Here is a 68,502-nt window from a genome sequence, read left to right on the forward strand (position 1 = left end):
TCACCTTGCAATTATCAATTTAGGCTATGGGATTGAAGGGTTATAGGTCTAAATTTGATCTATCCTTTTTTAAATCCTCCTGCTATTTCTGGAGCTAGAGATGAAGGTCAACAATGTAATTAGATAGACAGAACAAACAATTGTTGATAGAAATTTGGTCATCAGACTGTGACACAAACAAATAATTTTGTAAATGGGGAAAATTTGATGATATAATGTACACATATTTTAGGTTATTGTTTAGTTTTGTGGAAAACATTGTCAATTCATTTAACTGTCAATTCAATAGATCTTACTCTATATTAAATCTCATCTTAGTGCTTGTTTTGACAATTAGCTTGAGAGCCTGCTGAAAAATTTACACATCAAAACAAGCCTTTTCCATGTATAGTTCAAGTCAAAAGGATTAGTTCTCCTATATGATTTTTTCATTTTTTAAATATTTCCCAAATGATGTTTAACAGTGCAAGGAATGTTTAAAAATATTTCCTATGTTATTTTCTTCTGGAAAGGTCTAATTTCTTTTTATGTTGGCTAGAATAAAAGCAGTTTAACATTTTTAGAAAACAATATTATTGCTCCTTTCTTTCCCATTTTTACAGTATTTTTTTATTTCAACTGGCTACAAATAATTGACTCACACTTTATTTTGATGATCCATTTGTTGAATTAAGTTACATTGTATCTACATGCCAACCAATTCTCATTAGATTATAAGTAGACTGTTAGGTTGAGGTTGGGGTTAGTGTAAGTTGACATGTACGTGGAAAGTTGCAGTATGAATATATTAAGCAGACAGTCTACTAATACTCAAATGGAGCATCAAAATAAATTGTTACCAATCATTGTTATACAGTAACTTGCCTAATTACCCTAACTTGCCTAGTTACCTAATTACCCTTAAGCCTTTAAATTGCACTTTAAGCTAAATACTAGCATCTTGAAAAACATGTAACAAAATATTACATAATGACACCATGGCAAAGATAAAAGAAGTCAGTAAAATGTATTATATATTTAAGAAAAACAAATGTTTTGGACAAAATTAAGCGCTAATTGAAGATATTTATTTTTTGTAAAGATATAGGCCTCATTATTGTAATTTGTAATTGTAATTATTGTAATTTAATTGCAGAGTCTGATGTTGCTTTACTTTCTTGCAGAAAATTAGCAACAATTTGTACATCAAAATCTGAAATATATGTTATTTTGTACAAATGGATCGATATGATGTGAGGTCTAGTTATCAGCCTGAAACTAAAACAGTGAGCGGTAATGGATACTTTTTACTTAAGTAAATTTTTGAGGCTGTACTTTTTTATTTTTACTGGAGTACAAAAGTGTAATCAGTACTTCAACTTTTAATAGTCATTTTAAACATGAGTATCTGTACTTCTACTTGACTAAAAGATGTGTGTATTTTTGCCATCTCTGCTTATACTGTAAGTTTTTTTTCTCGTTTTAGCAAATAGTATTTTGCCCGAACTCAGACTTTTACACTGTATCTAATTTATTTATTAAAATATTTATTATAAAATAAATACATGCACACACACACACACACACACACATATATATATATATATATATATATATATATATATATATATATATATATATATATATATATATATATATATATATATATATATATATATGTGAAAAACAGCAGGCCATAAAAAAGTAGGTCTCTCTGAATTAAAAAAGACAAATATATTTGACAAATATATTTATATTAGACAAAGATATAAAGTACCAAGGTGACACAGCGACAACAAGGAATAAATAAAATCACATTACATTTATTTACAATATGTATAATTGTGGTGGCTGCAAAGAAATTGTTTAAATCAAGTGGGCTTTTTAATACACTGTGAAATTTCAAATGCAGCCTCTTTGTAGGTCAATTTCATTTCAGAAAAGGTTTTTTATAGTGAAAGTTATTTATGAAAATGTCCTACCAAGAAAATTGTTGATTCTAATCACTGAAAGAATCATTTCTAAATCAAAAATGATTCTCCAAATGCCATTCCTCCACTAACTACTACTACTACTACAAAAAAAAATAATAATAATAATAAAAAAATTACTAATGTTTTGCTTTTTACACCTTCTTATACCTGAAACTTGCCTACTGCACTTATTCATTGTTGCTCTTGTAGTTGCGTAAATTCCTTCCTTGTCCTCATTTGTAAGTCGCTTTGGATAAAAGCGTCTGCTAAATGACTAAATGTAAATGTAAATTACTACAAAAACTGTGCTTAAAAGCCATTGCTTTTTAAGAGTGTATTCTCTAAAACAAGCTGCATCACTTCCAGATTAGGTCTTTTCTTTTGTTTGTTTTTCTCAAGATATCTTCAACCTTCTAACCATCAATAGGCTACTATATGATGTCCATATTTGATATCAGAGCGTGAGAATTAGGAAGAGATTTCAATATTGCAACGGTATGCATATAAAATTAGGAAAAATACATTTTGCTATTAATACTTATTTTGACAAACTTATTAGTTTGACCTTTGCCGTAAAACATATAGGCCTACCAAAGCTATTTTCATGTTGAAATGATTTTGTGGAGCTTATCTAGCTACGTCGCACGACGTTTGTTGGATTTATTTGTCCGCATATTCTATCAGTTGTGACTCTAATTGAATTAATGTCACGCGTTGTGTTTCTCACGAGTTGTTGAGGCGGAAAAGTTCCTGTGCTCCGCGATCTGACCTCTTATCATGACAGGACCTCCGACTCTAGTGGACATCAGGACAGCATCCTCATTTTACTCTCTCTCCTCCTCTCTCTTCTTAACCTTAAAGACGCTTTCTAGCCTTTGCCTATTCTCTGGAAAACATCTGAATCATTTTAACCAACTCCAGCTGTCGCCTTGGTGTGGGTGTGTGAGAAAGTGCATGGCCATCTCTGAATGAGGGGAGACTAGAGCGAGGGTGACGTTTAGATTTACGGAAAAAGTTAGGATATTTTTGCTTCTTGTTTTGTCGGTATGAACGCAGATACGTGCGTCTCATACTGCGACATGACCTCCATGGACTCATATTATTCGCCAGCAGCACCAGGGCAAGGGAGAGTCCAACAGGCCAATCCTTACAGAACTTTCCAGTCGAGCGACTCCAAATACAGTCCCACTTTCTTGCCCGCCAAAGGCCAGACTTATGGGGAGAAGCCGCGGAGTCCATTCCATCAGGATTGTCCGACACTGGATGATAGCACAGCCGAGGGCGCTTATAGCAAATATCACCTTTTTATGCAGAGACCCGCGTGCAAATCTCCTTCTGAAGACAGCAAACTGGAGGACGGCGCGCTGATCTCATGCTACGGTGAGTGGCATCTACAGTGGATGTATGTGTCGTTATGTGTTCTGAGATTAATTAATCTAGTTAAAATTCAGCCTGATCTTTGGGATGCCAGTAGGCTATTGGTAGACTATATGCGCATCATAGCCTAATAGGTTTAGGACCAAATGCCTTTAATAGAGCAAGAGTCAAATTTGTTCACACATTTGTTCAAAATATACTTTCAGATATTTTGGTAATTGTCATTTTCTGCCGTGCCATAGAAAGACAGTTTTTATAAGTGAAAAATAGTGATTGTTTTTCCCACTATAAGCAAAAATGTATATTGAGCGTTTCATCAATGCTTATAAGTTATTTTTAAGAGCCTATTGCACTTTTATTTCACAAAAAACTCAACTTTTTTGCTTCACATTTTTGGTCTACATGGTTTAGATTTTTTGCGCAATCTTGGCAACTTAAATAATGTTTAAAACGAGGTTGATAGCTACTTTGGAAGTAATATTAAAACACGCAGTAGATTGCAATATTTCATCACAATCATTATGTATAATTTTCTAGCACAATTCTTTCTATTTTTTTTCCACAAATTAGATTTAATATAACTTTAGCATTTTAAATAGAATGAGTAGCTGCTACACAGACACACACATGCACGCACACACACACACACACACACACACACACACACACACAAATATCTCTGAATAAATAAATGTGGCTTAGGAACAGAATTTGTCTCATAATTTGAACAGTGATTTATTAAACCTTCTGAAGGCTGTAATGATCCCAAAACCATCATTCTCGACTGCTTTTTCTACCACATTTACCACACTCACAGACGTTCGCGTTGTAAATGTAGGCCTGTTTTTTTCATATTCATAAGAAATGAAAACAAAACGTTCAAATGAGGATCTGTCAATCAAAGGGAGGTAGAATTTACAATTAATAAATGGTTAGAATATCATAATTTTCTCATCTATAAAAGTGAATGCATGAAAATGCATCTCTTTGGTTGTAAATTACGCATGACTATTTACGATTCTTGTCCGCAGGCCAGTGAAAAAAGACACCAACTGTATCTTTAATTTATTATCAGGATTGCTCATCAGTAATTTATTAGATTCAATTTCGGTTTGTTTTTTAATAGGTCGTGTATTTTTCCTGAGTTTAAACTTTATATGGGACAACTAATATTGTTCATGTTTTTTTTTTTTTTGACGCGAATTATAAACGTTTAAATGTTTAAATGTACAATTAATTGGTTTCTGCTAAAAGAATTACGCCGTGATTCATTCAGTAGAAAACATGTTTTAACATGAGTTGTTGAGAAATTACCTTCAATCAACCTTTCTAATCAACCTTCTTGATTATTACAGTAAATCCTCCCACCTTTTGGAAATAAACAAAAAAATTAGAAATAAAACAAATCTATTGTCAAGGTTCCTTAATTGCTATTTAAATAAACAATAAGATACACTTGCAATAAATTGATAAAAAATATTATTCAAGAGTACTTTTTATTTTGACACAATTTTTGCCTTCTGTGATAATAATTGAGATGAAAAGATAATAGGACAGTCAACAAATCTTTTATATGTTTTAAACAGTTTTGCGATTATAGTATGAATTTCCATATATGTAAAAGAAAGCGATATGGGGCACGGTGGCTCAGTGGTTAGCACTATTGCCTCACAGCAAAAAGGTCGCTGGTTCAAGTCCAGTTGGCAATTCTGTGGAATTTGCATGTTCTCTCTGTGTTTGCATGGATTTTCTCTGAGTGCTCTGTTTTCCCCCACAGTCCAAGCACTATAAGTAAAATGAATAAACTAAGTTGTCTGTAGTGTATGATTGTGTGTGTGTGTGTGTGTGTGTGTGTGTGTGTATGTGTGTGTGTGTGTGTGTGTTTGTGCGTGTGTGTGTGAATGAGTGTGTATTTCCCAATCCCAACTGGGTTGCGGCAACCCAATCCCAACCAGCATCCACGACATAAAACACATGCTGGAATAGTTGGTGGTTCATTCAGCTGTAGTGACCCCTGAAACAAAGATTTAGCTGAAGGAAAAAAAAATGAATATATATATATATACAGTAGCAGAATTACATTCAAGTGTTTTGTGAAAAGCAGTCTGACCATAGTTTAATATATTCAGAAACAATGTTCAGCCATGCCAGATTCCTGGGCGTATCTGGCATGAATGTGATAATCATCAAGGATACTTTTCATAGAAATATTATTGTTAGATGATGCACAGACAGTGCTGTACTTATAGAGCATTTTCCTGTCTGTGGTTTGAAGAGAATGAACACTGTGCGGTTCCACACCATTCTTCAGCCTATTTGTGGTCTAGATATGTTGAAGGATCATATCCAGCCTCAAACACAGCCTGTCTGACCAATCAGAGAACATGGAGAAGTGAAAAAGGGAAAACAGTGTGTGTGTGTGTGTGTGTGTGAGAGACAGAGAGAGAGAGAGAGTCTGCTCCACTGTCTCCAACACACAACTGGATCTCTTTACTCATGGACTTACTGTTTATATTATTGTCACAACTTTTATCCTGTTTCACAAATTACCATTAATCTATTTTTATTTTTATTAATATTTTTAGCTTTACTGATATATTGTTATTTTTATTAATCTATTTTTTTACATTTCTTTTCTTTATTTCTATATTATATTTTATGTTCATATTTGTTTGCACTACTGCCCTTTTTGCACTGTCTTGTCTGTACGCAGCGACGCTGCACTGCTTTGGCAATACGAATGTACAGTTATTTGTCATGCCAATAAAGCACCTAAAATGTGAAAAAAAAAGTGAAATAAGAGAAAGAGAGAGAGAGAGAGAGAGAGAGAGAGAGAGAGAGAGAGAGAGAGAGAGAGAGAGAGAGGGGTGGTTATGGGGGTGGTGGGGTTTTGAGTCAACATAACACTTTATAAAATGTGTGTTGTAAACATGTCAAGTGATTGTGCCACCTAATTCAAAGTTTAAAAGTATGGTTCGCCTGTAACCTGTAAGAGCTTAGTAACACAATCAGTTATTCTGCTTTAAAAACAACAAATTGTTAAGAATAATAAAATAAAGTAATCTTATAGAGCAATTAAAAGCTTAATTATCCTTACATTACCTCACTTTTATGTATATCTTTCTTCTATTCTTCTTCTCTGAAAAAAAAAAGAAATCCATAGTAGGAACAAAAGTACAATGTAAATCAGTGGCTGATTATTTTCTCCAGAATTCTTCTGTATATATTCCTTTGGGTACATCAGAAGAAAGAAATACTGGCAAGTTTGGAAGCAGTGGAGGGTGTGTGAATGATGATACAATTTTCTTTTTTCTGTGAACTATCCCTTTAACTGTCTATGTCTATTTGAGAATAAATGTGAAAGATACTTTATCCTGATGGATGTTTGCAATTCATAGATGCTTTGAGATGCAATACATAATTGAATTGGGTTTATGTGAGTTTCATACATTTTTGTCAAAATATGACATTTAATGCAAAACAATGTCAAAATATACAACATGTGTTTTGTAAAGATTTAAATGTGAAATATGTGGCCACCCACTTGAGACAGAGAGGTCGGCTTTAAACTTTTAAGTACATTTTTTTCATTCATTTTCTTGTCGGCTTAGTCCCTTTATTAATCCGGGGTCGCCACAGCGGAACGAACCACCAACTTATCCAGCAAGTTTTTACGCAGTGGATGTCCTTCCTGCCGCAACCCATCTCTGGGAAACATCCACACACATTCACACACACACTCATACACTACGGACCATTTAGCCTACCCAATTCACCTGCATGTCTTTGAACTGTGGGGGAAACCGGAGCACCCGGAAACCCACGCGAACGCAGGGAGAACGAGCAAACTCCACACAGAAACGCCAATTGAGCCGAGGCTCGAACCAGCGACCCAGCGACCTTCTTGCTGTGAGCACTGCGCCACTGCTTTGCCATACATTTTTTTTAATAAAACATATTTTATTTAAACATGATTACTGAAATATGTGGTATGGGAAAATTGAAATATTAAAACTTCTCAGAATGCCTGATATTTGATTATGATTATGCTCGTTATGATTGATGGGTTATTTAAAAATGTATAAACCCTGCACACTGAACCTTAGTACACAACAAACACGCAGACTGAAACTCCTGAAAGACGGCTCAAGCATACCTTATTACATTGTACAGTTCTAATACAGTCATCTAAAAAGACATCTATTATAATCACTGTGCAAAAATGAAAATAGACAAATTACTTTATTCAATGTTTAAAGTGTATAAAATAACCCTCAAATGTTTTTAAACATAAAATTTTTATAATTATTGCAAGTATTTATTATATATGCAGTACTTACAATATAGTATAAATATATAATTATACAGCATGGTATTCAATTATGTTTTTAGGGAGGATACAACCTTTAAATAGGGTTCCTGACCTTCCAACCTTGATCTTCTCCCTCAATAGTTTCACAAAAATAATTCCCAAAATAATGTAATATAGGGTTAATCCAAAATTAATGCTCTACTTTTTACAGTGCATTTAGAATCAGTTCAAATGTGAATGCATTATTGGAAATGTTAATGTAGCACAACAGCAAAGCGTGAAGCCTCTCCAAATCCCTGAGTGATTCATGACTTGCGGCAGCAGGGAGTCAGTCGGGCATTATTCAGAGACAGATGTGTGTATGAGCTCCTAGAGATATCATTCATGCTTTTATTTTCAGAATGATCATGTCCACTGGGAGACTTAAAACGACAGACCTTGACTGGTTTACATAACCTTTCCTTATAAAATGACATGTGCAAACAAACTGGCTTTCAGCAATTGATGGGCTATTAAGCCACGCAGCTATTAAATACTAGCTAACCAGTCTCTAAAGGAGTATATAGAATTAACTGTTTCGTAATATACTGCTTAATTGTGTGTTACAGTTTAAGAGGAATGATATCTAACACACAATATTTAAATTAAATGAAAGCAGAATGAAATTCCTGCTTCTGTAATTTTGAATAAACCTTAAAAACTTTAACCATTGACTTCCATAGTAGGAAAAATAATACATGGATGTCAATGGTTTCAACCCGTCTTCAGAAAATATTCTTTTTTGTTCAACAGAACGAAGAACCTCTTAAAGGTTAGGAACAATTGAAGAGTGAGTAAATGATGACAGAATTAATATTTTAAAGCAGGTTACATGAATTCACATTACAACTGTTGTTTCACATACAATATTTGTGCATTTATAATATTTGTGTCGATAAATAAATGCACACATAATACAGTTTTTCTTGATTGCTTTGATGCAGCCGTCAACTGAAACTCCTCATTTTCAAGACAGTGAACACACAGGTCTAAACAGCGGCACTCATGGTCAAAATGACACATTTATCACGTCTAAAAACATGTGGTATACTGTAGGTGAATTGGGGAGGGCTAAATTGATTTTCAACACACTCTCACGGCAATTCGTAACTTTTTCATTTAGTGGCTAATTCGTATGAATTTGTACAATCTCATTTGTACAATTTAGTACAATTTGCTCATCCCCCAATGACGGTTGGGTTTAGGGGTGGGGTTAGGTGCTACACCTCCTTTTTAAAATCATACGATTTCATACGACTGCACTCGTACGAATTCGTACGAATTAGCCACTAAACTGGCAAACCGTAAAATACTTACATTTTTCTGTGACATCAGGCTGGGATTTCCCACTTATGGGTTGCAGCTGGAAGGGCATCACCTACATAAAAACATACGCTGGATAAGTTGGCGGTTTATTCCGCTGTGCACTAAGCCGAGAAGAAAATAAATGAATTAATATATTATATTATATAATGTCCTATTTAAGGGCGACGCAGTGGCGCAGTGTGTAGCACGTTCGCCTCACAGCAAGAAGGTCACTGGGTGGCTGGTTCGAGCCTCGGCTCAGTTGGCGTTTCTGTGTGGAGTTTGCATGTTCTCCCTGCGTTCACGTGGGTTTCCTCCGGGTGCTCCATTTCCCCCACAGTCCATAGACATGCGGTACAGGTGAATTGGGTTGGCTAAAATTGTTCGTAGTGTATGTGTGTATGTGTGTGGATGTTTCCCAGAGATGGGTTGCAGCTGGAAGGGCATCTGCTGCGTAAAAACTTTCTGGATAAGTTGGCGGTTCATTCTGCTGTGGCAACCCCGGAATAATAAAGGGACTAAGCCGACAAGAAAATTAATGAATGAATGAATGTCCTATTTAAGTACTCAAATACACAAGTGTTCAAGCTCTTTCGCAGCCATGTGAACTATGCTTTACTCTTCAACGCACGGAGTGAAGAGAATATTTACATCCTCTTCATGAGCTATTTTAAGTTATAGTGAGCATCTGGGAGTGAAGTCTTGGAGACAGAAAGCTGGCTCAGTTGTGTGGTATATGAGAGTCATGTGTGAGGTCATTTATCAGGAGCTCAGATTTAACGGAAACACTGTCCTGATTTCCCATAAAACCCACATTCCTGTGCTGCTTACAGGCATTGATCTTCTCTCAGGAACATCTGGAATTTTTGTTCCTGCCTGGATACCTGTATAGTAGTCCAAATGAACCACAAATGGCATAGGTTGCTGATTGAAGGCTCAATGAATTGCTTAAAGGGATAGATGACTCAAAAAAGATATATTCTGTTATCATTTACTGACCCATGACTTGTTCTGAACATGGTTGTGTGTCTTTCTTCTAATAAACAGAATATACAGATGCTGGTCATATAATTAGAATATCTCCAAAATAGTTGTTTCTTTCACTAATTTCATTCAAGAAGTGAAACCTGTATAAAGTAAACATTCGTTACACACAGACATATATACTTCAATTGTGATATACTATCACAATCTCGATTCGACCCTACACACGATCCTAATTCAGCTTTTTCTACGATTCAGCCAATTATATTTTCAAGGTCAGGAGAGAAGAAAAGGCGGCTACAGAAGTCTTCCCAGCAACATTGACACCTTCAAATGGCGTTAAAAGTGTCTTATACTGTATTTCTAAAGTATAATTCACCCAAAATGTAATTTAATAATAATATAATGTAATAATAAATTCACAGTCGCTAAATCGCATGTGAGCTGACACACTTTATTTACTGCCGAGAACTTGCGCGCGTGCACGCAAATGACGCTTACTTTAGTGAACACAACCTGCATATGCTGTGAATAACAGGTAATGAAGTAGTAAATAAAGTTTAGTTTGTTGCACAGAGCGATCGTTTGAGGGTCGTGCGGGAGGTTTGACATGCATGTGTGTGTGTGTTTTTTTTTTCTCACAGTGACAGCAGCCATGAGACGCACTAGGAAGTGAAAGTAAAACCTGTGCGCACATCATTGAAATGATCATATGGCATTTTAGAGTTATGATTACGACAAGCATTTGATATGTTTTTTCGTTCATAGCGAACACAAAGAGTTGTGCATGAAAATAAATGCTTACTGTGTCAGTATAACAACCCTAGTGTATATATGTATAATGGAAATATAATGGTCTAATAATGTTGTCAATGACAGATGACAAGCACTTGTCTCAAACATAATAATTCAATTTTATAATTATAAGAGTTGTATTCTGATGTTATAATTTTACTGTGAATTAACAAACAGGACATATTGAAAGTGTGTTCAAGTCCACCATAATACAAAATTTTGCATATTAACCAACAGTAGAGCTTCACATAGGCCTGTTATTATTGTTGTTTACCATATGTTTAAAATTGACAATAATAATAGGCTAATCATATTAACCTTTATTTTACATTTACAGAATCGTAAGAAAGAATTGTGATTTTGATTTTAAGCAGAAAAAAATCGTCATTCACATTTTTGCCAGAATCGTGCAGCCCTAATTTTGATAACAACTAATGAAAACGCTAAATTCAGTATTTCAGGCAATTAGAATATCCAATATAAAGAAAGGACTTTGATAAATATGAAAAGTATGAACATGCAGAGCACTCAATATTTAGTTTGATCTCCTTTTGCCTGAATTACTGCAGCAATGCGGCACATAGAGTTGATCATTCTATGGCATCACTCTATGAGAGCCCAGGTTGCTTTGTCCATGATTTTCTATGGGGTTAAGATCAGGTGAGTTTGCTGGCCAGTTAAGAACAGGGATACCACGGTGCTTAAACCAGGTACGGGTAGCTTTGGCACTTTGTACAGGTACCAAGTCCTTTTGGAAAATCTGCACCGGTCAGCCACAGGAAGCAGTGACAGATTTCTATCTTTATTTCTGAGTGTATACAACCCAAATATTTGGTGTTATTTCTAAGAAATTTATCAATATCATCATTTTGGAACCCTAAGTTTGAGTTGAGCTCTATTGTGTATAATAATGTTAACTTAAAGTAAATGGGATCAGTGTGATTCTGTGACTGTTTTGTGATTTACTGTGTGTCTTAAAGCTGTAGCTGTTCTATAAAAGCTAACAACTCTGCCGCTTTACAGGTAGTTAAACAAAACTTTGATGTTTTCTCCTTGTTTCTAGCAGTGATTAAATAGCTGTGCCTAGTAAACATCTGACCTCTGCTAATTCAGAGTTGCTGTCGGACTGAGAAAATGTTCTCAGGGGAGCAACTGCTACAAGCATAGACTCCAGCAATATAAACCTTGTTGTGAATTGATTCTCAAATAAGAAAGGAAAATGACAAAATGAGTTTATAAAGGGATTTTGCAATATCAACATTAGCACTTAATTACTCTTGTAAATAGTTACACCTGTAAGGGATGTGATTTTTACAGTAATAAATTTGTTTAAAAAGAAACACGTGTTAGTATGTCAACAGAAAAATTGCTTACTTCTATATTATTATAAAGCTTGTTCCATATTCACTTAAAAAAAAGCTGTCTTATTGGCATCAGGGTTTTCTCGAAGAACTTGAAACATCCATGAAAACTTGTCATTACATAGCAGCTTGTTTGTTGTGGAAAATATTACAGTTTTTTCCAATTGTTTACACACATTTTCTGAAAGCATGTCTCATATTGTCACAAAACACACACATTGGGCAAAACTCTTCAATTCTTCTGCAAAATGAAACTCTACGTTCAAAACAATGTGATTTCTTCTCAAAATGGTATTTTCTTTTCAAATGACACACACAAGCCATCACATGAATAGACATTCATAAGATCAGTTGAACACTGATGTGCTCAGTGTAAAACACTATGACCACTTTTTCTCCATTCATCATTATGACTTTCTGTAAGCCTTTTTCTGTTCAGTGTTACACTTACTTCAGACAGTACATAGACCTACAGAAGCGCATTGTAAAATATTTCAGAAAATAGTTTTTATACAAAACAAACAAAAACAAACAAATACCAAATATATTTTACTGTATTTTCCCCACAAATACAGTGTACACAGTGTTCATCCCAACCAACTCAAAGTTGCAGATAATGTGGTCTACATATACCATCAACAGAAGTATTTACTGAATACAGTTACAGTAAAAAAAATAAAATAAAAAAATAGATATACTGCATTCTCTTTTCTGCTTTGGTCTTTTCAAGCAGTGGCGGAAATGTCACCTTGCATGGCAAATCCAGCCACGAAAAGCATCAACTGCTATAGCTTGGAGAAACGGGTATACGTGTGTTTGGATTTCGGTCATACACTTTTCATCTCCAGGCAGAAAAAAAAAATCTTCCATAGGTTTGAGGAATGGGGAATATGGAGGGGGAGATAAACAACTAAAAAACATGGGTGGGCAGCAAACTAGTTGTGATCCAGATGAGCTCTGATTTCTAAATTGCAATTCTGTGTGAAAGGTGTTTACTCATGTGATGAGTTAGTATGCAAAGTAGGACAACTGACTTTACAATTGTGAATGACAGTGAGTTCCTGGTGAAAACAAAAGATTTTCTGCATGAAAAATGTGCAAAATGCAGAGAATTGTGTGTAGCGTTTTGAAAAAAGTGTGTTTTAAACCTGCAATTGTAAAGCAGGAATTGTGCTTGTAGTTTAGCAGAATTGGTTCAGGGGGTTGGTGCATCAGTTACATGTTGTAGTAATTGTGTCTGAAGTACAAGTAATTGTGTGTAAACAACTGAAAAAAACTGTAAATAGCCCCTATTATACATTATAATAGATCATAGTTTGGATTTGGGGGTCTCCAACCACAGATATGCATGCAATGTAAAAAAAAAAAAACACATTCATTGACTTATAATATGCATTTATTGTTATTTAATCATCTCAATGACTTCCAAATGATACATTTTTCCAACCCTCCTTTTCCTGATGCTAATTTGCAGACTAATGACCCAGTCTGTTGTGATTGGTCCGCGTGCGTCGTAAAATGCCCACCACAGCTCAAAGACAGTGTTGAAGTAACAAGCAGCAATGGTACGAAATAGTCTGTATGTGTGAGCCCAATGCATGAACTTATTAAAGGAATGCAGTTAAACACAAGCATATGTTCATAACTCTAAATAATAACAACAACATACAGTTTGTATTGTTACCTATTAATCGACACAGCTGCAAAAGTTGACTGCGGTGTGCACAAGCTCGTTGATGGTGCGTTCTGAAATGAAAGCTCAGACGAAACACCTAAGGATCTCAATTCATGGCGAGTTGGTTAAACGACTCTGAGGCCCTGTCCACACGAACACGGGTATTTCAAAAAATTCACTTTTTTTTAACCTATATTTGTTGTTTGTCCACACAAAAACACAGTAGCCAGGGTGAAGATTTTCTGAAAATCCAGGTATAGTGTGGTCGAGTTGCCGCTACTACCAAATTTTTCATCACATTGGCCAACACGGCTGGGTTCACACCAAATGCTAAAGACACTAATTATGCAAATTCCATTAATTCACAGCAAACACATTCCACATTGTGTTGACTTTTGTCCAATTTACTCATGAAATATACTTCTCTCTTTGGTGTCAACTCAGCACAGTGTCATTATCTGTTGGAGGGTTTAGCTTGCCCAACATCAACACAGTGCGTTTTAAAATGGAGGGAGATTTTTTTAAAAACAAAGTGTGGAAAATTGTTCATAAAAATACTTGTGTACTTGTGGATATGGTCTGATTCTACGCTTTTATTTTTGAGAAACAATATTCTCAATGCACTTTCAGATTTAAACCCTAGCTAGATGTTTCCATTCATCTAGAACTGTGTTACACACTGGATGGAAGGTAATTTTCACTGGATATAAGGTAATTTTCAAAAACCCAAAATAGGAGCTCTCAAAAAAAGACAGATTGGAAAAGTGTACCTCTACTAACAATTATTCATTCATTCATTCATTCATTCATTCATTCATTCATTCATTCATTCATTCATTCATTCATTTTCCTTCGCCTTAGTTGCTTATTTACCAGGGGTCACCACAGTGGTATGAACCACCAACTTATCCAGCATTTGTTTCACGCGGCAGATGCTTTTCCAGCCACAACCACTGAAAAACATCCCTAAACTCTCGCCATTCACACATGCACTCATACACTACGGCCAATTTAGTTGTGACAGGGCTAACCACTGAGCCTCTCTACAAACATTTTATTTTTTTTGCAAATATCCTAAATCATGTATAAACTTTGGTTGAATTCTGAGCAGAAATAAAGAGGCAAGAGTTCCTTGCACATTTTTTTTTTGTTTATAAACTTTGCTTTATGGACAAACATAATCTTAGTTCACTTTTTTCATGGTATTAGTTGGGAAGAGGTTTGAAGTAAGAGACTTGGTTCATTTATTCATTCATTTTCTTGTTAGTCCCTTTATTAATCCGGGGTCGCCACAGCAGAATGAACCGCCAACTCATCCAGCAAGTTTTTACGCAGCGGATGCCCTTCCAGCCGCAACCCATCTCTGGGAAACATCCACAAACACAAACATACACTACGGACAATTTAGCCTACCCAATTCACCTGTACCGCATGTCTTTGGACTGTGGGGGAAACTGGAGCACCCGGAGGAAACCCACGCTAAGGCAGGGAGAACATGCAAACTTTACACAGAAACGCCAACTGAGCCGAGGTTCGAACCAGCGACCTTCTTGCTGTGAGGCGACAGCACTACCTACTGCGCCACTGCCTCGCCCCCAGAGGCTTGGTTGTTTTTCAAAAATAAAAACATTAACCCCCGTTAACTAAGATATAATTTCCAAACTCAAAAGTGCACAACATTATCAAATATTAAAGTCACACATTTATTTATCACTCTGAGAACACTTTCTTTTTTTTGTACCACCACTCATTTGACAATTCAGTTCTAAACTGTTGTGAAATAAGCAAGCAGTGATGTAATTGTTTTTGTGAAAACCACAGACGCTTGTTTTTATGAGCCTAGGTTGCGACAATAGTTTTGAAAGAACTGTTCAAAGAACTGCATTGCTATGAAAATGCTTGCAGATTTCTTGTTTTGAGTGTTCACTTTAAAGGTGAACATGTTGGCATTTATTAATAGTCATGTACACTCTCAGAAATAAAGGTATGTGAGTTGTCACTGGGGTTTTTCAAAAGGTACACATTTGTATTTAAAGGGTCCATATTGGTACCTCAAAAGTATAAGTTAGTACCTACAAATTTTAAGAGGAACACTTTTGAACTTTTAGGTTTTAAAAGGTACTCTTGAGGTGTTGATATGGACCCTTTAGGTACAAATTTGTACCTTTTGTGAAGGTATGACAGCTCGCGCACCTTAAATTCTAAGAGTTTACTGTAGCTCAAATAAGTAGAGCATACTGCAAACAAACTTCTTTAGTACACAATGCATGAACTTTATAAAATAGAAACCCTGAAATTAATGCAAGTAAAATCTCTATGGATAATAGCATCTGCCAAACACATTCATGTAATGTAATGTTAAGTGGATCTGGGCTGGCTGCCTAAAGGTAACAGGTTGAATCCTCATAGGAGGGGATCATGAACTTTACATAACCTCTTCATCTCTACTCGCGTCCCTCTGAGCAGGATTTAAACCAGCATCTCCAGTGTTGTATGCCTCTTGAGGTCAGAGAAGTGAGGTTTAGGCACACAGCTTCTAGTAGCTGGAATTTGTTATAGTTATAGTGCACTTCTGAGTACACCATTTCACCTCAGGCTGCTACAAGGAGACTGTCTCTCACTGTAAGTCATTGTGGCAAAAGGCATCTGTTAAATGATGAGTAACCATTGCACAATGAAGCAAAGCTGAGGGCTTGGTAAAATCCCAAAAGTTGGGGTGTTGTGTCAAACAGTTCTATGATTTATCAAGTGTAAATAGCCAGCCACACAAGGTGGTAAACTATGTGGGCTGTCTGTTTCTTTAATGTCTTCATCAAAGCTGCTAGAAAACTGATAGATGGAAATATATGCAAATTATGTTGGAATTACAAGTATGTAGGCTACATATATGTCCAAATATATTAGATAGAATTGTGGGTGTGGGTTCATATAAACCCAAATGGTTGAAAAACATATTTGTACTGTAAATGGACATGTTGTGCAATATTTTGAAATAAATCTTTAATATGACACATAATTTATAAATGTGAACTACAAATATGAGCTTGATAGCATGTCATATATGTTATTTGCATGTATTAAATTCCTATATAGCTGAAAGGAACATATCTATGTCAGTTCCGAGTATTTGTTCCATATGACAAAAACCCAACACAGAGCATCACTTAAATCCTCAAACATATGGAGAGTTCACAAACCCAAGCTATTGCTGTCAATGTGAAGATGGCTGCCAAAACCAAGGAACTTTGGCTCTGAAATGCAAAACATGCAATGGCACTGTTTAGAAACTCTGGTGGTACGCAGATTCAGCATAACATGGGCTACAAAGCCAAGGAAAGACAGCAGGGTGGGACTGAAATGCTCACCACAGCAATTATGATGATTTCACCACCAAACGCAGAGACAGAGCAACTGTGTTATCACAAAACATCATTACATTTAAAACCGAACTTAGTTTTAACTCTGAAGAAGAACATGAAATAACTGATTGTTTATTTATAATGTAAAAATTCTTTATGTTTTTACAATGGGTATTGCGGTGGCACAGTGGGTAGCATGATCGCCTCACTGCAAGAAAGTCACTGGTTCGAGCCCCTGGGTCAGTTGGCATTTCTGTGTGGAGGTTGCATGTTTCCCCCATGTTCATTTAGGTGTCCTCCCGGTGTTCCGGTTTCCCCCACAGTTCAAAGGTGTGTACTATTGAGTAGGCTAAATTGTCCGTAGTGTTTGTGTGTAAATGAGTATGTATGGATGTTTCCCAGTGAAGGGTTTCAGTAGGGCATCCGCTGTGTAAAACATATGCTGGATAAGTTGGTGGTTAATTCCACTGTGGCGACCCCAGATTAATAAAGGGACTAAGCTAAAAAGAAAGTGAATGAATTTTCTTACGAAAATGATTGTACACAACCAGATAACATACAGTATGTCTGTTGAACAATGTATTCTAAAGATTATTTATTCTGGAAAAAAATCTCCTGCATGTGTTCAAAGGTCAGATGAATGTCTTAATAAAGGTCTCCTGACCGAACATTCTTAAAGACTTATTCTAAACGTCTATAAAACATTAGCATATTGGTGTCAAATAGACATACCTCAGCAAAATCTCTAATAAATATGTCTTTGAAATATAAACACGACCATCAAATAGATGTGTCCATTTTGTACTGTATCATCTATCATGATTCAATTAATCAATTAATTCAATTAGGTCATTAGGTTGAGGTATGTAAATATGCATTGAGTGTATTGTACCAAATTCTTAATTTAAATGGTAATACGTACAAGTTCAAATGTGTTCAAATTTATTTTCCAATAAAATTGTAATTTTATCAAATTCTGCATGGAAAAGTGTGAAACTATGGATTAATTGTGTTTTGGAAAACAAAATGCTCTAAATAGATTTAGTGTTAGCAATACAAAGGTACACTATTTTATCACAATTTGTTTTCAGTTACATCATATAAGACCATCAAGTTCCAAGCAAGTACATAATTAAATAAAATGAGGAAAAAAGGATCAAAACTGTGTCTTCCACATCAGAAAACCTTGACACGGTTAAAAATATTGTAGAACTGAGAACCTCAGTGAAATTTGCTTGACACAGGAAGGTTTTGATTATTTATTTTCAATCTGGGCATGTTTGTACTTTCATCAAGAGACAGATCCAGGCTTTCAACATGGAAACATGTTTTCAAGTAGGATAAAGAAAAGCTTGTTATACAGTAGAGGCCTCTTCAAATTGAAGGTGACAACAGAACACTCTTTACCTTCAAATAAGTTATACTTTTATAGGAGTAGTTGAGTGCTTTTATGAATATGGTGGTCTCGGTCTACATTTTCTTCTATGCATCAGAAATGCGATCAGCGTACTTTTCTGTAGACTGTACTGGAGAGAGAAATAAGACATTGTAAATTGTGAAAATACTGTGAAAAGACTCCATTGCTAAAAATGTACAGAAAACGTATAGAAAAAAGTAACTGTGACTTTTTAATATCACATACATTTTGTAGTTCTGTATGATAAAATCACAAGCCAGAGTTCATATTTGCAGTTCTGAATTTATACATTTTGCAACTCTTTTTTCCTTTTCGGAACTTTGACTTAATTTCAGTTGAATGTTTATAGGTTGTCTAGAAATTTCTCACAATTAAAAATGTACAGCACAGTTGCAGAGAAAGCGTAATTCGCTGCAACTCATGAAAACATATGTAAGCAGACAAAACACCTGCATACTGAGAAAACATCTTCATTGGTGTGTTAAACTGCACCATATTAAGCTCTATCAGCTACCGCGGAGTATGATATAAACTCAGAACTAAGAGTTTACATTTCACAATTCTAAATTTGTATAATGTTTTCAACTTGATTCCTGAATTTGCTTTACTTTGCTCTACTGTCAAAATTGTGACTAATTGTGTAAACATGTCTGACCCTTTATTAGAATTGCAATATATAAACTCTTCCAGACTTTTATCTACAAAACTGTGATTTTCAGAAATCATGTAACGTTTTTTCTAGTTATTGCTTTAGTTTTTAGTTTTGTATCAAAATTCTGACATTTGCCTTAGAATAGCAAATTTTATTCCACACAATATCAAAATACATTCATTCATTTTCTGCTGCTTTTCCGGGGCCGGGTCGCGGGGGCTGCAGTCTTAGGAGAGAACCCCAGACTTCCCTATCCCCAGATACTTCTTCCAGCTCCTCCAGGGGGATCCCGAGGCGTTCCCAGGCCAGCCGAGAGACATAGTCCCTCCAGCGTGTCCTGGGTCTTCCTGAGGCCGCCTCCCGGTGGGACATGCCTGGAACACCTCCCTAGGTAGGCATCCAGGAGGCATCCGAAACAGATGCCCGAGCCACCTCAGCTGACTTCTCTCGATGTGGAGGAGCAGCGACTCTACTCCGAGCTCCTCCCGGGTGTCAGAGCTCCTCACCCTATCCATAAGAATGCGCCCTGCCACTCTTTGAAGGAAACTCATTTCGGCCGCTTGTATCCGAGATCTTGTCCTTTCGGTCATGATTTAAAGCTCATGACCATAGGTGAGAGTAGGAACGTAGATTGACCGGTAAATCGAGAGCTTTGCCTTTCGGCTCAGCTCCTTCTTCATCAACGGACCGGTACATCAACCGCATTACTGCTGCCGCTGCACTAATCCGCCTGTCAATCTCACGTTCCATCCTTCCCTTACCCGTGAACAAAACCCCGAGATACTTAAACTCCTCCACCTGGGGTAAGGACTTTCCTCCAACCTGGAGTATCAAAATAATGACTTCTTAAAACGACCAAACAATAAAGCTAATCAACTCTTGTCTAAAGACAATTTTAATAAACCTTTTTGATCCAATTCAAATGTTGCCTACTATTTATACCTCAAAATTGTAAGATGTATCTACTTACCCAGCTAGCAAAATTCATGGGGCTCAAATCCAGACACTTTCATCCGGCCCACATACCGCATGGAATGATGGCACTTGGGTGATCTGCTCCTGTTTGCCAGATCTGGGCCACAAATAAGCCAAAGCAATACCACATATTAGCCAGAATTCAACCAAATGAACCAGAACTGACCCTATTCTAAGCCACATTTTGCTTTTATTCTGGCCCAGATCTGGTCAACACCTTACACTTGCTGGGTGTGGCAAAGTACAAAAATCCCAGCATGCATTGCAGTATGAATACACTCTATAGCTTATTGATACTACAGTTTTCATTATTTGCATTTAATTCTGCTGTTTATGCTGACGTTGTTAATTTTGTCACTTTTATTTTCCCAATGGTGATGTTTGTGAGCTTTTTTCATTTTGTTATTTGTTGCCGTTGTTGAGGTTCATACGCTGATTATTATGTCTCTCTGAGCATAAAATCTTATTAGCTCATAAACTTTCATAATTCTGTGGCATGTGCAAGCATGTTATTACAGTAACATGAGTAAATTATTTTATTTCATCACAGGCTGTGTCTCACTTAATTTTTATTTATTTATTTTTTTTCACTTGGCTTCTTTGCTGTAATGAATGAACGTTTCAACCAAAGTTCCTAAAAGTTACAGCAGCTCAAAAGAAAATGTATATTAAGAAGTTCAGGGCTATGAGCCCAACTAAAGCAAACACTTTTCTCCATGATGGTGACTTTAGTCTATGTGGTCAACATATGTTTTAAGATAACTGGGCCACATTTGCCATATCTTCTCTGGGCCACTTTAGGCTCACAGCCACATTAGTCAGAGCTAACTGTGATGAATATTCACTTACAGTGGCCCACATATGTTTTAAGATAACTGGGCCACATTAAGCTCACAGCCGCAATAGCCAAAGCTTACTGTGCTTTTGTTTCCAAAAGTGGCACACATATGTAACTGGGCCACATTTGCACTTACATGTGGGAGCCACTTTAGGTTTAGACCCAGATTACCCTTAAATGACTATGCCACATTTTTGCCAACTGTGGCCCACATTTGTCCTCCATCATTTGGGCAAAATTGATAATTTTCCACATTCAGATGACATTTTGCCATAAGTGCCAAATCTTTGCCTTAAATGGCCCATAAATAAATTTGAATCTTTGGCCCCCGTTGGCATTGAACAGGTGGGACACTTTAGGCTCACATTCATTTTGTCTGGGTTGAAGGAAGACCACCAGTGCTGCATAACTGCCTAAAGTGGCCCACGGTCGTATGCTATCTGGGCAGTATTTATGATGCATGTATTTTAAATATGCATCTTAAATAAAAAATTGTATTTTGTTATTTGTATTTGATAGGGTTCATGAAAATGGGTTAATATTTTGTATCAAAATACTTTGCTTTCTTGTATTTTTAAAATACTGTAAATACTTTGTAAGAAGTCTACATGAGGCCTCTGATTGATGCCTTCTCAGTTACTTGCCTAGCCTTGAGATCAGAACAGATGGTTAATGTTTGGAGTATGGATGAAAATTATGCAACACACATAAAGAAAATAACAGACAAATGGCAACAAAAGTCAACAATAATTGAAAATAGTATACTGCACAATGCTAAGACCAGTATTATATAATTCTAGTATAATGTAATTCAGCATCTGCATCTTTGCTTAAGAAATGGGATGGAATAAATTCCCTAAGAACAGGATAAGAAGCCTTTAGCAAATAATGATGTTCAGTCTCTGCAAAGAGCTTAGAATGACCAAGAGGCGACACTCTATAGAACTGTCCATTGCAACAGCAGCACAGCAACAGCCCCGGATTCCCCCATTTTGGAGTGAAAGCGATCGGCTGTCCATTGGATCTTTTTGCTGTTGTGATGGCGAGCAGCTGCTTTGTTTTTTATTTATCTATTTAAAACAGCGCATTAAAGCTGAGATGCAAACTGAAAGACGACAATATAACACTAACTATCACAATCATCAGCACTTTTAATAGTTTATTTTACAGACTTATAATATGCTGTTGTTCTATTGGAATTTTCATTTTAAAATGGCCACTATGCCCTCTTGTGGTTGTTTTCCCAAATCGCACTAGAGTGTCGCCTCTTGGTGATTCTATGCTCTTTGGTCTCAGTGCTGCAGGTTGAAATGCAGAGTAACTTTAGAAATATAAAACACCTAAAGACTGTGTACTGGTGCTTACTTAGGGTAAACTGAGACTCTTCCAGTTAAAGAAGAACTGAAAAAATCTAGGGAGAGTGAGTATACTGCACAAATAAAAGTAGTTTTGGATGGATTGCTGATGTAGCCAGGAGAATAAGACAAACATACTGTAACAATTAGTCCTACAGTGGCGAGTCCTACAATACTTCATTGGCTGTTTCAGATGCTAGAGATGCACTGTGCAGTTAATGAAGAGGAAAGAGTGGCACAATACAGTATATGAGACACACATATTTAATAAAACTCCAGTATATACAGACTGGTCAAAAACTTTAGACTCCCATTACATGGCAGCAGCAGGATATATATGAAGAGTTTATTTTCATATTTCATATTTTAATTTTAGAGATATCATGTTTTATGTTGTTCAATGAAGAGAACACTTGCAAAAAACATGATTTATGAAAATGACCGAACTGTAGATTTTAGTAGTTTTCAGAAATCAGATTTTTAGATTCAGTATTGAAGATTTCAATTGCAAAAAACTAGATTTATAAAAAAAAAATGTGAACAAAATTTAAAATAACCTCTTCATTTATCACCCTTTTAAAATATAAGACTGTTAAGAAACGTTGGCAATTTTACTGGCCACCCAATGGGTGGAAACGCAGTAAAGAGATATAGTACTATGTTCTAACATTATCTGAATGACATGGTCTCTTAAAAAATTAGAGATAAGATCCAAATTTTCACACTAAATCCACAAATAAGATGTAAAAACTGAAATGTTGTGTTTGTAGGTAAAGATGGCACGGGACTGACGGACACAGACATGCCTCAATCTGCAGATCCCACAGCACTGGACGGCAGTTTCATCAGTGTGAAAGACGCCGGGTTGAAAGGTCAATCAGATCGTCCCGTCTCTGACATCGGCAGTGCTCTCGACAAGAGTGAAGCTGAGAGCAACAAAGGCAAAAAGAGGCGAAACCGCACCACGTTTACCAGTTATCAGCTGGAAGAGCTGGAGAAGGTTTTTCAGAAGACGCATTATCCAGACGTGTACGCTCGAGAGCAGCTGGCACTCAGGACAGACCTCACTGAAGCACGGGTGCAGGTAAGCCTGGAGGGAGTAAATATTACAGTGTAAAATGTGTTCAAGATACACTCTCAGAAAAAAAAAGGTACACGGTGGTACAACTAATGTTGCTTAAGGAACAGTTTTGTACCTTTGTAAAAGTTGTAACTTACACACACACACACACACACACACACACACACACACACACACACACACACACACACACACACACACACACACACACACACACACACACACACACACACACAAAAACTAATTATAATACTGTTCTGTACCTTTTATGGGACATTTGAAATGAAGGTACACAATTGTTCTAAAAAAAGATACATTAGTGTTAGACAACTCCTATTACCTTTATTACAATATTTACGAAAATAAATATTACTGTAAAGGCAAGTGATTGTATGAATAACTTCCATAATAAAACATGAATCATCATTTAAAAGCATATTTTAAAGAAACTCTTGAACATTAAAGGTGCAGTAGGTGATCTTCCACAATGCTAACAGCTTAGCATAAATCTCTGAATCACAGTGCCTCCCCTGCCGTCTAAAGCCACACCTCCTGAAACACGAGCACCGCAAAAGAATCGTCTCTCATGTGATAAAAGCGACTAGTGCTTGTCTGGCGGCGTGCAAGCCAAACTGACATGCGATTTCAGAACAAAAAATTAGAGTTGCCTGGTAAACAATATAGGGAGAGACTAGGCGGAATAGCGGTATTTAGTTGTGTTTTGTTGTTAAACTAATTAAACTTAAACTCTGCGGACCCGGTACCGGGTCCGTGACGTCATCGACTTTCGCTTTCAGATTTAAAGGGCTAGCGTTGCACCAGACCCCCGTTAGTGGTGTCGTTTGAAAGGGTAGAATCTATATTTTATGCACATATGCATCACTTTGGTTTTTACTCCACTGTATAAAAGTTATTTGCACTTAAATACACAGTATTTTGGATACTCGAGCTAGGTATTTTACATTGGTTCATTTTCATATTTTTTCATATGACACATGTACAAGTTATAGCTCAAATGAAAGCTCTTGCCGGTGCTCATACAGTTCTAGCATTCTTTTTATTGAATTATATTCATATGCCAAACAGTTGTTGAATGAATTGTGGTGTTTCCATGGCGCAGAAGTGAAAACAATACATTCATGATCAATAAGCAGCCCCAGATAGCACAGACAGCTGTCATCTCTTACCTAATACTGTGCCCTTCAGGGCCATTCTCCTCTGTTTTTGAGGTGATATGCAGAAGTAATCCTTTTATATGTCTGATGTGATCCAAACACCGTGAATTATGTTTGATCAAACAAAAGAATAGTGAAATATGGAAACAATGATCGGTCCCTGTGGCTTGTACAGCACCTCTCATCAGTTGGAATACAATAACTTTTGCATAGATTATGGTAGAGACATTTTTCTTTTTTCCTATGATCACAGACATGGGCAGGAACCACCAAAATTAATTACAGCACGCTAGACCACACAGAACCTAAAAGGTACACTTTCAAATTTAAGTTTATAAAAAAAATACAAAAAGCGCCTCTTTTTTTTAGGTGTTTATTATAACACAGACGACATATACAGTTATTTTTAAACACTTTCAATAGTGTTTTATGAAAATTCAAAGGGTTTTCTTTAAAATGAAACCAAATTTTTGCATTTACACCTCTTTATGTGGATTTGGGAAGCTTTTAAATTTGGTTAGGCAAAATCCAGGCGGAAATCCCCAAATACCCAATAAAAGGTCTTTTATAAACTGAAAATAGTCTTATCAATTGTTCTTTGAAAGATTTTAGTAGCTGAACAACACTTCTGTGAAGATATAACCCATTTGTAACAACAACATCTAACGTTACATCAGCTTTGCGTGAAGCTAAAACAGTTTTAAAACAGAACATTACCTGTCTAAGAGAAATCCTTCAGTCATTGTCATCCTTTCTCCAGCGTGCAAAGGTAACTCCAATATTGATTCAAGTTTTTAAAAAGTTTTAAATTCAGCAGGTTTTTACCGATCGCGCATGCGCATGCTTTCTCTCATGAACGCGCGGCGGTCGGCGGAGATGCATACAAACGTCTGCATAGTTGTTCAAATCTGCATTTGCTGACAGACAGATTGGGCTACTTATCAGAATTAGGAGAGATGTTGCTCAGACTCTGTTTAAGTGGATGAACATTTTTTTGTTTTATGCCTTACCCAAAATATTAAAATAAATATACATACATTTATATAATTTACTGTAATCATTACTATTAGACTGTAAAGAGACTTTCAACCAGCACAACAAAAAATGCTTTCCTAAGACAATCACCTACTGCACCTTTAATTATTCAGTTCTAATACTGGTTAAACAAAACTATAGGTATTGTAAACTAAACATTTAAGGCATTTTAATAAACATTTGGTAAGTGTTTTCTAATAAATACATTGCCATCCTTTATGCACGTGAGCTGGCAAAAGTCCTGCATAAGCAAAGTGTTCATGCAGACATTTTAGTATAGTGGAACCAACCAAACATTGTGCAAATCTCGTTACAATACTTTTGCATAATCTTTTTTTATTTTTTAAAATTACGTAAATTAACTTTTAAGTGATTAGAAAGGTGTGATATTTGGAGGAAAAACTTCATTTCATGTTGTACATGGAAGAATGTATTTCAGTAACATTTTTGTGAAGTGTTGTGAAATGTTTTAGCAAGAAATAGATCTTTTCATTTATGTTAAAGTATTTTTATTCTTTATTGTAAACAGAAAAGCTGCATTTACACAAAAAGAAACTTTTTAAAAACATTCTTTAAATTTGTATTTGGTGTTTTATATTTACTGAATATAAATTTTGGACATTTTGGATACAGCAAAATGCCTTTTAATAGTTCTTGAAGGAGCATTTGACACTGTTAAGGTTCAAAGTGTCTTGTCACTGTAGTGGTAGCCTTTGTGCCTTTGATGAAGGTACAATATTATATCTTCAGGCTTTAAAAACCAATGGTACATTTTGGTTTCCCATGGTGAAAATCATGTCCTTAAAGGTTAAAAGATGCAATGGTACAAATTTGTTTCTTTGTCCTAAGATACAATTTTGTTCCATAAAAAGGTCCTGCCCCAGTGACAAGAGTTTGTACCTTCTTTGGTACAACATTGTACCATTTTTTTTCTGACAGTGTACAGTACATTTGTTGATTATATGCTTTTCTGGTGTCTTCTGCAAAAACCTGTGCTCAGTTTAGTTTTGACATTCATGTTTAGCTAATTAAGTTTCATTGGTAAATTTAAAGTATGCGTCAGATACTAAGTTGTGACTCATTTGGTAGTAGTAGTAGTTGTAGTAGTATAACAATGTCACATTTATAACTATTATTAATATAAAATGTTTTATGAAATTACATTTTGCAGTGTGAAAATTATATAATAAACAATACCTCTAATAATTTATTTGTGTAGTTTGTTATAATCAACATATGAAGAGTTTAAAAGCAAAAACCTTTCAATGCCGCCTGAAATTTTCCTCTAAAATTAGTATTTTTATTAAGCTCCAGTGTGTATGTTCAGTAAAATCACTTTAGCAAAGAATAAGTTCTTTTCCTATAGTGTTTAAAGTTAAGATTAACAGAAACAAAGGAGGCTGAGAAAAACGTTCATTTTCGATAGAAATTTCAGATGGCACTTTTTCATCTGCTCTTCATATGATGATGATGATGATAATCATAATAAATAATAATTATTAATATTATTATTATTATTATCAACATTTTGTGACAATGAACGTTTATTATTGTTGTTTATGTTACTAAAAGAAGTAGTAACAGCAACAATAGTAATGGTAATTGTAGTAGTAAGTTTAAGTAGTATATTAAAATAAAATAAAATAATAAAAATATTATTATTTTAAACTTTTAGTGATATTGAATAAAAATGTTACTTTTTATCAGTATTATCACTGAAATGTGTTATGCAATATTAAATTACTCAGACTATTGTTTAAAAATAATATTCTAAAAATTATATAATAATAAACAGTAAAATGTTTTAGTTTTAATAAAATGTAATCATAGCAATGCAGTGGCAAAGTAGGTAGTGCTTCACAGCAAGAAGGTCGCTGGTTCGATCCTCGGCTGGGTCAGTTAAAATTATTGTGTGGAGTTTGGATGTTCTCCCCGTGTTCGCATGGGTTTCCTCCAAGTGCTCCGGTTTCCTCCACAAGTCCAAAGACATGTGGTACAGATGAATTGAGTATGCTAAAATTGACCGTAGTGTATGATTGTGTGTGTGTTGGCAGTTCATTCTGCTGTGGCAACCCTAGATTATTAAAGGGAATAAGCTGAAAAGAAAATGAATTAATTAATATTTTAAATTTGACCATTTTTAAATCTGTCCTCAATAGGTTTTTCTCTGATCATCTTTAAGAAAGTAAGATTTAAGATTTTAAGATTTAAGATTTTGCTTTTCTAAAAAAAAAAAAAAAAATAGATAGAACATCCTGACAGAAGTTGGACCTGATATTTATCTCCAAACTTCTATCTCATGTTTAATGTACTTCACTATACACCACTATTTTAAGGACGTTACAATGAGTTAGCGATGAAAAAGCACTCAGACTCTGGCAGGGGAAGAAAACACAGTTTGAGATGCCATAATCAATTTCCATGCAGGGTAACCTGGAGATACAGTGCAGTAACAGAGGCCAAACAGAACCAGCCGTCACACACACACACACACACATGAGTCTCATTACCCCTGCAGGCTGACAACACACTGCACACGCTGTTGAGCGACTGCAGGGTTTGACCCGCGTTTCACAAACATACCTATAGAAATACGCAATCTAGATGAACCCCTCCTCTGTGCTGTTGTTCAGTGTTCTCTCTGTCAGACAGCACTTTCCTCATAAAGCACAAGGATGTTTGAATGATATCATAGACCTCTAGAAAATTCCTTTTGGAAAATAATATGGTATTTTTTTGCATGCATGTTAATGTGCAACATTAACCTTTTAGTTAGGAATAATGACCCTTTAAGTAAAACCTTAGTATTTTTTTAACTTCACTGACATACATATTTAGGGGAATAAAATAGCTTGTTGAAAAGTGGAGCATTTAGTTCTAAATGTTTGCATTTTTGCATGTTTTGCATGTTGCATTTTTGAAGTTCCAATATGCACTTTTTTGTATACAAATTAGTCTTTTGTGGGACCTTTAGTAACAGACTTTAGTTTGTTTGTACTCATATGTATACTACTATGTACATACTAAAAAGCATTTTAGTAAATAATAATGAATCCTAAGTTACAAACTTTTGCACATTTGTCCTTTTTAACTACTAATATGCACACTTTTGTACTTTTAAAGTGTACTAAACCTTTTATTATAATTATGGACCCTATAAGTAAAATTAATTAAATTAATTAATTAAATTTTACATCAACAAATCAGAAAAATGTTGGGACAGTATGTTAAGCACAAAAAAAAAAAAAACAATGATACAATTTTTTTTTGACTTGTATTTCAATGTAGTAAAAATGAACACAAAATATTTCATGTTTTTTCTGGTCAGTGTCATTTCATTAGTAAACATACATCCGTTCCACACATTCAGACCTAAAACACATTTTAAAAGAGTTAGGACAGGAGAAATTTAGGGCTAGTAACAAAGAGCTTAGAATGAACAAGAGGCGACACTCTGGTGTAATTTAGAAAACAGCAACTAGAGGGCGCGGCGGCCATTTTGGAATGAAAACTCCAATAGACAACATGCATTTTATAAGTCTGTAAAATAAACTATTAAAAGTGCTGATAATACGTGTTGTATTGCCGTCTTTCAGGTTGTATCTCAACTTTAATGCACTTTTTGAATAAATTAATAAAAAAACAAAGCAGCTGCTTGCCATCGCGACAGTAATGAGATCCAATGGACGGCCGATCACTTTCACTCCAAATGGCGGAATCCGGGGCTGTTGCTGGGCGCTGCTGTTGCAATGGAACATTCTATTGAGTGTCGCCTCTTGGTCATTCTAAGCTCTTTGCTAGTAATCAGGTAAATTGTTTAAATAATGTTTTGATTTGAAACAGGTGATGTCAACAGGTGATTTTAATTATGATTTGTTTTAATTAAAATTTATGGTTTGGTACAAAAGCAGCATCCAAGAAAGGTATAGTCATTTAGGAACAAAGATGGGCTGAGGATCGCCAGATCAACAAATACATGGGCAAATTATTCAAATACTAAAGTGTAAAGGACAAGGGCACAAGCCTAAGCTGATTTACTATGATCTCCAATCCCTCAGACTGCACTGCATCAAGAGTCATCGTCGGCTTAGGACTACTTTGGCAAACCTTCGTCAAGTACCGCAATAGTTTGATCCACAAATGCCAGTTACTGTGCCAAAAGAAAGCCCTACATGTTAAAAGTGTCCAGAAGTGCCGTCGACTTATCTGACCTCAGAGGCATCTGGGATGGACCATCACACAGTGGAAACATTTACTTTGGTCAGATAAATCAGTATTTCAGGTATTTTTGGGAGAAATAGATTGCCATGTCATCCAGACTGTTACAAGCAACAAGTCCAAAAGCCAGGGTCTATCATGGTATGGGGCTGTGTCAGTGTCCTTGGCAAAGGTTACTTGCACTTTTTTGACGGCACTATTAATGCTGAAAAGTACATAGATTTTGGAGCACAATATGCTGGCTTCTTTTCCAGGAACGCCCAAACATATTTCAACAAGACAATGCAAAACCACATTCGGCACACATTACAAAGTCCTGGCTGTTGAAGAAGAGGATACAGGTACTTGACTGGCTTGCCTGCAGTCCCGACCTGTTTCCAATAGAGAACCTGTTGTGCATTTTGAAGCACAAAATGCGCCAATGAAGACCCTGTACAGTTGCCGATCTTAAGACTTGTTTGTAGAAAGAATGGGACAAAATTACACCTGAAACACTTCATTACTGGGTGTCAATTTTGTTCTGTCCCTAAATGTCTTTTAAGTGTTGTTAAAAGGAATGGCAATGTTACAAAGTGGTATATGTTTTAATGTTCACACTTTTTATAAATTTATTGCAAGAACCAAATTTGGAATACATGAAATATACAATGAAATATAAGTGGAAGTAAATTTAGAAATCACTTGCTTTTTTTGTTTGCATTTTCCATTCTGTCCCAACTTTTTCTGATGGTTTGGGGTTGTAGGTATTAGTCCTCAAAATTAGGCTTTTTCTTACAAACTTTTACATTTTTGATGTTCCACTACCAGATATTTAGAATATCTTTTAATACCTCTTAATAACATCTTTATAAAGAGCAGTTTAAATCATTTCCCAAACAACGTTGTTAAATTAGTGAAATAAATGACCAAATTATCAGATAGTTACTCACATGAGTAGCCATACTCACCATTGGGAGGTGGCATAATCACTTTCCTATTGGGCTGAATACGTCCATCATCCAGGAATTTAAAGAGCATTAATTCTGTTTAGAATAAAATGAATATTTCAGTGTGAATGCGCTACATACATTATTTACACTACAAAATAATATAGAATAGTGCACAAGTATCTAATTTGGGATGGACCAATACTTTACATGGTTGAGCGAGCAGGTCCATAAGTGAATAGTACATAAGTCTATAGTGTGCCATTTGGCCACACTATACACTTAAAAAGTGCATAGGTTGCTAACTAAAATGTCCATAGTGCACATGTTGTTGAATGGACTAGAATAGTGCATTAATATTCATTCATTTTCTTATCAGCTTAGTCCCTTTATTAATCCAGGGTCGCCACAGCGGAATGAACCGCCAACTTATCCAGCAAGTTTTTACGCAGCGGATGCCCTTCCAGCCACAACCCATCTCTGGGAACATCCACACACACTACGGACAATTTAGCCTACCCAATTCACCTGTACAGCATGTCTTTGTACTGTGGGGGAAACCGGAGCACCACGCGAACCACGCAAATGCAGGGAGAACATGCAAACTCCACACAGAACTGAGTCGAGGCTCGAACCAGCGACCCAGCGACCTTTTTGCTGTGAGGCGACAGCACTACCTACTGCACCACTGCTTCGCCTAGTGCATTAATATGCAATTCATAATATAGGTTTTAAATAGTATATATATTTTTTAGTTATCATAAGTCTTTAAGTAAAACTTCAGTATTTTTGTACTTATTTAGTTATATAAAAAAGCCTTTAGTTACAAACTTCTGCAGTTTTGAGATACCAATATTAACACTCCAAGTACTAAAATGTGCTTTTTGGTCACCTTTTGAAAAGGTACTGGCCCGGTGACAGCTTTTTATCTTAATTTCTGGATGCATGCCTGTGCGTGTGTGTGTGCATGTGTATGTGTCTGTGGTCCACGGCTCTAGTCTGAGAGGTCAGAGAGGGCAGCTCTGGAAAGCCGCAGGCTTAGGCGTCAGGAAATTAAACATGAAATGTAAACAAACTCCAGCCTGAAACATTCTCCCCTTTCACTTTCTAACATCCTTATTTCCCTTTAGAATTTGAGACTGAAGAAAAGAGAGAAAAAGCTGCATTAGAGAATGATGAAAAAACCTGCTGAGAAATGCTGTAGCAGACATAATTAGGTTAGACACCGATGATTGTAATTTAAAAAAAGCTGAATTAACAAACTAACAATTGTGGAATATAAATTGTCAAATGCATGAAATATGTTTCATTTGTCTTAAAAAAAGGAGATCTCTGTTTCTGTGTGGAGTTTGCATGTTCGTGTGGGTTTTCTCTGGGTGCTCCGGGGAATTGGTTAGGCTAAATTGTCCGTAGTGTGTGAGTGTGAATGAGTGTGTGTGGATGTTTCCCAGAGATGGTTGCAGTTGGAAGGACATCCGCTGCGTAAAACATATGCTGGATAAGTTGGTGGTTCATTTCGCTGTGGCGACCACGGATTAATAAAAGGACTAAGCCGAAAAGAAAATGAAGGAATGAATGTCTTAAACAAATCTAAAAATATTGAATTGTGAGATATAAACTCTCACTGCTTTGTTGTGAGAAACAATTGCACAAAAATAGATATGAAAAATAATAAAATGTTAGCTCAAGAATTGCAAGATATAAACTCGTAATTGCAATAATAAATTTGTAATTATATTATTTACAATTATATAAAAAAGGGCTGCATAGTGACGCAGTGGGTAGCATGATCGCCTCAAAGCAAGAAGGTCGCTGGTTCGAGCATAGGCTGGGATAGTTGGCATTTCTGTGTGGAGTTTGCATGTTCCCCCTGCGTTCGTGTGGGTTTGCAAAGACATGTGGTATAGGTGAATTGTGTAAGCTAAATTGTCCTTAGCGTATGTGTGTGAATAAGTGTGTATGGATGTTTCCCAGTGATGGGTTGCAGCTGGAAAGGCATCCGCTGCGTAAAACTTATGCTGGATAAGTTGAGTGAATTATAAAAAATGCAAGATATTAAGTCTCAATTCTGTAATATTACCAACTTCATAGCTTAGCAATTTGTAACGTTTTTATTTATTGGCTAATTCATATGAATTCTATGATATTATTTATAGATTTTAGTACAATTTGCTCATCCCCCTTGACAGTTGGTTTTAGGGGTGGGTTTTAAAAGCCTTGTTTTTAAAATCATACATTTCCATATGGATGACATTGTATGAATTAGACACTTTTTTTACCAGTACATAAAATAGTTATATTTTCTTAAGATCAGGATGAATATAGTGTAAATATGTAATTCTAAAAAGTAAAAAGTAAAATATATACCTGATATAAATGTTATGTTTATGTTAGAAACTTAAAAAGCAGTTTTCACACACACACACACACACACACACACACACACACACACACACACACACACACACACACACACACACACACACACACACACACACACACACACACACACACACACACACACACACACACACAAAACTGAATTGCAAGATGTTAACTTGCAGTTGTGAGGAAAAAAAGAAAAATTCTCAAGCTTAGTGAAAATTGTGTAAACTATAACTTTTGATCTCCACTTTGATTTTTGTATAAACATGCAGTTGTCATGAAAATAAACAAAACAAAACAAAAATTAACTGTGAGATGTTCCCTTATATTTGCATATATTTAAATTAAATTCTGAATAGAAATATATGAACAGAATTTTGAGTTATACACTATTTACAATATAATTTACAGTAGACATACTTACAATTGAGGGAATTGAATTACCATAAATGATTATAATAAAAAAAATGCTTGAATTGCAATAAATAGTCAAAATTGTGAGAAAAAATTGTTGCTTACTTTTTTTAATACTTCTATTAAGCTAAATTCTTTTAAAAGGAACAACATAACACATATTATTGCTCATTATCTCTGGTTACACTAAATGTTGTAGACCAAAGAAAAACAATATAAATATCCAGAGACACAGGATTAAATTGCAGAGATTCTCAAAACAGATGACATGATCATAACGGCACTTGGATTTCAAGAGCAGGTCATGACATCGGCCTGAAAGATTTAGTTTCTTTATATAGTGTTATTCACATACAGTATAGAGTAGTTTACAGCTAATTCAAGCTATTTTGAAAGTCAAATAAAGTGCTATATATATTTGTACATTTTATGGTTTCCTGTTCTTGTGACCTCAACATGCCCATACTTTTTGCAATCCTGCCATAAGGGGCTCTTGGGGTTTAAGGAAGCTCTAATGTGACTGGATGGAGATTCATCCTACAATCCAAGTTCAATCTCAGTGATTTGGAGAGACTGACATTGCCCTTTCAAACAAGCAATAAAACATACGCAAGAATAAATGCTTGCGTGAACACAATATTTAATACCAATATTTATATAAGAACAATATTTATAAAATTAACAACAAATATGAACACTTTTAGAATATTTGTAAAGAAAATAAAATGGTTCTCTGTCATATTTTTAAGTGACAGTTATTGTTATTGTTCAGAGTGAAACAAATTTTCAAAATATGACTTGATTGGAATCTAAAACTTGGAATTTGACTTTCTTTCTTCTGTTAAATATGGAAGATTTTTTAACAGTGTTGGAAAACAATTAATTTCCATAACACTTACAAGTATCAATTCTAGTCACTAGTGACTTATTACCTGCCTACTATTATTGGCTGTTTATTAGGACTGATCTTATTCTACATCACTAATCCCTAATTGAACACCTAAACCTAACAACTACTTTGATAAATATTAATAAGCAAATTAGGCAAAAGTCATAATTAATGGTTGATTAATAGTGAGAACTGTACATTTAAATAAAATGAGAACCATAGTTTCAGTTCCCATTGACTTCCATTGTAATTTGTGGCCATACATTGGAAGTCAGTGGGAACCGAAACTGTTCTGTTACCAGCAATTCTTCTCTCAAGTTTTAAAGAAAGAAAATCATACAGAAGTTCAAATCTATAGTTTAAAAACTTAATGCAACCAATTGAGACCAAAATACAACATTGTGTTTCGTAAAAATTGAGAAACCAATAAAAAAAGGATCTTTATTTACTAAATGATGAAATCTGAAAACATATGTTGAGGTCTGCAGGCTGTCTGCTGTGGTTTTAGGGTTGTTGGTTTGTGTCACGGTGCACTAACAGCGGATCATTTTGATTGATGAGGTGGACCTGCTCCAGACACGGGCTGAGAGGAGACACAGGAACAGCTATCAAACCTGTGCTGGCAGGAGAAAGTTCAGATCTCTACATAAATAGTGCAGTGTGGACAGCACATTAAAGTGAGGAGGATGAGGAGCCGTGGCAGGGCTTTCATGTGCCTCACAATTTATGACTTACCATGTGCTTGCTTTTTCACTACTAGTTACTACAGGGGGAATCCAGTCCTCTGTGGAGAGATTTTAGTAATAGTCTTTTTGATGGCAATATAGAAACAGCATGAAGCTTTTACAGTAGAATATACTGTATGTGTTCATGCTAGATCTTGGGCTTTTTTAAATGATCAGATATTTATTTCATTTTTTCTACAGGTGTGGTTTCAGAATCGCCGGGCCAAATGGAGAAAACGAGAACGCTTTGGACAAATGCAGCAGGTTCGGACACACTTCTCAACAGCCTATGAGCTTCCTCTTCTTACACGGCCAGAAAACTATGCACAGGTAAAGTGGAGCTCACATGTGTTTTAACAGATAGTTTACATGAGTACTTGACATTCATAACAACACGGGTAGACTGGCAACATAATTGCCAGGTTATCACAACAAATCTGGCTCAATAATATCAAAACTCAAATATGCCACTCCCATTAGTAAAATAAATATTTGACATATATGTATTATACACAGTCACACAGTTTCAGAGTTTTTAAAATTAATGTATATTAGTAAATATAAAGATTTTAGTTTCATTAATAAAATACTGTTAATTATTTTTTTTCTGCTGAAAATAAAATAAGCTATTCTGAAGAATGATAGAAACTTATAACCACTGACTTCCATATTAGGAAAAACAAATTCTATCAGTTATTACTGGTTTCCAACATTTTTCAAGATATCTTTTTTTGTAGTCAAAAGAGACGTGTTTTTTTTTTTTTTTTTGGACAGAGATGGCAAATACAGTTATACTTGACCAAAAGGACTGCTAAAACTGTAAGCTAATTTGTAGCCAAAAAAGAGAGCATGTTAGGTTTACGTTTTATTGTGAATTTAAATGTAAATTTTTTCTATTTTTAAAAGTATTGGTTGGGGCACCATTTAGGCACTGGTACTGGTACTATTTATACACAGCGTCAGCAAAAAATAAAATAAAAATAAATATAATTAATAAATAGGTTGCTGCATAAAACCATTTAGAAAAAATTGAGCACAAATGAGTTAACCAAATCATTGGTTTAAAAAAAAATGTAAAAATGAATAAAACCTTTTCCTTAATGTTTTTGAAATGCAAAAGAATCTCCATAAATTACTGATTTAATTTAATATGTTTTGCATTTATTTCCCCAGGTATTTTTAATTTTTTTAAGAAATTTGTATTTGAATATGCGGCAACTATAGTTGCTGGTGGGCTAATTTCAACAAATTTCAACAGATCAATTTATATTCATAAACTCATTTCTTATATTTAAAAGTAGTGCTGTGTCTCAAATTGTGTATTAAAAGTATCCTATAATGTAAAGACATTAAGTTAATAAGTTATTTAGAATGAGAAATTTAGCAAAAAAACATCAAACAAGACCAATAACCTTGATTTCTTAACATACTATTCCCTAATGTCCCATGTTTTATGTACTTACAAGGGAATTTGCCCACCAGCAACCATAGTTTATGAATCTAGAGACTTTTATGTTTATGTTCATATATATTTGCGACCATTTTATTTATTTTTTGTAACGTGAAATTTGCCATAATTTGGGAGGGTTTGCCTCCATTGTTCATCCTGGAATTAGCGGTAGGAAGTTGAAAGCCTCACATGACAGAAATAAATTCTTTTTTATTTCTTGAATCTTTTATTTTGTTGTTTTCTTGCATGCCATTAAGAAATTAAATATAGATAACATGTCGAAAATTACTTATAAAAAAAAAAAAAAGGCAACTATGAGCTTTGGCCATTATAGTTGCCGGTGGGTTTAAATGGGTTAAAATAAAACCCAAATAGTTACAGTACAGTATTTACCTAAATACGTTTTATTCTATCATTGTTATTTTATCAAAATTGCATAACACAATTAGTTCTGAACATTTTAAACTTGAATGGTCATAATGGTCAAATTGATCTCATGCATTTCACTAGTCCACTATATTTTTTCTTGTGCCTTTGAGTAAGTGTGTTCTGTTGCCCAGCAACTTCCTGCTGAAAAAAAACATTGTTACAACTTTTCACTTATGGACGAAGTGATGTACACACCTTTAGTAGCAGTCTAGTAACTGACTGGCAAAGATTGCTAGAGGAGAAATGGTTGTGCCCAACTGAGCCTGGTTTCTCTCAAGGTTTTTTTTTTCGTTTACTTTTGCCAATTTCTTGCTGCTGTTACCTCTGGCTTGCATGGTTCTGGACTTGTGGAGCTGTGCATCGATGGATTTGCTCTTCAGTGTTTTGACTCTCAGCAGTGAGAATTAACCCCTGAACAAAACTGAGCTGAAGTTAAACTCTGAAAACTGGACTGACACAGTTTAAGTTTACTACTATCTTCTATGTGAAGCTGCTTTGACACAATCTACATTGTAAAAGCGCTATAGAAATATAGGTGAATTGGACCAAATTGAATTTCTATGCCTCATGTTTTGCCTTTGCGCGGCGTACGCTCGCAGTTAAAAAAAAGATGTCAACTATGAGCGGAAAAAGCATGTTATGTCAGTTGAGTCTTTCTCATTCTCCAATCAAATGAAAGCAGAGGTGGGGTTTCCGTTGAGGTGCCTGCAGTGTTTGTGTTGTCAAGACAACAACAGAGACTTTTGAAAATGGAGGAGAGACTAGTGTTTGCTGTTTTGAGTTATCCGGAGCTGGTTATGAATCACAAATCTTGAATATCACAATATTATTAAATATTAAAATTATATTCCCTACTGAAAACAACAGCTTTAACCAGTCTAGGTTGGTTGGCTGGTTTTAGCTGGTCGACCAGCCTGGTGTTAGAGGCTGGTTTTCAGCCATTTCCAGCCTGTTCTTAGCTGGTCAGGCTGGGTGATGGCCCTTTAAAACCAGCTTGATCAGCCTAGCCTGGCTGGGAGCCCAGCCAAAAACCAGCCATGTCCAACTTAAACCAGGCTGTTCAAGCTGGTTTTAGCTGGATTTAGTCATTTTCCAGCCTGCAGCTAAGATCTGGCTGGAAATGGCTGGAAACCAGCCTGGAAATGGCCAAAGCCCCTCTAAAACCAGGCTGGTTAACCAGCTTAAACCAGCCAAGGCTGGTTTAAGCTGGATTTTTTCGGCAGGGATATCAAAAGCAACACTCTTAAGCAGGTCGCACACCAGAAGCGCCGCTCGGAGCCGCGACACGGCACGTACATGACAGATTAAAGTATCGCACACCAGACGCGCACATTCGAATGATATTTAACATGAAACTAATCAGATGGCGCTCTGTGGCGCGGCTGAAAAATGAACTACGTCCTGAGCCGTCGCCGGGCGCCGCCGACAGCCGCCGACTTGTGGCGCCGGTGTGTGTATCCTGATAGAAACCTATGTTTAGAATTCTAAAATACATGGCGCTGTGTGGCGCTGCGCGGCGCGCCGCCGAGCGGCGCTTCTGGTGTGCAACCTGCTTTACACATTATGCAGCTGATTCAGTTGTTGCCTAGCGACATTAAAAGCGCACCACGATTCTTTTTTTCTTGTCATGAAAAAGGCAGGGAGGTGCGCCTTGCGTTTTTGGATAGTAAAGACGGTGTGATTGGCACCTTAGTGTGTTGCAGCAGGTTTGAAACTAAACTATGCAGGGCTGCGACCCTCCAGGAATTGAGTTTGACACCCCTGCTGTAGATGGTCTGCTCAGGCACGTTAACCTTGCACACAAGCAGATCCTTTTCCACGCTATAAAGATGTGTTCAGTTTTTAAAGTCCGCCATCTAAACAGTGACCACCACTCACTCTTAAAGGGAATGGGAGATGACATTCTGATTGGTTCAATGCATGTTATACCCAAAACACACTCATAACTCGTAAATGAATAGATTAAGAACAACTCTTTTCAACCATGCGCCAGGAGCACAGACCATTTTTCCTGTATTTAATATAACAAAAGTTGATTCAGAGAGGCCTTAAGTGCAGCTCCCCTATGAGATGGTTAAAATATTGGCCAATGGGTCAAAAGGCTAACTCATATCTAACTCAATAGTCATAACTCATAGCTAACTCAATTGTCACCACCTACTGGCATCAAGTTGCAGCTGCAGAAAAAGTCACTTCTAACAAACAGTGGCATGGAGAACCGCAGAACCACACACGTTTCAGGCACACACAATCTAGCAGACACGATCTAGGCAAACCATATATGGTAACTAATAACTCCCCATTATCGCTACCTATTGAATTTCACAAATATGGTTTCCCATTTCAGTCAATATTATTATTGTATCGTAACGATCATTTTAATATCTCTGCAGTTTTTGAACTCAAATTAAGTAAATAAAAATAATTGGTTAAAGACACTTATGACTTAATTCATGTGTCCACATACACAAAGAAAACATAATAGACTGTCTAATTGTAGGATTAAGTGTAATAAACGAATTCAGGATCTTAATATTATCATGGTTAAAATCACTTTGTTGTAAAATATAAAAAGCAAACAATAATGTGTCACATTAAAAGGAATTTCTATACTTAAACAATTTAAACAATTATATTTAAACAATATATAATATAGTTGTAAACTGATTATCTTAATATATATATATATATATATATATATATATATATATATATATATATATATATATATATATACTTATTATTTTTTTATTATTAATAGTTAATTTGTTTCTATTGTTAAATTCTGGTTTAAAAACAATATATTGTGTTTCTTAAATTAATTTAAAATAATTAAATTATCTTAAATTAAAAAGTTATTAGAAAATTAAGCAAATACACACTATTAAATCGCTTGAGTAAAATATTAGTGTTATACATTTGTTACATGTAAAAAGATTTTTATTACATATAAAATGTATTATTGCCTATATTAACTTGCTATTATTTCCTTCATTATAAATGAATCCATTATATAAATTAAACCTGTCCAATTAAGATCGTTTAGCAAGGCCAGCAATAGAGTATCTGCTAAAATGATTCTGTCAGATAATAATGACTGATCATCTATGATGACTGATAGAAAACTGTTCAGTCTACTATATTGAATGGCAATCGGAAACACCCATTTGCCCGTCTCGATCACAATATTTGTGAAATAACGTAAACACTTTTGTTTATTGTGTACAATGTTTATTAATCATATATATCAAAATATATTGATGACAATGTCCAAAAAGACGTTAATAACATCCGTCGTAACCATAAAGGGTTTGCCTAGATTGTGTGTGATTGCGGATATTATTAGTAGCATAATGTGATAGAAGTATTCTTAAAAAAACTGTGACAAAATTGTGTTTTTAAACGATTATTAATATGTGGATTATGTTTTTGTATATTTGTCAGATTCAGAACCCGTCTTGGCTAAGCGGCAGCAGTTCGGCCTCTCCAGTGCCAGGCTGTGTGGTACCCTGTGATACTGTTTCTTCCTGCATGACTCCTCATCCTCACTCTGCCAGCGGCGTGTCTGATTTCCTCGGTATGCCAAGTCCAGGTGGCAGCATGGCGCAGACACACATGGGCAGTCTTTTTGGGAGCTCAGGAGTAGGTGGAACCATTAACGGTTTTGATCTCAGCGTCGAGCCCGATCGCAAATCCTCCAGCATCGCCAGCCTGCGCATGAAGGCGAAGGAGCACAGCGCCGCCATCACTTGGGCAACATGATGCCTTCATCTGGGAAACAGAAGAACCAGATAACCTCAGCCCCAAGCCGTCAGCACTAATGAGGTGAAAGTTTATGGCATCTGGAGCCAATATGAATTTGAGAAATGGAGGCTGGAAGCTTTAAAACACTTGTAGGAGATTTAATTTTAAGGTTCTGTAAAGGAAGTGGATTGTGCAGTGGGACATTGTGCTAGAATAAGAGGAAACTGATGGGCCAGTTTGAACAGAGAGATGTTTGGTTAAAATAACTTTTTATGTAACATTAAAAAAAAAATCTATATGCACTATTTTCCCCTATCATTCATAGACATTTGCACTGCCATTTAAAGAAAAACAAGGTTGCATTTATTTAATCAAAAGAATACAAACATTGAAGCTTTATAAATATATCCAATGGATCCTTGGTTAATACAGATCTTGACCTGTAGTAGTGACCTTTACTGACCCCAAATGGTAGATATCCTGAAGAAGAATATATTCTAGGGCTGCACGATATTGGAAAAATTTGATATTGTGATTTTTTATTGTTCTGCGATAAATAATGCGATATGAAAATCTGATGCTTTAGAAAATAGCACTAAATAAATAGCACTATTTGACAGCTTTCTGGGGAGTAATTGAGCAATTGAATGATCACAATACAACAATAAATACTTGTCTTACTTTGTTTTGACTTGTTTCAAGTTCAAATGTCCAAAAAAAAAAAAACAACTTAAATAAAAATATTTGTTTGTTTTTTAACTTGTTCTAAGGAAATTATTTGCCTGTGAGATAAGTGAAATAATCTTGCTGAAAATAACAAGACAAAAATTTTACGTAAGAAATGATACATATAATGATACAATTGTGTGGCTCCTTGTCAACTGTAATTTGGACTGGACATTTTATATCTTTGCGATGTGACTATTACGAATGTGCACATTGCGATATCATTGTTGAAATTATGTATTGTGCAGCCCTAATATTTAGTATAAAGGTTTTTCAAACAGATTTCAAATTACATTAAGTTATGACAGATTTTTTAAAGTGTTTTTTTAGCAGTGCCTCTCTACTGTTTGGGCAGATTTGGCCATTATGTTTTAATTGTAACAAAGTATCAGGACACTCTGTATTGGGTTTAAGATTTAAATGATCTTGAAAAAATTGTTACAACAGCTTTAGAAATACAGCTCTTTTTTTGCAGTCTTAGAGAGAAACATATTCTGGAAAATATATAGTTAAAGTAAAAGTAAAGTAAAAGTGTTGAAAATCATCTCTCTATTAAACAGAAATCGGGGAAAAAATAAACAGGGGGGCTAATAATTCAGGGGGATTAATAATTCAGGGGGGGGGTTAATAGTTCTGACTTCATCTGTATTTTAAATCAAAATTACTATGTTTTAAATTATACTTATTTCAGCAATAATTTGTGTTTAAATTCAAGTCTTATTAACAAATTTTGAAGTTTAAAAGTAAATTTTCACATCATTGTGTAAAAAAATAATTTGTCCAGCACAGAAACAGCACCAGATGACAGTATCTAAACATGATGTGTATGATCAAAGTCACAAAATTGGACATTATCGATAAAAAAGCAAATTTGCACTTATCTTAAAAGAGTTATCGGAATGAAACACCTGTGCAGCACTGGTCAGTTCTTGATTTAGCTCAGGCATAAAGAGTTAGTTCACCTTAAATAGAAATCATTTACTTACCCTCCACTTGCTCCAAACCTGTTTGAGTTTTATTCTTCTGTTGGACACAAAATGTTGGAAACCAGTAGCAATTAAATTCCAGTGACATTTGTTTTTCCTGTTATGGATGCCAATGGTTACAGGTTTCCAACATTGTTCAAAATATCTCATTTTGTGTCCGACAAAAAAAAAAAAAAAAGAAAAAAGAAAACCATAAAGCTTTGGAGGAATCTGAGGTAAAGTAAATGATGAGTAATTGTTTCTTTCAAAGTGAACTATCACTCTAAGAAGGCGTCTTTAGCATCACTTCTTAATCAGTATTTCAGTCAGGATGGAGCAGAACATAGAGTCATAAAACATAAGAAGAACTTGCTCTCCTCCCAAAGTTGGTCATTAAAAGCACCCCTAATAGATTTAAATAGGATGATGGCGACAATATTGGATAGTGAGGCTCCAGGTTTGGTTCACACAGACTGTCCAACTCAAGCTCCAGAAATACTGCCTTTAATCACCCACATTCTCGAAATCAGAGCTAATAGGACATTGTTTCCAGATAAATGCTGGAATGCTGTGTTTGTTTTGTGTTAGTGGGACACAGCTATATCAGCTGGAACATAACTTCATTCATTTCCTGGCTTTTTTTTTGCAGCAGCAGCAGCATTAGGACCATATCATGAAGTGTGAGAAAATGCTGTTTGTTTGGTGGCTGTAGAGCTTCATAGCAAATAAAGTGCTACAAACGGTTTCATTTTTTTGTCCTTGTTTTATTGGATGTCAAGAAAGGTTCAAACTTTTTGACTAAATTGATTTGTAATTTGTCTATTTTTGTAGGCTCCTTTTAAACAGGGCAAACAGTATATATTATGGTTAACTGAGTTAGTAAATCAAGCTTCCTAATTGAGATTAACTTTGTTTACTGTTCAAAAACAAATATGGCAAAATGTTTTAACATTTAATGTCAACATTTATTTTGTATATTTTTATGCTACTCATGTTTAGATACTAGAATGTTTTATATTAAATACTAAATTTCTTTATTAGTTTCTTTATTATTATTATTATTATTATTATTATTATTATTATTATTATTATTATTATTATTAAAATATACTACCTGTACTCATTTGGTAGATACTAGTTCTTATTTACTAGTACTTTTTATGAACTTATTGTACCTAATACATAGACACTATAATTCATTATATACAATATCCTATTTACTAGTACTTATTAATTAGTTAATATAGTACTTACTAGGGCGACACAGTGGTACATTAGGTGGTGCTGTCACCGCACAGCAAAAAGGTCGCTAGTTCGAGCCTCGGCTGGGTTGGTTGGTGTTTCTGTGTGGAGTTTGCATGTTCTCTCTGCCTTGGCGTGTGTTTCCTCCGGGTGCTCCGGTTTCCCCCACAGTCCAAAGACATGCGGTACAGGTGAATTGGATAGGCTAAATTGTCCGTAGTGTATGGGTGTGAGTGAGTGTGTGTGGATGTTTCCCAGTGATGGGCTGCAGCTGGAAGGGCATCCGCTACGTAAAACATGTGCTGGATAGGTTGGTGATTTATTCCGCTGTGACACCCTGGATAGACGTAAAGAAAATGAATAAATGAATGAATAGTACTTACTATTAGATTTTAGTCCTGTAATAGTGTATCCAGTTAACAAGTATCTAAAACTAAATTTTCAATTAATAAATACTAGTATGAACAAGTACAGTACTAGTATAAACAAAATAGGATGAACAGTAATGAATAAGAAAAAAAAATAGCTTAAACAGCTATTAAGTAATATTTGAATGAGTACACTAATGTAATAAATAAGTTCTGGTATCTTATTATAAATAATAGTAATTACTAATATCTATTTAGAAGCTATTATGCAATGAGTTACTATGAAAAAAAAAACTAAATTGAAAAAAAGATAAACTCTTAGGGGGGGGAATTGTTCTACATAACAACAGCAGAACTTTTTTTCATAGATTTCATAGAGAATCTTGAACCTTGAAAGTAATACTGAGGACATAATTTTTTTTAACATTTAATATTGTAATTTATTATTACTATAAAGACATTTATTTCATTAATAGTATTATAGTAGTATTACCATCAATTTTATTCATTAATATACTGTTATAGTCAGAATTATTAGCCCCCTTTTAATTTTTCTATGTAGAAGAGGCATCTTTAACTGAACGGAGCTGTTCACACCTGCTATTAAACTAAAAATACAAACATTTTAAAAAATAAATAATTGACCTGTTGAGAGTCTGTTGATAGTTAGTTTGAGACTCAGACAACCTGCTATGAGAGCATTTGTCAGTTATCAATTTGAAAAATAAAATGGCGAGAAATAGTCAGAAATAAACTTGCATAAATAAACATTTAAGCATAAAAATCTCCAGGACATTATGGTTCAAAATAAAAGTGTTACAAAATGCAAAATGCAAAATGCAAAATAAAAAAAAAAAAAAAAAWTATATATATATATATATATATATATATATATATATATATATATATATATAAATTAAGAACAATCTGTTTGGCTAGTGTCAAGGTTTAAATAAACAAGTGCTAAAACTTTAATGAACACATTTTACAAATCACCTGAAGTTTTAACATGCTTAACAGCTTAACATGGATTATTGAATAAAATTAAACTGAATAAAAATTGAATAACATTAAATGAAGAATTTGAATAATTATCCAATTTAAAGTTTGACTCTTCTATAGTTACGTTACCAAGACTCATAGAAAATATAAAGTTGCTATTTCCTGATTAAGAAATTTATGCTAAATTAAGGAGCTAAGCTAAAAGAGCTCCTGCCAGACCCAGGGATCAGGTGAATAGATAAAAAAAAGTAAAACTTGACTATTTAATTCCAGAGTTGTAAAAAAGTAAATATATATATATATATATATATATATATATATATATATATATATATATATATATATATATATATATATATATATATATATATATAAATATATATATATATATATATATATATATATATATATATATATATATATATATATATATATATATATATATATATATATATATATATGTATGAAGTATCCAAGTAGTAGCATGAAAATAGATAGTATGTTTTTAATAAAATGTTAAGACTACTTGCCAACATTCGTTTTCCCACTTGTTGGAGACAATGCAAGAAATAAGGTTCATTATTATTTGTTGTCTGCAGCATTGCTCCACTGTTTCTCTATGAATTCCTCAGTTTAAATACTACTGAGACCTGCAGTTAAAATGTAAATGTTCATCCATTCTTTGTGTTTGTACAGCATGCACTTTGGCTATTGCAGTGATTTGCTTATATGCGTCTAAGTTTAATAAATGATATTGATTTGGTTGTTTTTCATCATTACAGAACTAATTGTCTTTTGTAAATTTGTCATAAAATTTTATTCGGAAAAGACTTTAATTTTGAACTTTGTTATGAAAATTATATATTAGTTGATGTAAAATACATGAGCAGTATTACGTGAGTATAGCGGTGCAATATGGCTGTATAACGGCACTGGTGTTGGGAGGCGTGCTTAGTGTCCAACCAGTGATGATAAGCCATATCGCACTGCTACTCATGTAATATTGCATTTATACAACAGTTTGATGGCATAATTGTGTATATAAAAAAGAAAATCAAACACAGAGAGTCTCAAAATCCATTTGTATGAGGAACTACTTTCTTCCGCCGTTCCTTCACATCTGCAGCTGACGTCAGAACAGCAGAAGCCCAAGCTACTTCACAAACGTCTAGCGTATTATCTAAAGTGATGACAAAACGGGTGATTTTGATGGCATTATAAGATTATAAGGCTAAAAGGAATGAAATGCCATAAGAACAAAATACTACCAGATTACTGTTGTGTTTGTAATAAGGAAAAATGCTATGGGGGTGTAATATGTGGACATTTCTTCTTTCTTTCTGTTTGCTGAATTAATCTGGTGTAACAAAAACAGGAGACTCATTAGAAACAGATGGGCAACCATGAAGTAACTCAGCCACAAAGAGTGGCCAACACAAAATACATCTTACCATCAAAACCCATCTCACACTCAATACACTACCATTACGATGAAGTAAATACAGCACTACAACATACAATAGAGGTTGACTTAAAAAGTCACTTACCAGTTTTATAATGATTTGATCAGCTGTAGTTTGAAATTATGTTATGAGTTTTTCTGCTCTAAGGACTTGTTGTGCGGTCTCTGTCGCTATCTTATAGATGAGTGGTCACCAAACCTGTTCCTGGAGGGCCAGTGTACTGGAGATTTTAGCTCCAACCCTAATCAAACACACCTGAACAAGCTAATCAAGGTCTTGCTTGGTATACTTGAAACATCCAGGCAGGTGTGTTGAGGCAAGTTGGAGCTAAATCCTGCAGGGACACCGGCCCTCCAGGACCGAGATTGGTGACCCCTGTTGTAGATGGACAAAATCAACCGTCTTTGCTCTTCTCAGTATGACAGGCTGATGAATGCTGTCTCTCAGAAATTATAAATATTTAAAATTGACACTATCCATATAAATAAACTGCATTGTTTTAATCTAAACAGCTGCAATATTTGTCAAACTGTAGTGAGCTTATTCATCTGCTGTCAAAGGTGAGGAGGCTGTACGAGTGCTGTTATCATGCTGTTATCATGTGTTTGACACAATCTACATTGTAAAAGCGCTATACAAATAAAAAAAATCTGAATTGAATATTGTACGGCTATCAGCCAATCAGATTCTAGAACCAGACAGAACTGGTGTATGAAAAGTATTGTTTCCATTTTATTGCTGTATATTAGTGTCTGAAATTAAATTACGAAACAATTACAACTAAACACATTCAAAGCTGAATTATTATTATTATTATTTTTTGTCTCCAAGTGAGAAGACAGCAGTTTAGTCCTTGTTTATAATAAATTGTATTCACTCGTTCATTTTCTTTTCTGCTTAATCCCTTTATTAATCTAGGGTCGCCACCGCAAAATGAATTGCCAACTTATCCAGCATATGTTTTACGCATCGGTTATCCTTTCAACCGCAACCCAACACTGGGAAACACCCGTACACTCTCATTCACACACATACACTACAAACAATTTAGCTTATTCAATTTAGCAACAGCACATGTTTTTGGATTTGTGAGAGAAACCAGAGCACCTAGAGGAAACCCATGCAAACACAGGGAAAACTCCACAGAAATGGAAACTGGTGCAGATGGGGCTCGAACCAGCAACCTTCTTGCTGTAAGGCAATCGTGCTACTCATTGGGCCACTGTGATGCCTATGCAATGCAATTTATGAAAACAAATCTATATTTAGCTAATACTGTTTTTGATCTAAAATTGACAGAACATCAGTGAAATATCTGAGCAAATTATATATTTAGGTTTTGAGTTTATATCTGAATTTGATTTAACTTTTTGCTTTCAGTGAGAATTTTTTTAAACGCAGTATAAAACTTTACTATAAAACCACACCCCAATGATGACCCCAATGAGTGATTTAACATATTTTTCACAGTAATTATAAAATAAGAATTATATTTTATAGTTGCAAATTATTATTCAAAATTATAAATTTTATAGTAGTATCTGCAGTTTGGTGGTGTTTGATTTGAAGTTAGCCTCTAACAAACACATAATAGGCCTGCCTAAAATATAAAACACATAAAATACCACTGGGTTACAAAAAAAAAAAAATTACTATTTGAAAATGTTATGAATATTTTAGTCTTTAAAACAAAGTTTGAATTATTTAGTGTGTGTAGTGACTGTAAAGGACACAATTCCTAATATACTTACTTTTTTGATTAGTAAGTTTCTGCCTTTCTGCAAATATGAATGAAGGCAAATGAGGGCAAAAGAATTAGTCCTGTGAAATTGTAACTCCTTTTCAAACATTTTCCCAAATGCTATTTAATGTAATGTAATGAACATTTTAAAATACTAGTTTTGATAATTAATTACTCATTTTGTCGTTGTCAAGATAACAGTACATCATTTTTTAATTTTTCATTTTTTTAACACTTGTTATTTTCAAGATATTGAGCTTAAAGTTCATTTTAAAGGTTTAACTAGCTCAATAGGGGTAGGCAAGTTAAGTTAATTAGGCATTCTGTAGCCAATTGAAAAAAAAATGTTAAGAGGGCTAATATTATTGACCTTGAAAGTGATTTTTAAATGTAAATTTTGCTTTCATTCCAGCTAAACTAAGAGAAATAAGATCTTTACCAGGATAATATTTCTCAGGATAACAATTTTGAATCACTTATCATTGCACAGCTAACAAATTTCTAATCAACAATAGTTTATTAAGATTACTTCAGGTTTATAGTAAGATATTATTGTTTGAAATAATTGCAAATGTCCCACAGCACAGGTTAAATAGGCTATTTAATATATAAAAATATAGTATTTTTCCATTGTTCATTAATTTAAAAGAAGTCTAATTTTTGTGTCATTTGAGTTCATAGTTGTATTTGCATAATATATAACCTAACAATCCAAAATTAACATTTGTTAGTAATTAGAAAGCATAGCCTACGTTTTAGTATACAAACTTTTCTCATGCAAAGACTTGCATTCGTCAGCTGAAGCAGAGAGAGGGTGTGGAATGGAGGAAGAATGATTTACATGCAAATTGCTGCTTAGCAAACAAACCGTTCCCCAAAAATTGGACAGAAATTGTATCAGACAGTTTGAACCACTTTTGAATAGCATCCTATTTTCATCCATTACATTTATAACACAGAGGAATTCAAAATGGTCATTTTCTCCTGCATGAAAAGTAGGTCCCGCATTGACATAGATGTCTTCTGAAATTTACAGAATTTAACAGACAAAATGTTTGCAAGATTATACGAATTGTGCTTATATGTCTCAAGTGTGAGAAGTCCTTCATTCCAAGTCATAATGGCAATTTCAAAGTGTAAAAAGCGCGTTTCACAAACTGAGCGCCAGGGTTCAACATATTTCACAGGACAAAGAAGCAAACTTAGTGTTTTTCTGCGTTGAGCAATAGTTTTGGTCTTGATCCAGAGCTGTGCGGAGCCAACACAATGCTTGTCACCCAATAAAACCTCCACTGGGACCTGACAGCCTTCCAGATGAGGCTGGATCTCTCCCAAATAAATCCATCAGGGAAGATTTCTGGCACTCGCACAAGCCATTTTTACTTTCTCACTCGCTGAAGGCTCCGATCCCTTCGCTCTTCTTTCATTTCTGGCCGACTTTCAGTCCCAATTGGGCTTTGCTAAACTCTCTCCATCTCACACGCACAAACACAAAAGCACGTCAGGAGACAGAGATAAAGGAATTTATGACTGAAAACAAAGTGTATGGTGATGTGAAGCACGCAGGCAACAGGACAAAACTGAAAGCACTGCATTTAAAAAAGCCTTTGTAAATGTGCCAGGCAGGTTCTAAACTTCTAAAATACTGGCACCTTTATTGGGTGCTTAATCCATCACATGATTTAAATCTCCCTATACGCACAGACATCCATAGTGTTTCATAGTCAAAAAATGCCTATATATGTGTGTGTGAAAGACTTTTCATATATTAAACAGCAAAGTATGATTTGGGAGAGAAGAGGAAAGGGGCTCCAGACATTATTATTAGATTCTTATTAGATTCTCATTATAAATTAGATTCTTTTTTAAAAATAATTGGTCACTTATCTCTTTCTGGGGTTCCTCAAACCTCATAATGCTTTACAGGATATTTCAAAAATGTTATCTGGGCAAATAAAGATTGCAAAAAGTGTTGAATAAAACAAGGCCTACACTTTTGAGAAAAAAAAAAAATCATGATGAGTTCAACATTGGGCGAGGCAGTGGCGCAGTAGGTAGTGCTGTCGTCTCACAGCAAGAAGGTCGCTGGGTCGCTGGTTCGAACCTCGGCTCAGTTGGCGTTTCTGTGTGAAGTTTGCATGTTCTCCCTGCCTTTGCGTGGGTTACCTCCGGGTGCTCCGGTTTCCCCCACAGTCCAAAGACATGTAGTAGAGGTGAATTGGGTAGGCTAAGTTGTCCGTAGTGTGTGTGTGAGTGTGTGTGTGTAAATGTGTGTGTGGATGTTTCCCAGAGATGGGTTGCGGCTGGAAGGGCATCCGCTGCGTAAAAACTTGCTGGATAGGTTGGTGGTTCATTCTGCTGTGGCAACCCCGCATTAATAAAGGCACTAAGCTGACAAGAAAATGAATGAATGAATGAGTTCGACTTTTTTTTATTTGATTTATTTCAATGACAGATTTAGGATTTTTTAAAATGAAAGGTAAAAAAGATAGACAATTTATTCCCACAGGGTTTATTGCTCTTATTTATCAAGGGTGGCAATAATTGTGACCTAATTGTGAGGTTTGTCTAATTTAATACACACATGCAGAGAATAAAACTGCAAAACAGACAAAATGTAAAAATTAAATATTAAATATATTAACTATGAATATTTTCCCAGAGAATATGCGGCCCAACCAAAATTTTGGATTGCACCCAGACACGCAAATTTAGCACCAAGCCTGGTGACCTTATTTTCCAGTGACAAATTTTGTTGTCCCGACTGGAGCCATTTCAATAAAAAATTAAATACAGAAAATGTACTGTTGTCATAAAAACAACAACAAAAAGCAAGTTTAAAGTTTTAAAACTATAATGATAGGTGAGATTTCAATGTTGTTTTGACTACCTAAAATTGTACCCAGTTTGCATCTCATAAATCTGGTTACCATAGTACAATGTGGAAAATCCGGGACATTTTATTTAGTCATTTTGATTTTATTAGAAAAACACATTAGACTTTTTTGAAACTCGTAAGATGTTTTCTAACCACACAAGAAAATAAAAATAATGAATATGATAATAGGATTAAGCCACTTTGTAATCTGAGACATAAAATCTTTATTATAAAAGTGTAATCTCAAGCCTAAAAAATACTACTTTATGCATTCTTTATGCATGAGAAACTCAATATCAACACCTTTTTAAAAACAAAAGTTCGGGAATATTCCAATACCAATAAAAAATATGTATTTTTTTTCTATACATTATTAGTAATCTACTGTGTTAACTCATTTATAACTCCATTATAACTATTGCAGGTGAGATACCATGGTCAACTTTCATGCCGTTATATTTTACACGTTTCTTGACAGGACACACTCTTCTGCACTTTTGCTATTATTACCCCCAGTATCCACATTAACACCCATTTCTCATTATGGCATACAGTACATCAGCCCTTGTCATCATACTTATAAAGTCCCTAAATGCATATTTTTCTCATATGTCCCAGATGACACAAAGCATGCTCTAACGAACAGGCAAGTGTGGGTAGCACTTTATAATAACTACACACTAAAAATCATCTACCTCTCTCCCTGGACTTGCTGTCTGGGCTCCTTAGGGCCCCCTTGCCCTTCACCTAAGCCGGGGTCCCTGACCCCAGCAAGCTACCCAGGGGCCAGTCTCCCTGGACTTGTAGTCTATGCTCCTTAGGGCCCCCTTGCCCTCCACCTAAGGGGTCCCTGACCCCAGCAAGCTACCCAGGGGCTAACCTCTCTCCCTGGACTTGCAGTCTGGGCTACTAAGGGCGCCCTTGCCCTCTACTTACGGTGTCACTGACCCCAGCAATTTACCCAGGGGCCAACCTCTCTCCCTGGACCTGCAGTCTAAGCCCCAGAGGCCCCCCTTGCCCTCCACATAAAGGGTCCCTGACCCCAGCAAGCTACCCTGGGGCCAACCACTCTCCCTGGACTTGCAGTCTGGGCTACTAAGGCCCCCCCAAGCCTTCCACTTAAGGTGTTACTGACCCCAGCAAGCTACCCAGGGGCCAACCTCTCTTCCTTGACTTGCAGTCTGGGCCCCAGAGGGCCCCCTTGCCCTCCACCTAAAGAGAGCCCCCCTGCCCTCCCCCTAAGGGGTCCCTGACCCCAGCAAGCTACTCAGGGGCCAACCTCTCTCCCCGGACTTGCAGTCTGGGCTCCTTCGGACCCCCTTGCCCTCCAAATATGGTGTCCCTGACTCCAGCAAGCTACCAAGAGGCCAACCTCTCTCCCTGGACCTGCAGTCTGGGCTCCTTAGGGCCCCCTTGTCCTTCACCTAAGGGGTCCCTGACCCCAGCAAGCTACGCAGGGGCCAACCTCTCTCCCTGGATTTGCAGTCTGGGTTCCTTAGGGCCCCCTTGCCCTCCACCTTAGGGGTCCCTGACTCAAGCAAGCTACCCAGAGGTCAACCTATCTCCCTTGACTTGAAGTCTAAGCCCCAGAGGGCCCTGTTGCCCTCCACCTAATGAATCCCTGTCCCCCAGCAAGCTACCCAGGGGCTAACCTCTCTCCCTGCACTTGCAGTCTGGGCGTCTTAGGGCCCCCTTGCCCTCCACCTAAAAGGTCCCTGACCCCAGCAAGCTACCCAGGGGCAAATCCCTTTCCCTGGACTTGCAATCTGGACCCCATAGGGCCCGCTTGCCCTACACCTAAAGTGTCCCTGTCCCCAGCAAGCTATCCAGGGGCCAACCTCTCTCCATGGACTTGCAGTCTGGGCTCCTTAGGGCCCCCATACCCTTCACCTAAGGGATCCCTGACCCCAGCAAGTTACCCAGGGGCCAACCTCTCTCTTTTGACTTGCAGTCTGGGCCCCAGATGGCCCCCTTCCCTCCACCTAAGGGGTCCCTCACTTCAGCAAGCTATCCAGGGGCCAACCTCTCTCCCTGGACTTGCAGTCTGGGCTACTTAGGGCTCCCTTTCCCTCCACCCAAGGTGTCACTGACCCCAGCAAGCTAGCCAGGGGCCAACCTCTCTCCCTGGACCTGCTGTCTGGGCCCCAGAGGGCCCTCATGCCCTTCACCTAAGGGGTCCCTGACCCCCGCAAGCTACCCAGAGACCAACCTCGCTCCCAGGACTTGCAGTCTGGGCCCCAGAGGGCCCCCTTGCCCTCCACCTAAGGGGCCCCTGACCCCAGCAAGCTACCCAGAGGACAACCACTTTCCCTGGACTTGCAGTCTGGGCACCAGAGGGCCCCCTTGCCCTCCACCTAAGGGGACCCTGACCCAAGCAAGCTACCCAGGGGCCAACCTCTCTCCCTGGACTTGCAGTCTCGGCCCCAGAGGGCCTCTTTGCCCTCCACCTAAGGTGTCCCTGACCCCAGCAATTTACCCAGGGGCCAACCTCTCTCCCTGTACTTGCAGTCTTGGTCCCAGAGGGACCCCTTGCCATCCACTTAAGGGGTCCCTGACCCCAGCAAGCTACCCAGGGGCCAACCTCTCTCCCTGGACTTGCAGTGTGGGCTACTAAGGGCCCCCTTGCCTTCCACTTAAGGGGTCCCTGACCCCAGCTATCTTCCCAGGGGCCAGCCTCTCTCTTTGGATTTGCAATCTGGTCTCCTTAGGGCCTCCTTGCCTTCCACCTACGGGGTCCCAGACCCCAGCAAGCTACACAGGGGCCAATCTCTCTCCCTGGACTTGCAGTCTGGGCTCCTTAGGGCCCTCTTGCCCTGCATCTAAGGGGTCCCTGACCCCAGGAAGCTTCCCAGGGGGCAATTTCTCTCCCTGGACTTGCAGTCTGGGCTCCTCAGAGCCCCCTTGCCCTCCATCTAAGGGGTCCTTGACCCCAGCAAGCTACCCAGGGGCCGACCTCTCTCCCTGGACCTGCAGTCTGGGCTCCTAAGGGTCCCCTTGCGCTCCACCTAAGGGGTCCCTGACCTCAGCAAGCTACCCAGGGGCCAACCTCTCTCCCTGGTCTTGCAGTCTGGGCTCCTTAGGGCTCTTTTGCCATTCACCTAAGGTGTCCCTGACCTCAGCAAGCTACCCTGGGGTCAACCTTTCTCCCTGGACTTGCAGTCTAGGATTCTTAGTGCCCCTTTGCCTTCACCTAAGGGGTCCCTGACCCCAGCAAGCTACCCAGGGGTCAACCTCTTCCATGACTTGCAGTCTGGGCTCCTTGTTAAGGCCAAACTGCTTAATTTGTGAACTTTTTGTACTTGGCGTTTAGCTGCACTGAAAAATGATCTTATGTCCATTTTCTCTGTCTTTTTATCTAATGAATGACCCTGCCAGGCAAGTTCATTTATACTGTAGCACATCTTATACACAATGGTTATTCAAAGTGCTTTGCAAAACTATTATAAAAATAATTACAACAATAAAAACAAGGAATTAAAAAAGGTTATTTTAATTTCAAATTAAATTAGTCATTTAAAAACATAATAGAAATTGATTATACAAAAAAAAAAAAAAACAGTGGGTTTAGTTTGGACATAGCACAGTGCTCATTTAGCAAATACACGACTAAACAATACGCTAATTGTGGTTGTTAATGTTAACATTATGCCAAGTTGTCTTAAATAAAACAATGCATAGTAAACTGCTTTGGTGTATTAGTTGCAGTGCACTTTGCAACAAGTTAACCTTACTACATGAGTCATTTTAACCACAAATAAAGCGAATTAACAATTACATCGGTAATCAGCATTTTTGCCGCAACTAATTTATGAATGAGTCTTTATTAACTACATTGAAGAGAATCACTTTATTTAAGGTTAATAAAATTCCCTTCTTACTTACTGAAATTTAACTCAGCAGCAGCCGCACACCTGACTTGTGTGTGCGTCTGTATGTAGAGTAGGTGAGATGTGGGAAAGCACGCAGTGGGCCAAACCACTCTGAGGAAAGGCAGGGGGAACTCAACTGTTTCTAAATGCATTTTAAATGATAAATGTGGTTTTCTTTCTACTTAGACAATTTTATATATATCAGAGCTCTTCACCCTATCCATAAGAGTGCGCCCTGCCACACTTCGAAGGAAACTAATTTTGGCCACTTGTATCCTAGAGCTTATCCTTTCGGTTATGACCCAAAGCTCATGACCATAGGTGAGAGTAGATACGTAGATTGACCGGTAAATTAAAAGTTTTGCCTTTGGGCCCAGCTCCTTCGTTACCACAACGGACCAGTACATCGACTGCATTACTGCTGCCACTGCACCAATCCGCCTGCCAATCTCACATTCCATCCTTCCCTCTAGGACCTTTTTCTTGAAAGAAAAAAAATAATAATAAAAAAAGTTTTGAAGCTCCTTAAAATGTCACTAAAATGTAGTATTTAAACATCAGAGTTACATAGAAAATGAAGCAAATAACTGCAAAAACTTCCACCTTTTCATAAAAAAGAGCCACCCCTTTCACCAGGCTGGCTACGGGCCCTGCAGAAGCCGCCATAACTAACACAATAAGCCCCAGCATCTCAGATAAGTGTGTCGTATTTTCATTTTGGTCGCTAGGGGGCACACAAACACCATAAATATCACTGATTTCAACTACATTGATGTATCACCACATTGCAGTTATACAGAACAATAAAGGAAGATATGGTAAGTAAAGGGAGCAGAATGTGTAATACTACCGTTTGCAGTCTAAATATTGTATTGTGAATTCTGAAGACTTTTCATGAAACCTTTTAAATGTAAATTACTGGATTGGACAGATTACATTTGCTTCATTCATTCATTCATTAAATAATTAATTCATTAATTAATTTGTTCATTCATTCAATCATTTACTCATTCATTCATTCAATTTCAACAGAATTTTTATATTTCACAATTACAGACATCCCGGCGGTTGTGGGCAATACTCCACCTTCTGCAAGAAAGCCAAACTGTTAATTAGTTCCATTATGTCAGGCATGTGCCACAGTGCTGTAACAGGAACATATGAGCTGTGTTCTGATCAGTGATCCAATGTTCCCTGACCGCAGGAAAGAAATCCATCTGTCCCTGTATCTGCTTTATCTCTCAACACACCCATCTGCAAAACAGCACCGATATCACTGTTAAACACCAAAAATTACTAGCTTTTCAATTGAAATAAATACTGATTATTATCCTGTTGATTACACAACAAAATTCTCCTCTTTTATTTACTTATTTATCCATTAATTTCTGAGAAGTTAGCATTTTTGAAAAAGTTTTCGGAATAATTTAGACTTTCATTTTTTTATAATAAAAAAAAAAAAGAATAATAATTTGGATAACTATAGGTAAATTATATCATAATTAGGCAAGGGACGATAACCAGTTTCAAGGTCAGTTTCAAGTTCGGTTACCAAAAATCGGTTTTACTATTCTTAAGGTATAGGTATGGTTTGTGTTTTTGAAACTAATGAAGATATCAGAGCTCAATGGTTTATTTAGCAATATTTAGCCTGACATGCTTACTGTTCCAAAATATTACAAAGGTTTCCTAAAATAAGATATATTGTATTCTATAGGAAAAAAGTTGTTGTTTTTCACCCAGACTTTTATAAAGAACTTATTTTAGATTTTTACATTTATCCAAGGTTATCATACCATCAGAAACGTATACAGGCCCATGCCTAGTCACAGTACAAAATATTATCTTACTGCTTCGTACATGTAGCGTGTTTGCAGTATATATTTTATTCTGTTTTAGCATAAGGCAAAATAAACAGCACAAACCTTGAACATACATTCGATCATGACATTTATTAAAAATTAGGCCTGCGTTCTTTTAGGCACTGAGGCAAAATCCCTGAATCTGAGGCTATACACTGCAACAACATTTGGTTGTCCTACACACACAGTTTAGTCATTTATAAAAGTGGCAACTGCGTTTTACTAACAAAATAGCATCTAAAAATGCAAAGTTGCAACTGCTTTTACAATGCATAAAGAATTTTCTTACTTTGAGGTTAGTCCTCTTAATAAAATTACTGTCAATAAAAAATATCACCCTGTTTTCAGAAAATTATCTCTAAAATAAGTGTTTAAAAACAAACAAGCAAAATATCCTTGTTTTCAGATGGACTAATTGTTAATGATTTATTTAAATTCAGAAATGTGTTTCTGAATTTATATATATATGTATTTTTTTTCAGCATGTATATAAACATAATAGTTTTAATAACTCATTTCTGATAACTGATTAATTTTATCTTTGCCATGATGACAGTACAAAATATTTTACCAGATATTTTTCAAGACACTTCTATACAGCTTAAAGTGACATTGAAGGGCTTAACTAGGTTAATAGGTTAACTAGGCAGGCTAGGGTAATTGAGATGAATGGTGGAAAAGCCACGTGACAGGAGGCAACACTTCCATTTCATGTTATGATTGGACTATTACTCTAATCATGCAATAATTCAACCTCTAGATATGGGATGGTGTTAATGGGAAGACTAATTAAAAAGTAAGCACTTTGTTGACTTGCATAATGCAGCTTTATCATGTCAAAAATAATAGAAACATTTAATGAGAAATGCAACTGGTGTCAAAAAATATATAATTAAAATACTAAATGTAATGACTGATTGATTTATAGTGTCAATTATCTTTTAGGAGAAAAAAAATCTTTATTAATATATTTGCTCAAATACATAGCAGTAACCAATAATAAGCTGTAAGTGGAGGTGCTCTGCTTTTCCATTTGTGGGCATCTATACTTTGGCGATTACAAGAGCTGTCAATGAGCAATCATTCAAGCTCACTTCCATTGTTAAAACAGTCCCCAATTGGTCTTTACTCATTGTTCCTTCCTACTACACCCACTCACCATACTTCCAAAATCCAATTTTTATTGGCTGAACCTCCTGGCTTTTCAAATTACGCTCCTTCTCAGTAAAAAAGGCACATAAGTTGCATAGGGTCAGTGTCCATTCAAATGGTACTAAAATCTACTGTTAAGATACTTAGCCCTGTACTGTTGGAGATGTTTTCATACACTCTAGGGGGATTTTGGCCTTTTGGTGATCTTAATTTGGCCATGACTTATTCTGTGTTTCAGCTAGCGGAATGATTTTTGGTGACAAATCGTATTTTGACAAATATTTTGAGAAAATGCTTTGAATTTAAAAACAAAAACTTAACGATACACTCCGAGAAGATTTACTACCTTTTTGTTATATTGGGGATGAAAACAACTACTAAATTTAACTGTTTAATGCATCAGATAAGTATTTTTTTTAATTATTTTTGCATAAATCTTTTAATCAACCTCAGTTCTGATCAAAACTACTAAATTGTTTAGAAAATTTAATTGCCAAATTCAAAAATAATGTAACAGATTTGGTGAAAAAAACACACAAAATGACATATTTTCAACATTAAAAGCAATTGTGGAATGTTTTTTATTTATTTATTTTATTTTTTTTACTTTTTACCAAAGTCTTGGAAATGTGACACAACATTGCCTTTGATGCATCGCTTTTGATTCGTTTTTATTTTTTTCAACATAATTTACTGTTCATGGCTGTTTTTGCCCCATTGACCTCCATTATAACAATTTTTTTTTTTTTACTACAAACCATGACACCATGTAGTATAGAGTTACCATTAGAGGTATAATTTTACCATTTAGAGGTAAAATTATTCATTTTTACTGTTAATCATTAGTTGGCACTATTTACCCTTTATAGACAGGCATGTGCAAAAAAATAAAAAATAAATAATAAAATAAAATAAATAAATAAAACTTAGTTTCTGGATTTTATATGGAGTATAACAGCAAATTAAAGTGTGTATGTGTGTGTGTGTGTGTGTGAGTGTGAGAGTGACCTTTGCGCACTTACCTTGATGTGTCTGAGAAAATTAAAAATATGCAAATGTGTTTATAATGTAAGTCAATAGGGCAAAAAAAGCAACTAAAAGTAAGTTAATGAGAAAAAAAAATGAAAATCTAACAATATGTCAAAGCATCTACTCTTACTAATCTTTCACATATCACACACTCATACTAATCTTTCACATATGAGCGGTTTGCAGGATTGACGCGCAAACAAGATTTTAGTGACACTTTCTGAAAATGCTCAAGACAGCACTATATACTATTTGCACAGTCGTTACAGTAAAGTTAGACATCACGGCATTCAGTGAGATATCTGAGTACAAGAAACTGAATATGTATGTTTCACATTTTTACTCTTTGCATTTGCTCTTTGCAATTATCATTTATTCACAAACGTTGTGCAAACGAATAAATACACCCTTATTTACAGCAAACATAAACTTCCTTTTGGGTAGAGCTGTGCACAACTGTAAACAATATTGCAGTAAATATTCAATTTAGAAGACATTTTCAAGAAAAAAAAAAGATTTGAATTTTTTTATCAAATTTGCTTGACAGATTTTGACAACTAGTTCAGCATTTTTGTATTTAATGAGTAATGAAATAAGGACTATTAGTTTTATATGGAGTCACTATTCAGCATTAGCAAGTTTAGCTCATTGTGACCGACATGACACAAGCAAATGATAATGTAATAAGACAGCAAAGAGTTGTATGAAAGCCATTGATGCATGTCCAAAAGCATTCGCAATTTGTTGGAAGGAATGAGAAACTGCTACTATGATGTGCACAAATGACTCATTGTTTTAAGAAATGCATTAACTGTTGTGCAAATGTAAATAGTGTTGTGAGAAATGCACCAAAGTTACTGTAAAAAACTATAATTAGTTTGTTGAAATTCAGCTCATATAAATTATTTGGAACCACTTAACTCTTAGTAAATTCAATGAATCCTTTTTTTTTTTCAGAGTACTCTCCCCAAAACAAAAACTTTTCCTTTGTAAATTAATGAAATGCTAAATATTTCCACATTTTCAAATTATGTGGCATTACCTTTAAGTATTGCATTTGCACTGTTCGTAATCCAAGCAAATGTCAACATGCAAAAATAAATAAATAAATTAATATAAATAAATATATAAATAAATAAATAAAACAATAACTCTGGAAATATTTTACCACAATTATAACATAATAGCGTAGCACATTCTAAAAGGATTTCGCTCCACAGTTTGTTTGTAAGGGTCTTTTGAGCAGAACCTCAGTGCCATGCACCAATCAATAAAAGTGTCATACCCAAACACAAACACAAGGTCAGTGAGAACCTAAACAAGGCCTTCAGCAGAATATATCTGCACCTCTTGCCATCCGTCCCTCTTGGTGACAGATTCCTGGGTCATGCTGTCCTGGTCTGGACTCCTAATTTACGAGCTGCTGTCACCAGGTCTCTTCCTTGCTGCTCTATTCATTTATTTTTGATGAAACTGACTGCACGCGGTGAATGTGTATGCAATCTTCACTCAAGCATGTGTCCAGTGCAATTATAAAATGTATAAAAATGCACTAAACTAGACTATACATTGGAAGTAAAATTGACTAAAATGATTATGTAAATGAAGGCAAGGGTGAACATTTCAATTAATCATCAACATAAGTCTGAAAATGACATGTGCTGGGTATTGGTTATCAACAATTATTTACTACTTTTTCATTGATTTAAGATCAACTAGCATTAAAAAAATGTCTAGAAAAAATAAAATGATAAACAATACAAAAAAAGGGTGAAGATTAATATTTAGATTGCCTGTTACATTACATGATCCAACTATTCCCCATGCAATATTATTTAATATTTGATTCAATAAATATAAAATCTAAACAAAAATAAGCTTATATATATATATATATATATATATATATATATATATATATATATATATATATATATATATATATATATATATATATATATAATTTTTTTTTTTAATTTAAAATATTCAAATTTTTCTATAAATATACTTACAGTCCACTTTATTAGGTACACCTTACTAGTATCAGGTTGGACACGCTTTTGCCTTTAGAACTGTCTTAATCCTTCGTGGCATAGATTTAACAAGTTACTGGAAATATTCCTCAGAGATTTTGACATATTGACATGATAGCATCACGCAGTTGCTGCAGATTCGTCAGCTGCACATCCATGATGCGAATCTCCGCTTCCACCAAATTCTAAAGGTGCTCTATTGGATTGGGATCTGGTGACTGTGGAGATCATTTGAGTACAGTGAACTCATTGTCATGTTCAAGAAACCAGTCTGAGATGATCACGCTTTATGACAGGGCGTATTATCCTGCAGGAAGTAGCCATCAGAAGATAGATACACTGTGGTTATAAAGGGATGGACATGGTCAGCAACAATACTCAGGCTGTGGCGTTGATACGATGCTCAGTTGGTAGTAATGGGCCCAAAGTGTGTCAAGAAAAACTCTCCCACACCATTACACCACCACTGCCAGCCTGAACAGCTGATGCAAGGCAAGATGGATCCATGTTTTCATGTTTTTGATGCCAAATTTTGACCCTACAATCCAAATCCAGAACTGCTGCTCACTGGATATTTACTCTTTTTCAGACCATTCTTTGTAAACCCTAGAGATGGTTGAGCGTGAAGATCAGCAGTTGCTGAAATTCTCAGACCAGCCCATCTGACACAAACAGCCATGCCATGTCCAAAGTCACTTAAATCACTTTTCTTCCCCGTTCAGATGCTCGGTTTGATATGCAGAAGATCGTCTCCATCATGTGTACATGCCGTGAGTTGCTGCCATGTGATTGGCTGATTAGAAATTTGTGTTAACGAGCAGTTGGACATGTGTATCTAATAAAGTGACCGGTGAGTATATATGTTATATATATGCAAGTAGAAGAGTAAAGGAGAATTTTTTTAGTTGAACCCGTGGTCCTTAGTGATTCACAAAATTCGGAACATCAAAGGAATTCGTAGAGTTTAACAGTTGAGTTTTTACCATTTTTTAATTCACTCAACCAATCTCCTGGTCTGGCAGGGGCACGTTTATCTTAGCAAAAATCATTGAATTGTATAAGACAATTAGCAATTTGCTAAATAAAAAAAAAAAAAAAGATTTTCCTAGTCCTAAAGCTTGACTCTTGTGAAGTTATATTGTGTACTTAACCCAATAGAAAATAAAAAGTTGTTATTTACTAAACCGATATAGCTACCCTTACAAAAATGAGCCATAGTGTTAATATAGTAAAACTGCAATAAATATGACTGTAGTAAACATTGGTTTTTGTTGTGTACTGTGGTTATAAAAAATAACTGTTAATTTTGTAGTTACTATGGTTTTACTTCAAATGTGGTAGTAAAACCATAGTTACTTTGGAATTACTATGGTTTTACTTCAAATACTATAGTAAAATCATGTTTTTTTAAAATAGTTTCTATAGTTTTACTTCAATTGATATAGTAAAACTATGCACTGTTTTGAACTATGGTTTTACTTCAAATGCTGACATAGTAAAACCATGGTTCATTTTGCAAAGACTGGGGTTTTACTTCAAATGCCATAGTAAATATATAGTTTATATGATAAATATATGGTTACCATGGTTTTACTAGAAAAAAACATAGTTTAATTATGTTTACTGCAAAAAATAAATAAAGAAATAAATAAAGAATATATGCATCCGGAAAGTATTCATAGTGCTTTACTTTTTCCACATTTTTATATTACAGCCTTATTCCAAAATGGATTGAATTCATTTATTTCCTCAAAATTTTACACACAATACCCCATAATGACAATGTGAGAAAGATTTTTTGAAATTGTAGCACATTTATTAAAAATAAAAAACCTGAAAAATCACATGTACATTAGGTGTTCACAGCCTTTGCTCAAAATACTTTAATGATGCATATTTGGCAGCAATTACAGCCTCAGGTGTTTTTAAATATGATGCCACAAGCTTGGCACACCTGTCTTTGGGAATTTTTGCCCATTCCTCTTTGCCAGGGGTCGCCAACCCTGTTCCTGGAGAACCACCTTCCTGCAGATTTCAGTTGCAACTCATATCAAACACACCTGCTTCTAATTATCACGTGGTGTTCAGGTCCTAATTAATTTGTTCAGGTGTGTTTGATATGGTTATAGCAACTGAAATCTGCAGGAAGATTGCCCCCCTGCTCTGTGCAGTACCTCTCAAGCTCTATCAGGGGTGCGTTTCCCAAACAATGACGTAACTCGCGGCTGAACTACTCATAGTACGATGCATTGTTTGGGAAAAGAACTATGTATTGCAGAGTGTTTCCCAAAACTTGTAGTTTCTCTGTCGCTGATCCATCTCTTGAACCAAGTTAGTTAAAATGTAAAACGCCCAAAATTACGCTCTAAACTGGGGGGAGTACCTACTTCTTTAAAGAAAACCCCATAATTGATTTGTGCAGATTATATTGTTTTACACGCACATACATTTAAAATAAAATCCAATATTAGATTTGATAAAAACATGCATTCGCTTTCCATCTTAACTGAAATATATGTAAATGCCACATAGGGCCTATGTTTGCTTTACTAAAATTATTGAGAAGTTGAACATTATAAATTCTATTCTAAAACATAAAATCACTTACAAAAGCCAACACATATTCTAATATCATATATACATCATATAAATAAATAAATAATGAGACTACTTATTATAAAATTTAATTTATTAATTTAATTAAATTAATTAGAAATGAAAAAATCATACTTTAATTATAATATTAATAATGTTAATGATGATAATGATAATAATAATTATTATTATTGTTAACTATATTGTTTATTTATTTTTTTGAAAAGTCTAATTTTACAAATTGACACTTGTAAATCACTGTAGAAAGTTCTAACCAGCAAGCCCATGTCATATACAGTACAATATTTAATAAATAACCCACTATAAATTAAAAGCATTAATGTATGCTATTTTTTTTCTCAAGCTTTGGAGACATAACATAAATTTCGCTTTTAAATAATAGGTCACCTATAGCTTTCGCCATGAGGCTGTGTTCAAAATGACATCAATGTTTTCAAAGTGCACTGCGAAGGGAGCACAATTGTAAACACGAAGGCCGCTAAAACTGAACTGTAAAAATAGTTTGGAAGCAAATTACACCTAAGAGAGATTACTTCAATGCTTTTTCATTTTTAATAATTCCAACTTTGTAATGAATAGGGCATAGGGGGGATAAGTTGGATTAGAACACAGCCAGGAACTATGTTTCTAACTACAGCTCCAGAGCTGTAGCTGCGAGTCCTGAAGTCTACGACACAGTTTGCGAATGTTAGTTGGCGCAACGGATTTGTGAAACGGCAAATCAACAAACTATGTTTGTAACGACGGAACTTGCGATCTTAGTTGGCTAACGATGGTTTTGGGAAACGCACCCCTGGTTGGACGGGAAGCAAGGGTGTTAAGCCATTTTCAGTTCCCTCCAGAGATGTTCATTAGGATTTAGGTCTGGGGTCTGGCTGGGCCACTGGTCTGAGAGTCCTTCAGATGCCTTTGGGCAAATTCCATGCAGGGAGTGGCTTCCGTCTAGCCACTCTACCATACAGGCCTGATTGGTGGATTGCTGCACAGATGATTGTCCTTCTGTAAGGTTCTCCTCTCTCCACAGAAGAACGCTGGAGCTCAGACAGAGGGACCATTGGGTTATTGATCAACTCCCTGACTAAGGCCCTTCTAAAGTCCCCAGCTAGGTAACTAGGTAACAGGGTTGTATTATATCATTACACCTGCTGCAGCCATGATAAGGCAGCAAAGTTCCTTGATTTCCTTTAGTTCTTAGCCATATTCATGCTAGGCTAAACTAAACGTGCGCCCACCAGACCCAAAGAAAACTCAACTGGTTTACTTTATTTAAGTTGTAAAATGAGCCTATTTCCTATTAAAAGTGGAGCGTTCCTAAAAAAAGGCAGCAAAAACCTTAATATTCATTCATTCATTCATTTGTCGGCTTAGTCCCTTTATTAATCCGGGGTTGCCACAGCAGAATGAACCGCCAACTTATCCATCAAGTTTTTACGCAGCGGATGCCCTTACAGCCGCAACCCATCTCTGGGAAACATCCACACACACATTCACACACACACTCATACTACGGACAACTTAGCCTACCCAATTCACCTGTACCGCATGTTTTTGGACTGTAGGGGAAACCGGAGCACCTGGAGGAAACCCACGCGAAGGCAGGGAGAACATGCAAACTCCACACAGAAACGCCAACTGAGACAAGGTTCGAACCAGCGACCCAGCGACCTTCTTGCTGTGAGGCGACAGCAATACCCACTGCGTCACTGCCTCGCCCCCTAAAACTTAATACCTGAATCAAAACTATCACACAAAGCTTTATTTGCAAAATTATTACAATTATTTCACAACCTCATGTTTACAGCAGTCTTGTTGACAATACCCTTTAAAAACCTATCCAGACATAGACCAAGTCTATTTTAATAACTAAAATTAATTTGAAATATTTACTTTAGTTACTGACTGTAGATAATAAACAGAACCTGATGCGAAGAAGATTAACTTGAGTTGGAATCATTGTCCATATGAAAGCCAGCTGCCCAATAGCTCCATTCACAGCACTATTGCAAAAGCCTCTTGATTCGACTCAGTGTGTCAATGCAACGCTGAAGTACTGCTGATCATTTACTGTCCCTATTAAGGTGACACTAAGCAGTAATGATAAGGCCACTATGAGCTTGTTGACATAGTGCTCACGCTTCATGCCTGTTATTTCAAAGCCTGGTGAACATAACCTAGAAATGTTACCATGATAAGCACTAAATGAAGCAAGCCTATTAGGTTTGAAGGAGCCCCTGAGAGCCCCTAATGGTTAATATATGTGTTTGGATTGTTTAAGGATCATTTGCTTAATAATTTGCGTCAGCCGGCAACTTGTTTGCAGAGATTTGGTATCAGTCCCATACAGAGCACACCAGCTGTTGTACTGTGTGTGTGTGTGTGTGTGTTTAGCTCTAAAGTAGCGTGCCTTGAGGTGTGTGTCAGTGTAATCTCTTACTACTGTGGGTTTCAGTCATAACATAAATGTTTCATGCCAAGTCTGGATTTTACAATATTAGCATTTGTAATGACAATGGGTGTCGGGAAACAAAAAACTATTATTTTACATTGTATACACCACTTTTATTTCTGGTTCTCTGGTCTGATTGGCTGCTTTTCCAGCCATGCAGTACATTGATAACAGCCTTCCTTCAACATATTTGTTTGTTCATTTTAGACAAGATTATAATGGTTCTGGCTTTAAATCAACCGCTTGTCATATATTGCTCATGTAACCCACCAAGAGCAGCCTTACGTCAGAGCTCAGAAACTTACTGTGAAATCTTTTTCATGTCTTTGTGGTTAAACATAAAATTTCAATTAGTTTAGGTTTATTAGAATTGACTAGGGATGTAACGGTATCAGAATTTAACGGTACGGTAATACCTCGGTATGAATGTCACAGTACGGTATTTATTGAATCATTTACAGGAAAAAACAAAACTTATGAAAATACTCCAAAAAAGTGCCAAAAGTGTCAATGACATACAAATTAGCCATCTATCTGTAAGCTTTGAAACAGGAACTTCAATTTTAATAACAAAAAACCATGTAAAAAAATTAAGTTTCAATTTAGTAGTGTTGAAAACTTATCACATTCAACATTTAATCACTCACTCACTTAGATAGAGATGGCTTTAAAGGAAAATTATCATATAAATATAATCTGGTAAAAGCTCTATATCTTCTTTCTATATCTATATCTATCTCTGGGTATTTACAATGTCCCCTGCAACAGAAAAAAACCCCTCTCATTTGGGACTGAGGTTTCAGGGACAACAGAGATATGACTTGGCCCAGGTTGACAGCAGTGGGTATAGTGCATTGTCTTTCCCTCACTTGAGAGGACAAACCATGAGTGAGATAGAGATCTCATGTCTGCATCAATCTGAACAGTGTGCTGTGTTTCTGCAGTCCCCATGACTGATTATTAGTCGTATTCCCCAACTTGCAGGCACGTGCACACACAGTGCTCAACCTGTGCAGTGCACATGCCCTTTTTAGTCTTGGATAGAAAGTTCCCTTCCAAAATGATCAAAAGTGCCCCCGCGACGCGACATACCCTCCGTCCCCGCTTTACAGTACGCGCGCGACAACACAGCTGATAAGAACTCGCGCGACAACACCGCTATTCAGTACGCGCGCGACAACACAGATGATAAGAACTTCCGCGACAACACCACTATTCAGTATGCGCGCGGCGACAACACCCGCTTTAGGGTTTTCCAGCTCTTTTTAATCCCCGCTTCTAGCAGCACACTTCATTTCCACATTACTGGATCTGTAGCGACAACAGACCGCAAGAGATTATGGCCAAGCCTGGGCTGATGGGAATTATAGTTTCCGATACCTCCCGTTCGCTTCATTCGCCTGAGCAAATTTTCTCAGAAGAACTATAGTTTTACCGAGTCATGAGACTACGGTAATATCGAAAAAAATTAATATTGCGGTATGACGATATTTACAATACCGTTACATCCCTAGAATTGACTGAGGGATAGTTAAAAGGTTTATAATTTTCTATATATATTACACAATAAGGGTTTCAATATTAATTGATTCTGTGGTGTATAACAGTTCACATACTAAAGACGATCAATTTAGTAACAGACAATAACTGATTAAAATGCATTGCAATAAGTTACATGTGGGGGTTCGCCCGGGATGAGAGTGAGGGTTAGGGCGAGTGTAATGGAGGCCAGCCAGCAAAGCGCTATGCAGGTAAACCTCACTCCTTTGACCTCTAAAGATGCTCTAGCAAGGCCATGGTCTTTAGCTTCCTTGTTAGGGCAACCGACTCTCATGCATGGAATCGTCAGTTTGATCCCATCTTAGACCGAGTTGTGTGCAGTAGGCCAGGTGGGTTACACATGGGGGCTCGTCTGGGATGGGAGTGAGGTTTAGGGGGTTGAGTGTAATGGAAGCCTGCTAGCGAAGTACTATGCAGGTAAACCTCACTCCTTTAACCTCTAAAGGTGCTCTAGCAAAAGATGCTAGACGCCATAATCTTTAGTCTCTTTGTTAAAGCAACCCACTTCCATACAAAGAATTGCCAGTTCAACCTCAGTTCAGATTGGGTTGGGTGCAGTAGGACAAGTTGTTAGCACGTAGGGGCTCATCCAGGATGGGAGTGAGGTTTAGTGGGGGTGAGTGTAACGGAGGCCAGCTAGCAAAGTGCTATGCAGGTAAACTGCACTCCTTTGGTCTCTAAAG

General features: G+C 36.1%; 1 protein-coding gene across 2 annotated transcripts; it reads left to right on the forward strand.

The window, feature by feature from the left end:
• Positions 1 to 2,726: 2,726 nt before the first annotated feature.
• alx4b (ALX homeobox 4b) lies at positions 2,727 to 43,303 on the forward strand. Of its 2 annotated transcripts, none has more exons than XM_073929063.1 (4): positions 2,727 to 3,332; positions 23,167 to 23,480; positions 35,446 to 35,574; positions 40,568 to 43,303. In XM_073929063.1, the coding sequence occupies exons 1-4, from the start codon at positions 2,999 to 3,001 to the stop codon at positions 40,883 to 40,885; spliced, it is 1,095 nt and encodes a 364-aa protein (XP_073785164.1). In that variant the 5' UTR covers positions 2,727 to 2,998; the 3' UTR covers positions 40,886 to 43,303.
• Positions 43,304 to 68,502: the final 25,199 nt, after the last annotated feature.

Source organism: Danio rerio, chromosome 18, assembly GCF_049306965.1.
Source record: "Danio rerio strain Tuebingen ecotype United States chromosome 18, GRCz12tu, whole genome shotgun sequence".
Lineage (NCBI taxonomy): Eukaryota > Metazoa > Chordata > Actinopteri > Cypriniformes > Danionidae > Danio > Danio rerio.

Coding starts and splice junctions, on each gene's coding strand:
- alx4b (XM_073929063.1), top strand. CDS start 2,999: ATGAACGCAGATACGTGCGTCTCATACTGCGACATGACCTCCATGGAC. Junction 3,333..23,166: donor CGCGCTGATCTCATGCTACG/GTGAGTGGCATC, acceptor TTGTGTTTGTAG/GTAAAGATGGCACGGGACTG. Junction 35,575..40,567: donor GGCCAGAAAACTATGCACAG/GTAAAGTGGAGC, acceptor TATATTTGTCAG/ATTCAGAACCCGTCTTGGCT.